The sequence below is a fragment of the Artibeus jamaicensis genome, unplaced genomic scaffold (assembly GCF_021234435.1).
Source record: "Artibeus jamaicensis isolate MK-2021 breed Jamaican fruit bat unplaced genomic scaffold, CSHL_Jam_final contig_3109, whole genome shotgun sequence".
Taxonomy (NCBI): domain Eukaryota; kingdom Metazoa; phylum Chordata; class Mammalia; order Chiroptera; family Phyllostomidae; genus Artibeus; species Artibeus jamaicensis.
The window spans coordinates 477,212-529,169 of record NW_026521716.1 but is presented as its reverse complement, the minus strand read 5'-3'; the positions used below and the strand labels follow the sequence as shown (position 1 = coordinate 529,169).

At 61.6% G+C, this 51,958-nt stretch overlaps 4 protein-coding genes across 12 annotated transcripts; 1 reads left to right on the top strand and 3 right to left on the bottom strand.

The window, feature by feature from the left end:
- Positions 1-1,299: 1,299 nt before the first annotated feature.
- On the bottom strand, positions 1,300-10,431 carry TCIRG1 (T cell immune regulator 1, ATPase H+ transporting V0 subunit a3). Of its 5 annotated transcripts, none has more exons than XM_053662875.1 (21): positions 10,320-10,431; positions 8,716-8,798; positions 8,021-8,141; positions 7,580-7,658; positions 6,723-6,955; positions 6,550-6,635; positions 6,256-6,382; positions 6,088-6,170; positions 5,827-5,920; positions 5,537-5,749; positions 4,739-4,883; positions 4,094-4,233; positions 3,863-4,020; positions 3,692-3,782; positions 3,097-3,215; positions 2,808-3,021; positions 2,372-2,500; positions 2,131-2,235; positions 1,938-2,055; positions 1,541-1,718; positions 1,300-1,459 (listed from the first exon to the last, which is right to left on the bottom strand). In XM_053662875.1, the coding sequence occupies exons 3-21, from the start codon at positions 8,135-8,137 to the stop codon at positions 1,381-1,383; spliced, it is 2,508 nt and encodes an 835-aa protein (XP_053518850.1). In that variant the 5' UTR covers positions 8,138-8,141; positions 8,716-8,798; positions 10,320-10,431; the 3' UTR covers positions 1,300-1,380. The 5 variants fall into 5 exon arrangements, with proteins under 5 accessions (XP_053518850.1, XP_053518848.1, XP_036991289.2 ...); XM_053662873.1 differs by having other exon boundaries at positions 8,716-8,786; XM_037135394.2 differs by having other exon boundaries at positions 8,716-8,745.
- Positions 10,432-12,661: 2,230 nt separating this feature from the next.
- NDUFS8 (NADH:ubiquinone oxidoreductase core subunit S8) lies at positions 12,662-16,738 on the bottom strand. 3 transcript variants are annotated; one of them, XM_037135391.2, is made up of 7 exons: positions 16,662-16,738; positions 15,534-15,591; positions 15,395-15,445; positions 14,793-14,882; positions 14,526-14,698; positions 12,931-13,059; positions 12,662-12,844 (listed from the first exon to the last, which is right to left on the bottom strand). In XM_037135391.2, the coding sequence occupies exons 2-7, from the start codon at positions 15,589-15,591 to the stop codon at positions 12,713-12,715; spliced, it is 633 nt and encodes a 210-aa protein (XP_036991286.2). In that variant the 5' UTR covers positions 16,662-16,738; the 3' UTR covers positions 12,662-12,712. The 3 variants fall into 3 exon arrangements, with proteins under 3 accessions (XP_036991286.2, XP_036991288.2, XP_036991287.2); XM_037135393.2 differs by lacking the exon at positions 16,662-16,738 and adding an exon at positions 16,455-16,545; XM_037135392.2 differs by lacking the exon at positions 16,662-16,738 and adding an exon at positions 16,331-16,422.
- A 1,339-nt stretch (positions 16,739-18,077) lies between these two features.
- ALDH3B1 (aldehyde dehydrogenase 3 family member B1) lies at positions 18,078-33,555 on the bottom strand. Of its 3 annotated transcripts, none has more exons than XM_037135384.2 (11): positions 33,540-33,555; positions 29,495-29,554; positions 27,766-27,928; positions 24,529-24,639; positions 24,279-24,399; positions 23,896-23,981; positions 23,404-23,485; positions 22,312-22,698; positions 21,551-21,717; positions 19,689-19,788; positions 18,078-18,729 (listed from the first exon to the last, which is right to left on the bottom strand). In XM_037135384.2, the coding sequence occupies exons 3-11, from the start codon at positions 27,925-27,927 to the stop codon at positions 18,545-18,547; spliced, it is 1,401 nt and encodes a 466-aa protein (XP_036991279.2). In that variant the 5' UTR covers position 27,928; positions 29,495-29,554; positions 33,540-33,555; the 3' UTR covers positions 18,078-18,544. The 3 variants fall into 3 exon arrangements, with proteins under 3 accessions (XP_036991279.2, XP_036991278.2, XP_036991277.2); XM_037135383.2 differs by lacking the exon at positions 33,540-33,555 and adding an exon at positions 32,103-32,181; XM_037135382.2 differs by lacking the exons at positions 29,495-29,554; positions 33,540-33,555 and adding an exon at positions 32,103-32,179.
- Positions 33,556-38,718: 5,163 nt separating this feature from the next.
- On the top strand, positions 38,719-49,044 carry UNC93B1 (unc-93 homolog B1, TLR signaling regulator). The gene is made up of 11 exons (XM_037135340.2): positions 38,719-38,876; positions 38,989-39,130; positions 39,682-39,835; positions 42,234-42,395; positions 42,577-42,709; positions 43,041-43,134; positions 43,726-43,850; positions 44,375-44,557; positions 45,029-45,302; positions 47,478-47,596; positions 48,259-49,044. Exons 1-11 carry the CDS (start codon positions 38,784-38,786, stop codon positions 48,586-48,588), a joined length of 1,809 nt encoding a protein of 602 aa, XP_036991235.2. The 5' UTR covers positions 38,719-38,783; the 3' UTR covers positions 48,589-49,044.
- The last annotated feature ends 2,914 nt before the right edge of the window (positions 49,045-51,958 follow it).

Sequence of the window (51,958 nt, the reverse complement as noted above, 5' to 3'; positions counted from 1 at the left end):
GCATGGCTTTTCCTGAAATTCTGATCTGTTCTCTCAGTTCTCTCCTGTGTTAGAGTGAGCAGCGATTAGGCCTGTCCTCAGTGCAGGTGACCTCCACACTCCCGACCCCTGCCACACTCACTGCAGAGCCTTCGCGTGTCCCATTGCACCTGGGCTCCTGCCACGGCGCTCACCAGGCACGTGTCGGCCAAGGCAGGGCCAGCCAGCACCTCCCTGCAACCACACCTGCCTCCTCACAAAACACCACGGGCTGCTCCCAGTCCATCTGTCACCACCCAACTCTGAAGCTCTGCTCCCCAGGAAGGGGTGAGGTTCCGGGTCCGGGTTGAGCCCAGGTTTCCCACAGCCCCCAGGGTCCATGCACCAGCCTCCTTGGTTCCTCGCCAGGCACTGATGTTTCTCTGGCCGAGTCTGCTGAGCACGTGGGGTCGCCTGGCATCTGGGGGTCCCGAGGGACAGACAGCCTCCCCTCACAGCCACAGCGATGGGGCCGGGCCCCCTGGCTCGCTGTGCCCAGGGCATCGAGCCTCAGAGAGGCCGCTGTTCTGGGGGTTTCCCTCTGGAGGAAGCCCGGCTTCGAACAGCATTGGCTCTGCCTCCCAGCCAGTGGTGGGACCCAGGCCAGAAAACTCCGGGACACCACCCCCAACCCCGGCAGAGGCAGGGCAGCCTCAGGGCAGCTGACTGCACGCCCAGTGGGGGAGCAGAGGCCTCGGCCTCCTGCCACGAGAAGGCCGGGCCTGGAGTCCGGCTCAGCCCTCTTCCTGACTCTTGCAGCTGCCTGCAACCAGCCTCTGCCCTCTCTGCCGGATGGTGGCCCCTGGTGTACAGACGACACCCCTGCTCACCCTGCGCCAGAGCGTCGCGTGCCCGGGCCAACACCAGGGTGAGGGATGGGACCATTGCCAGTTGGCGCCAGGCACCACCCTCCCCGCCCCCCCACCCCCGGGCATCTGGAGCATCTTCAGCCAGTTTGCACACTGCAGGGGCAGACGCTGCCTTCCGGGGCCCCACCTGGGAAGACGCCCCGAGCTGGAATGTGCCGGGGACACCCCTCCCTGGTCCTGCCCCCGGAGAGTCTGGGACTGTCACAGATGTGCCCATGGGCCCTCTCTCCTCGACTGTTCGAGCCTCCAGATCCTGGACCGGTGTCTGTCACCCCGCTCAGCTGCAGAGGAGGCTGTGAGGGACAGGCACCGAGGCTGCCCTCACCCACAGCCCAGGGACCTGCCACGCCAGCGCGGGCACCACCGCACCAGCCTCCCCCACCCCTGCCTTCCAGACAGGACCCAGACACAGTCCTGGGCCTTCTGCTCTTTATTCCCCTCCCGCCTCACGCAGGCAGCAGAACTGAGGCATGGGCGTGGCCACTGGCAGGGGCTACTCCTCCTCCATGGTGAAGGTGAAGGGGTTCAGCTTGTAGCCAGTGCCAGAGTAGAACTTGTTCTGGAATTCCACCCTGGGGCGAGAAGGGGGAGCCGGTGAGGGATAGGCCCTGCCCCCTGCCCCCTCTGCTGGCTGCCACCGCACGGCCACTCACCAATGCAGACGCAGCGCATGCAGGAAAGCCGAGAGCCCCTCCATCACCAGCAGGATGGCCACGGTCATCACGGCAAAGGCGGCGAAGATGGGGACCAGCGCCACGGCCACCACGCCCATCTCTCGGCCCAGGCCCAGGCCCACACGCATCACCATGGCCCACAGCACCTCCGACAGCTCTGTGGGCGAAGGGGGAGCAGTGGAGACCGGGGGCCAGGGCCTCCCACGCAGTCCCCTCAGGGCCCGAAACCTCTTCTGAGGTCCCCACGTCACAGAGAGGGACCCTGAGGCCCGGAGAAATGGCCCGCCCAGGCTGCCCAGCCAGCAGCTGTGTGTGTGTATGTGTGAGATGGAGCCAGGACCTGGCTGGCGGGCCACCCACCACGCAGGTCACTCACGGGCATGGGCCAGGCTCAGGGCCCAGAGGCGCAGGTAGGAGGCCGTGTTGGAGATGCAGCCCAGGCAGAACTCGATGGTGTGGATGGCCTGGTGCATGAGCACCTCAGAGAGGACAAACTAGGGAGGGGTGGGCGGCAGTGAGGGGCGAGCCACGCCAGCCACTGCCCGCCCCCGGGGAGGCACCACGCCCACCTCGGCCTCTTCTTGGTTCTCTGAGCACCCGGCCTTCTCCTCATCAGAGCCCCAGCCAGCCACAGACCCGTCCGTCGAGTCCAGAAGCCCCGTCTTGACCTCGTCCTAGGAACGGGGAGCAGGCAGCATCAGCAGCCCCGCCAGCGACGGCCCGTGTGGCCCCTCGCTGCCTGCACACTGCCACTCAGGGAGCGTGGAACAAGCCAGGGGCGTCTGGGGCTGGCAACGGCGCTGCCTCTACCTGCAGCTGGCCAGCCTGCCTCCTCTTCAAGTGACGCCGGTGCTTCCAGTGGAGGAACAGAGGGGTGCCGAGCAGCAGGACGGGCACCGTGGCCAGGGCCAGGACCACCAGTGCGGACTGCACCGCCTCCTGCAGGGGCGGGGGCCCGAGTCAGGGAGCCCCTGCAGGCCGCACACCTAGCCTGACTGGTGGGGGGCGGGTGCCCGGGAGCCCAGCAGTGTTGCGACTGCAGTCCTCAGAGAGAAGGGGCCACGGGATTCCGGGAGCCATTGCGAGCCACCCAGCTGGGAGCCTCTTGGTGTCCAGCCCCCAGACCTCTGTGTCTCTCGGCCTCGGGCCTGCATCCCTGTCTCTCAGCTGAGCATCTGGCAGCTCTGAGCAGCCCAGTGACCAGGGGCCCCTGCAGGGAGTGCCCTTCCCGCCCGCCCTGGCCCACCTGCCCCGGGAAGAGCGGCCGGTTGGTGGGGCTGCGGGAGAAGAGGAACATGTTGATGAAGTGGATGAGGATGCTGGGGGCGGAGGTGGCGCCGGCGGCCGAGACGCGCAGCCACTTGTAGCAGACAAGGAAGACCAGGTAGCCGAACAGGCCCAGGAGGAAGACCAGCTCTGGCAGGGTCTCCAGCAGCAGCCGGTGCCACTGGCCGAAGTGCCTGGGGCAGAAGGGCTGGGTCAGCGGGACACACTGGCCCTGCGGCCCCTGCCCCTACCAGAGCCCGGGCCCTCACACGTGGTTGAAGACTCCCAGGACCACCCCAAAGGCCATGTGGGTGACCCCCAGGATGACGGACATCTTCATCTTGAAGGAGTTGAGGAAGCTCAGGTGGTTGACAGCCAGGCTCCAGATCTGGGGTGACGGGGGGGGGGGGGGGGGCGGGGGACCAGTGTCAAGCAGGGGCCTCCACGCCCTCGTCATTCTCATCAGCCTGTTTGTCCCCTTTGGGCCCCAGCAGGATCTGCCATCTGCCCCTCCACCCCACCCCTGAGAGGCCACAGGGGGAGCTAGTGAGGCACAGACGGGCCAGACAACCCCAGCTCTTCCTGCCTGGGTCCCCTTGGGCACAAACCCCCCCCACCCCCGTCAGAAGGGAACGATGCTCTGGAAGCTGTCACGTGAGTGACAGGGAAGGCCATCGCACACAAAGGTCTCAGAGCCACGCCTGGCACAGGGGGCGCCGCCACAGCACGCCTCCCTGCTCCGTGCGGCGCTGCAGGGGGGGACCGGCAAGGGGGCCCCTCCTCGGTCAGGGCCCAGCCTCCGGCACTGGCACCAGCCTCCCTCCCGCTTTGCCTGCAGCACCCGGGCCAGCAACCAGGACTCACGGGGTCGATGCCGAAGGGGTAAGGTCCCAGGAAGACGCCAGTAACGTTGGGGTCCAAGGCGAGCAGCGGGTGCTCGGCCAGAAATGTGTCGCTGTGGCAACAGTGGGCAGGGCGGTCAGGGCAGTGGGGACAGGGTGGAGGGACCCGGGGGCAGGGGCAGGCAGGCCTCACCTCCAGCCGGACTGGTTGGCCATGGCAGCCACGCTCCAGCCCGAGGGGAAGATGACGGTGGCGCGGCTGAAGCACTCGTTGTAGACGAAGCCGGTGTAGATGGAGAACAGGCCCATGAGCAGCAGCAGGTAGCGGCCGCTGAAGAAGGTCCGCCAGATCTGCGGGTGGAGGCCATGAGGTGGGGTCCGGCCACGCTGCCCGCGGCCCACCAGGCCCCCCACGCGCCCTCACCTCATTCTTCGCCGACTTCACGGCCGGCCGGTCCTCAGCCAACACCATGGCCAGGGCGAAGAGGAACATGAGCAGCCCGTGGCCCACGTCCCCAAACATGACAGCGAAGAGGAAGGGGAAGGTGATGATGGTGTAGGGCGCTGCGGGAGAGGGGCCTGCAGTCAGCTGGACCCCGCCGCCCAACGTGCCTCTCTGTACAAGATGCCTCAGAGGCCCCGGGAGAGCGCACTTCTTCCAAAACAGTGTGGCCAAACGGAACACGCCAGCAGCCTTGATTGGCTGGCGGCTCGCCGTTTGCCACACCTGACGACTGTTCACCTTCCCAACACCTCTCCGAGCCTAATTCCCATTTTACAGGTGAGACCACTGAGTCTTAAAGAAGCTAAGATGCTTGCTGAGGCGAGCGAGTCAGACCTTGAACCCGGCCATTCTTTTGCAGAGCCACCTCTCCTGGCTCAACTCCTGCCGACTCCCTCGTAAGCTTCATGGGGGGGGGGGGGTGGCTGGAATCAACGCTGTGACCCAAGAGTGTGGGAGAGCATGACAGGGGCGCGCCCCTCATCTCCAGAGTGCGGGACAGGCCCAGTGTAGACACCGCCCACCCAGGCCTCCACCAAAGCAGAGCCGGGGGTGCTGAGCTCTCACCGGGGTTGACCTCCTGGTAGCGGCCCACGCCGTAGGCGTCCACAATGCCCTGGAAGCTGGTCGTGAAGCGGGTGGTGCGGATGAGTGTGGGGGGCATGTCCCGGCAGGGGATGCGGTGAACCACGGCGCTCACACCTGCCTCCCTCTGGGGCGCCCAGCAGACAGACAGACAGATGAGACTGGTGGCGGGGCCTTCTGGGACTCTCAGACCCCCCCAGCAAGACCCAGACAGAGACATGAAGCAGCGAGGGGGCTGGCTGGGCCAGCGCTGGGGGACCAAGGGCAGCCCCCGTACTCTGAACTAGGCTGACCTGCCCCACCTGCCTCCACTCGAGATCTCGGGACAGCCAGCTGGATGTGAGCTGCTTGGGAACGGAAGCCCACTACTGCTCATCTAGGTAGCCCAGGAGAGGAAGCCCCATTGCCACCTGTGAGCACCCACTCGTCACGGGCAGCTTGTGGTGTGTTCACAACACAGTGACCCCTGGAGGCAAGGCATCACACCCACTTCACAGACTGAGAAGCCCGAGGCTCCCTCTAGTCCACGAGTTCACAGGACCAGTGCCTGCAGAGTCTGGATTTGAGTCTGGTTTCTGACTTAACTGCAGCTGCCAGGGTGCAACGGCCCACCCGAGGGGCTCTGGGAAGCCAGGGGGTGGGCTTGCTGGGTGGGGGCCATCGGGATGAACTCCCTGGGGGCGGGGATCTCTGGCAAAGGCGTGGTGTCGGGAATAGGCGGCGTATAGTGAGGCGGACAGGGGCTGCTGCCGAGAGCAGGGGAGGGCGGGAGAGGCTCACCGAGCTCTCGAGCAGCGCCTGCTGCAGGGTGGGCAGGTCACGCGAGGCGCACCAGGCCTCGGCGATGAGGCACTTGTGCGTGGCGCTCACACTGCACTGATTGAGGGCCAGGTACACAGCCTTCATCTTGCGGATCTGCACCTGCCAGGGTGGCAGCAGCTGCTGCACCCGGCCCAGCACCTGGCTCAGGAAGCGCTCTGCCTCCCCCAGGACCTGAGGCAGAGTGAGCAGTCAGGCGGGGCAAACGGGCAGGGGGCAGGGCCAGGGCCCCCCAGGCCACAGATGCCCACCTCCCCCAGCTCATGGCTCTGCTGCTGGAGCTGCTGCAGGGCTCCTCGGCGGGCCTCCTCCTGCTCTTCGAACGGGAAGACGTGGCAGTGGAAGCTGGTGGGGGGACAGGGGTCATGAGGTGGGGTCCAGGGGATTCTGGGCCAGGCAGAGGCTGAAGGCTGAAGTTCACAGGGCAGTGCAGGGGACAGGGCGGGCTCCCTGGAGGGGACAGCAGGGGCCTGGGCACAAGGGCACAGACAGCCAGGCCCCAGGGGGCTCACCAGTCAGTGATCTTTCGGATCTTCTGCCCGATCTGCTCGCCCCAGTAGGAGATGAGGAAGGTCATCCACGTTGCAGGCTCACCCTGCCAAGTGGGGCCCAGTTTACCTGGAAGTCCCGGCTCCACCCAGCACTCGCCCCCAGCCTCGGTGTCCCCACGGCCTGCTCACCGTCACCGGGTCCTCCAGCTGCTGCTCTGTCTCCCTGAAGCTGGCGATGAGGAAGCCACGGCAGGCCCTCCAGAGCAGGCGCTCCAGGGCGGCGGCCTTGTGAGGCTCCACGGCACCTGCCACGAAGCTGCCGGCCAGGCAGGGCTGGGTGGGGCTGCGCCTGCCTGCCCCCGCCCCGCCCCAGCCAGGCCACCCCAAGGCCAGGCCCTGCCCGGAGTGGTCCACCAGGCACACTTGGGGCCTCTGGGGTTGACAGGAAAGAGGGGAAAGAGTGTGAAGCTGCCCCTCACTCACTTGACCCTCAGGTCCTGGTGTGGCCCCCCAGGTGACTGGAGCAGGGGCGTCCTCTCCGAGAGACCGTCTGTGTGGGTGGCTGCCAACTGGGAATGGAGAGGCACCGTGAGCCCTGGCCCACACGGGGCCTGACACCTCGCCCCTTCCCCTGGGCCGGCCTGGCTGGAGCTGACCTGGGGGCCCTGGCCCTGGCCCTGGCCCTGGCCCAGCACGGCCGCATGGAGCTGCAGTTCGTGCCGCTGGGCCCGCAGTGCCTGCTGGTTCTTCCGCACTTCCCGGAGCTCCTGTGCCAGGCGGTCAGTCTCCTCCTGGATGCGCAGCAGGTCTCGGGGCGGCGGCGCCGGCAGCCCCCCGTCAGGTGGGGGCAGCACCAGCCCAGCCCGCCAAACCTCCTCCTGCAGGAAGGCTGGGTGCGGAGATGGGTGTCAGGAGAGACCACCTCACCAGCTAATGGCCACTGTTAGCCAAGGGCTGGCTAATGCTAAGGGGTCCCAAGTGCTGTCCCAAACTCCACTGGCCACCCCCCTAATGGATTCACTGAGTCCGAGACCCCCAGGAGACCCCAGGCCAGACCTCCATCCCCACAGGTCTCCACCCCTCCCTCTGAGGTCATCGGCTGCTGTCCCTCTCCAGGCCCTTGGCCCCTGCCCGGCCCAGAGCCTGGGCCCCAACGGTGGACTCGCGTTGCAGGGCCTGAGCTTGTGCAGAGGCCCACACAGTACCTGCCTGTTACTTACAAGCTATCAGTCAAGCTATCAAACCATCACACAACAGGCTCGACCCGTCCGCCTACAGGCTCCCCACCGAGCGGATGCCAGAGCTCTTCCCAGGTCTGAGGAGGGACTGCTTGCCTGGCCCTAGATCCTGGCCTCTGCCCACCCCAGTCCATCTGCTTGCCTGTCCTGGCGTTGCAGGGCCCAGCCTGGACCTCCCTTCTCTGCCTTCCACCTGGGCGACCCTGACTCTCCCCTTCAGACCAAGCTCCTCCTCCAGGAAGCCTGCCTGGGATGTGGGCCGGGGGCCAACTCACTGAAGGTCTTCTCCAGCTCCTCGCAGCGCCGAACATCAACCACGAAGCGTCTCTGGAAGGCGCTCACCGAGGCATTGAGCTGTGGTGGTGGTGTGGAGGGGCTTGTTTCCTGGGGTGGGGGCCAGGGAGGTCCCTGCCCCCAGGCCCAGGACTGACCCTCCTCGGGCTGTCGTTGCCTCCCCCCAGAACGGTGCTATGCACACTGTGAACCTTCAGGCGCCCAGCTGGAGACAGACCAGACCCCAAGGAGACCAGGGCAGGGCCTGGCTGAACCCAGGCTGGGCGGGGTGGCTTTGGGGGAAGAAAGCTGCCTTCTTAAGGGCGGAGTTGGCAGAGGCCGAGGCAGTCAGGAAGCGCTGGGGGCCGCTGCAGGAGGACAGGGTCCGCCGGCTGGGACGCCGAGGACGAGGTGCCCTCCCGCGCCTTCCCCGCCCCACTCACGTCTCTGAACTCCACGAGGCCCAGCTCGCCCAGCTGGCTCACGCAGGTGTAGGCGGCCGCCGTGGGCAGGAAGAGCTGGACCAGAGACACCTCCTCACTCCGGAACATGGAGCCCATGGTCCTGCGGGACGGCCAGGAGGTGCGGACTCAGTCGGGCACAGGCCACAGGTAGGAATTCCATACACCTCAGCTCACATAAGCCTAGAAGCTCGGGCAACCACCCCCATCTGATAGATGGGGAAACTGAGGCCCAGGAAGGCTTGATGGGGGGCTGAGGTCACAGGGAAGTAGGGAGCCTGACCTGGCTGACCCCATATCCTGACCCAAAGCCCAACTTCAAACTCTTGCTCAGCTGGCTCTTCTGCCCCCCATGGCTCCTGGTGACTCCTGCTCTGTTCACACCTCGCCTCTGCCCCCACTGTGTCCCCTCTGTGATCTGCCCTCACCCTGAAAGGTCGGGCCCCGGGCCAAGGGTAGCCTCCAACAGCAGCCTCTGGGCTGCCGCAGTCCTAGCGGGTGACTAGCCCTCGTCTTTCTACCCCAGGGAGCATCTGTGACAACTGACACCGGGCTGAGGTCAGGCCTGTCCCCACAGGCAGCGGGAGCTCCTCTCCCTGTGGTGTCTGTGTGTGCCCAGGGGGTGGGCGTCTCAGGGGCTCGCTGAGGGCGACAGGACTGAAGAACGGGGACCTTACCCCGTGGCCTGGCCTGCCCGGTGGCAGCTGCTGTGGGTGCAAGTCAGAGCAGCCTTCAGGTGTCGAAACCACTGAAAGTGAAACTGCAGACACTGAAATGGGCCGGAAGGGCCCTGCTCAAATGCCAACAGGGAGACGGTGGGGGCATGGTGGCCTCCAGCGGGCCCTGCACAAGCCAGGGCTCTGTGGCCTCTGCTCTTGAACCCAGGGCCAGCCACTCTCCCTCCCTGAGACTCAGTTTCCTTAGCTCAAACTGGGGGAAGGAGGAGGAGACAGGCACGGGTTAGGGCCGCCCCCCCCCAACCCAGGGTGAAGATCTGGCGCCACAGTGCCTGGCCTGCGGCCTGGGTCGGCTGGGGCTTGGCCAGCTGGTTACTTCCTCCCCCCACCCCTCCCCCAGGGCCTGGTTTACTTAAGTCTAAATAGGGAACGCAGCCCTGTCCCCAGCTGGGGACAGGAGAGGATGCGCTGGAGGCAGCCTGCGGCTGTGGAAGCTCCAGGCCCGGGCCGGGCTGGGAAGGGTGTGTGGGAGGGGCTGCATTCCACTCTTGCAGAGTCAGGGATCAGCACGAGGAGACCTATCTGGGCTGGGACTGGCTGTGTGACCCTGGGGAAATCTCTTGCCTTCTCTGAGCTTCCATTTCCTCTTTGAGTAAAAGGGACTCGGCTACCCCCCGGAAGAGGCAGGATCTGGATGGGGTGACGACAAAAGTGACCACGGCCCCCAGGTAATCCCTGCCCTATGCCACCTCGTTTAAACTTGGCAGGGCTGTTGCAGGGACAGGGCACTGCATCCTGTTGGATGTGTGGCCCAGTGAGGCTTGGAGGGGTGAGGTCCACGGTCAGGTGGTCAGGAGGTGGCTGAGTCAGGATGGACCCAGGCCTGGGCTGAGTGTTTGGAAGTCCCAGTGCCAAACACGTGTTCAGGGGAGGACTGTTCTCCGCCCTGGGCACCCCAAAGAGTTGGGCTGGCCAAAACAGCAGCTGTAGGAAACCAGGTCTGGGGTGCCCTGGGGTGCAGCCTAGTGGCCCTGACTCACGGGGTCCTCGGGCCTGGCTACTTCCCTAGGTGGGACAAGCTGTGGTGAGTACAGGTATGTAGGGGCCTAGCCAGGCCCCTCCCCTGGCCCACAGCCCGTACCTGTCAAGGTCCCTCATCCCTGCTCCAACCAGGGGCCACCCCAGTCCTGTTTAAGGAACAGATGAAAGTGTCCCTGTCCCGTGGCCTTCGAGGTCCAGCGTACTCTTCACTCTGCACCCCTTCTCTCTTCCTGGTCCTCCGAGCCCGACACACGGTGATGGGCTGCACTGGAGGAGGTCACCCCCTCCGTTCCAGCACACTGGGCCCTGGAGTCAGGATGACCCCGCTTGCTAGAGCTGCCTCCAGCCCTGCTTCTTCCTCATTGGCTGGGTCTCAGTTGCCTCATCTGTAGAATGGGTCCCTCCTTCCGTGGGAGATGTGGCAGAGAAAAGCTCCGAGTGCCTCCAGGCCTGGCAGAGTTGGGCTCAGCAGTTGTTAGCAGCTGTTAACATCGATCCTCCTCTGCCTCCTCCCAGTCGCCCCTGGGCCCCAGCAGGGCCTCAGCAACCGAGCGGGCACTCACCTCCGGGTCAGCCGCGCGCCGCACGCTGCGCTCTGCTCGCTCTGCGCGCTCTGTGCTCACTGCTCCTGCGGTCTGCGCCCACGCAACTCCTTTCCCCGCAGCCAGGAACCGGGATGGGCGGGGCCAACAAAGCCACGCCCGCTCCCCGCCCGGAGCGCCTGGGCTTTGACGGTGGCGCGGGCTTCCCTCCCAGCCCTCCCAGCCCTCCCAGCCCTCCCAGCCCAAGGCGGGAAGAGCATTTGGGGCTTGGACTGTGGGGGCCCCTAGACAAGAGCAGAGCCACTGACCATTGCCAACAGGGCACGTATTCACAGCCGGGCTGGGGAGGCACCGAGCCCAGGCCCAGCTTGGGGGCTAGAGAATGGAACCCCCACTACCTGGAGGGTTCAGTGGGCCTGTGGCTGATCAGACGCCAACACAGGCAGACCTGGAGTCCAGAATCCACGTAGGGCCCAAGCCCAGCACACTCCCCACCTTCCGGACTTCTTCCTTCCTACGTGAGGCCCCATTACAGCCGGTCCTTACACCTTCCTTCTTCTGACCACCCAGGATAGGGCCTGGCAGGGCTCGTGCTCTGCACCCTTGGGTGAGTGGCTGCCCCTCTCCTGCCTCTTTCCTCAATGGCAGCAGGGCACGGAGGGGCAGCCGCGGTGTTTCTGTCTGGACCTCCACCCCGAAGCTGCTGGCAATGATCCACGCATAGCCGTCACTCCACTGGCTGTCACTCCCAGTGTCCTCGCTCTGATCTAGCTCCCGGGGGTGCATCATGTCCCAGCAGCCCTGAACTGGGGCCCATGGCCATCCAGCTGCCCGCACTTTAGACAAGCCAGGACCATACCCACTGGGGATGGGAGGGACCAGGGCCCCTCAGCTCCGGTGCTCCTTGAACCCCACACTGCCTGGCATGGCCTCTGAGGGGTGGGGGAGGTGAGCAAATGGAACCCCAGAATAGGGACTGGAAACCGAGTCATAGCCAAGGTCGGCATTCAGGAAAAGTGGGGGACATGTTCTGGAATGACACAGGGCTGCTTCCTGAGGGGACCTTCAACACAACCAGATGAGCACCAGTGTGGGGAAGAGGGGCAGATAGATCGACGCCGCTGGTGCAGGGGACACAGTGCCGACGCAGAAGATGACTATCAGGGGAAAGTCACATCAGGGGCTGCATACAGGCTGACCCATTTAATTGTTTCCACGTCTACTCATCCGGGCCCCACGCCAATTCTCTCTAAGGCTGGCTGTCTGGGAAAAGTGGTGAGAAGCAATTTGGGGTTTCTGCGCCTGCCTCGCACCACTTCCTAGTTTTGTAGGGGCCCCGCCCCAAGGGCTGGCAGACACTTCCTGGCTCCGGGCTTCCCTTCTGTGCCCTGGACATGCCCCCAGACCTTAGCCAGGGGTGGGGTCCAGCCCGGCCCAGGTGTTAGCAGTGACCTGGGACGGGGCTGCCTGGGAACACTGGGGAAAGGCTGGGTCTCTCTGCTGCAGGCCTCACCAGAGCCTCGACCGTGCCAACACGCATGTCCCTGAGCAGAGACGGCACCTGGAGAATTTCCCGTGCTCACTGGGCCTGAGTGTTTTATAAAAAGTACATTTGGGAACGTTGGAGAACAGGACTGGGCGCTCTCAGACCAGAGTTAGTGTCTTCACAGGCGAGCAAGTCACCTGACCTCTCTGGGCCAGTCTCCCTGCTGCCGAGAACACACCGAGACCCTGCCAGTGCTCAGCCCGGACTCCATGGGGGCTGGCTGGGCCACTGCTCTGCACTGGGCTCCCGTGGGACCCCAGGAGGAGCCACACTATGTGGCTGCAATCACAAAGCAGGAGTCTTCAGAAGCCAGCGGCCTGGTCTGGGGAACTTGGGGGGAAAAGGGGATGTAGCTTGAGGCCAGGCCAGGCCAGCTCAGAGGCAGCAGGGCCTGTGTCACCGTCTCGTGACCATCACCCTCGGAGCGGGATTCCCCCAGACTTCAACGAGGATGACCTGGCCGCTGAGTTTCTGTCCACTGAGATACCTACCTTCGGCCTGAGGCCTGGGAGGGTCTATGTCCCTAGGGTCTCAGTGGGGAGCTCTCGGGAGAGGGCAGGCCCAGGACCCAGCCTGTGAGCACCCAGGATTAGGGGACCGCCAGACTGGAACTGTCAGGCGGCCTCCTGACCCCTGGGGGAAATGTCTAGAAAGATGTGTGGGCTGCAGCCGGCCCCAAAGAGGGCCTGCCGGGTCCCAGGGCCCCACAGGAAGGCTGGGCTGGCCCTGGGCCCACTGAGGGACCTGGAGGAACGCACAGGCCACAGTCTGGCCGTGGCCATCCGGGTCGGACAGCAGATTCACAACAGAAACCACGGGAAGGTCAGAGCTGCTTTATTGGGCCACGGGGCCGCGAGCCGGCTGGGCGTCACCGGTACAGGTAGTCGGCCTGGATGTTGGCGGCGATCTCAGCCTCCCACTTGTCCCCGTTGTTCAGCAGCTTCTCCTTGTTGTACAGCAGCTCCTCGTGTGTCTCCGTGGAGAACTCAAAGTTGGGGCCCTGCGGGTGGGGGATGCAGGCAAGACCATGTCAGACACCTCCTGGGAGCCTCTGCCCCGCCCTCCCCCAGCCCAGGGTGCGCTCACCTCAACAATGGCATCCACCGGGCAGGCCTCCTGGCAGAAGCCACAATAGATGCACTTGGTCATGTCGATGTCGTAGCGGGTGGTCCGGCGGCTGCCATCGGCCCTCGGCTCAGCCTCAATGGTGATGGCCTGGCGAGTGGCACGGGGTGCCAGCTCAGCCCTCATGGCTCATCCCACCCCCAAGTCTGCGCATGCCCACCCGCTCTGGGGGATCATCCCCGGGGCGACACAGAGCAGACCCCGTCACGACTTTTGACCCAGCTCCAGCCTTTCGGACTCCTCTCCCAACAGGCTGCCCGTCACGTCTGTCTCACCAGCCTCTTAGCCTTTCCCCTAGGTGACATTTTCCCCGTGCACATGTCATCTCGAGAACGCACGTCCCACAGGCTGCCACCTGCTTTGTCTGCGGCAGCGCCTGGAGCCCTAGGGAGGCCCGGCCTGGAGGAGGTGTTCGTGCCACACACCCTCCCACTTACGTCTTGTTTTCCCCATTCGATGGACCAGAGAACGGGCTCAGAAAGCCAAGGGGCTTCCCAAAGCCACGCAGTAAGCGAGGGGCAGAGCGCAGCAGACTTGAAGGCAGCCGGTCCTCAACTCCAAGTTTCTGGGTGCGGCCTTGTGCCGGCTGGGGAAACCGGTGGCCTGCGGCCTCCCACAGCTGGGAGGACCCTCAAAGCACTGCAACAAAGGCCCTCACAGGCCTACTGCTCACAGTAGGGTCTCGGGGGGAGCCTCATCTCTGTGCCTCAGTTCCCTCATCTATAAAAATGGGGGTGACAATCTCTACTTCCCAGAGTTGTAGCCAATGAGCCATGAGCCTGGTCCCTGGACGGCCCTCGCCGCCTGGGCACTGTCACTGTTATCCCTGCTGGGGGCTGTCCTCAGCGCTCCAGGTTGGAGGCCGGCTGGAGACATCAAGGCCCCGGACTGCGGCCTGGGAATGGTCCAGGAGGCGAGCTAGGACTCAGAAAGGCACCATCCTGAGTCATGAAGCCGTGGCCCTGGAGCAGCCACAGGCAGAGGGACAGGGGTTCACTGCCTGCTTGGGCCCCTGCCGGGCACACCCGGGTCTGCTCACCACAGCTATGTCTGTGTCTCCACAAGGACCAGCCCCAACCTCGGGTAGCCCGTGAGGGAGCCTCCGACAGAGGCAAACTCACGGGAGAGTGACTGGGGACGGTGAGGGCCTCGGCTGCGGTGCGTGTGCTTGGGTCTGGCCCCCTGACAGGCGCACAGGCAGAGCTCCTGAAACTGCTGCTACACGTGGCAAAAAAGGGAGACCCTCAGGTGCCACCCTGTGGCTCACAGGCCTGTGTGACACATCCCTGAGCAGACCCTCAGGGGCAGGACCTGCTTCTGTCACTCGGTCTGCTGAGAGTCAACAGCTGACCCCAATGACTCACTGACTGTGAGCTGGTCCCAGCAACAGGGGGAATTGGCTCCAGGAAGGAATGGGAATTTCCTGGAGACTCGCACCCAGCTCGGGGCCAGAGTGCGGGCCCAAAGCTGCCCTGCTTCCCTCTGGGCAACAGGATTCACGCTCCTTCTCCCGGTGGCAGGGGCCGGGTGGCGGTCTGTCAGGGCCAGGGGCTCACCTGGGCGGGGCAGACAGCCTCACAAAGCTTGCAGGCGATGCAGCGCTCCTCTCCGGACGGGTAACGGCGCAGCGCGTGTTCCCCACGGAAGCGTGGGCTCAGTGGGCCCTTCTCAAATGGGTAGTTTATGGTGGCTGGCTCCCGGAACAGGTAGCTCAGGGTCATGCCCAGTCCTGTGGGCAGTGTGAGCATGGTGGCTGGGGCCTCTCACCCTTGACCATCAGTGCACCCCCCCTCAGTCCATCTGACCCTTCCCAAAAGGCCCACCTCGAATGAGCTCAGTCCACATCAGGGTTTGAGCCGCCCGGTCAGTCACCGACTTCATGTCCATCGAGGGCTCTTGCAAGTTCACATACTCTGCAGGGGAGGCAAGCAGGAAAGCTGGGGCAGGGGGTCTCACAGTCTTACCTTCCCCCAGGAATGCAGCTCAGGGAGATGAGGCCCTACCCTGTGGGCAGGTGCAATGGCTAGGAGCCTAACCCAGGGGGTTGTTCATTCAACAGACCTTCCCAAACTGGGCCTCTGGCCCTGAGCAGTCCTCACTCACTTCTCCCTGTGCCCCTGTGGCTGTCTGAGCCCAGGGGTTGAGGGGTATGGAAGGGGACTTGGGTGTGGGGCCCTGGGGATGGGCTCGGGCACCCCGGGCCCGCCTCCGCACACGAGGGAGCTCTGTGAGTACACTGTGTAGCCACAGGGGAGGCCCCACCCCCGAGACAGCAGACTCTTGTTCCCCTCCATGAATCAATTCAATTTTGATCGTCATCCTCATTTTATAGAGTGGAAAATGAGGCACGGAGAGGGGGAAGACCCTGGCCACTGGCAAGACCGTGATCAGGAAAGCCCGAGGCTCCGGACACCCAGGGACTCACTGTAGGTGGCCACTGCTGCGCTGCTGTGCAGGCTCCGGGCACCAGGACGCCCTGCAAGGAAAGAGGTTACGCTGTGCAGCTGTGACCTCAGGCCGGGACACTGGGTCCCCGCACCCAGGGAAGGTTCCCTTGGTCCTACCTGCACGTACCGCCTGGGCCAGAGCCCGAAGCAGTGCCGGTGTAGGCAGGCAGCGCATCTGTGGGCATAAAAAGGGAGGGAGGTGTGGTGGGTCCCAGACCTGGCCCCCTAGGAACTCTGGCTCTGAAGGAGCCCTGACCCTTAACTTCAGGGCTACTGTGTCATCTTGTGTCCTACTTAACCCCATTCCTGCCAGAGGCACAAATGGCCTTCCTGTCCCCAGGGGTGGTACCTCCCAGCCCTCCAACCCGACTTGACCCAGCTTGCAATACACCCCAAGTTCTATCTATATCCCTTTAAGAAATCTTTAACATCTATGCCCCCTCCCTCCCCCACCAGTGCTCCTGCCTCCCATGTCTCCTTCCTGTTCGTCCTCCCAAATCGGACCCAAAGCACACTGCAGCGGCCACCAGTCTGGACTGTGAGCACACTGCACCAAGGCACTGTGCTAGGGGCCACATGCACTGTCATTTTGTCCTAAGGAGGACGCCGTGAGAGAGGCACAGGGGAGAAGCTAAAGCTTGTTTGTATAGAGGAACTTGTCCAAAGTCACATGCTAGGAGGCTGGGACCAGAACTTCCAGGCCTCCCCTGCTGGAAACCTTCTACAGCTTAAATAACCCTCAAGATCGAATTCCTTTCCCCGGCATCGAGGCCATTCTGGAACTCTCTCAGGCTGCTTGTTTACCTTGGGCAGGTGAGGACGCCTGACCTGTTTTCTCATCTACGGAATGGGGAGTCATGAGAACGAAGGGCATTCCTACATGTCAAGGGGTTAGCCCGGAGACGCGCATTTACCCGAAGTTCCAGAGTGCCCCTCCCGTGACCTGTGACCTCTAAAAGGTCTATTTCTTCTGACCACTGACTTCAGTGCCAGGGGCCCAAAGCAGCTCCTTCCACGACCTTCCCCATGACCTCTGACCTCAAGGGCTCAGGCAGCGCAGGCGCCTTGAGGATGCCGGTGTCCCCGTCCGTCCGCAGCACGCTCAAGGACACCGGGAGCACGGGTCCTGAGCGGGCAGAGATGAGGCGCGGGCGCAGGGCCAGCACGACCAACAGGGACACCATACTCGCTCCCGAAGCCGCGCTGCCCAGGCCCTGCCTCAGCAGCCGAGCGCGGAACACCCACCTTGAACGGTCGGGGCTCCTTCCACAGCGGAGCTGCGTGTCCGCCAGGAGGCGGAGCCTATCGCTTGGGACGCTGCGATTGGTCCTGGCGGTTTCGCTTTGACCGCGTCGACTCTTCATGGTGTAAACTGATTGGCTCATGCCAACTAAAGAAGGGGTTGAAACGTCTTTCTGCATCTCCGATTGGTTAGGGAAGAGCAGGCGTTTGAAGTTGTGTAGAGCGCCCTCACCTTGGATTGGAGAGGCCTATAAACAAGGGCTCCGCGACACAGAGGCGGGACACCCGGGGCGTGGTTTCGGAAGTGGTTCCGGGGCGGCCTCCTCGCGGCGTTTGTGCTCGAGTTGAGAATCTCCCCAGGCATTTATTCTGTGCCGGAGCCGTGCCTTTTTCACGCTAACCCTCCACGCAGGTGGCTTCATTTAATCCTCACAGCAGCCCTGCGTGGAGGACAGATTATTCTGGTTTTTACCGGTGAGGAAGCTGAGACACGGCCTTGTTTAGTTAACTTTGCCTGAGCCGCACCTGGATCTTTATAACTCGGGAGCCCCGGCCCTCATCAGCCACCAAATCTGTGATCCTCTCAGTGAACTGCGTGGCAGGGGGACACCGGAGGCTGCAGACATACATAGAGAAGTCCCGTCAGGCCTCCTGCACGTGTGTACGTGCGGGGGTGGGGGGGCGACTGGAATGGGAAGTGGTCAGGGAAGGCTTCGGAGGAGGTGATGTTGAAGCAGAATGCGGGAAGGAGTTGAGCAGGACAATAGCAGAGATCCTCTGCATGCGGAGACCTTCCCGAAAAGGACACGTCACATGCATTAGAGGAGGACAAGAACAAGCCAAGTGTGTGGGCACAGGGCCGTGGCAGAACTTCCCAAGGACCGTTACGGGTCCTGATGTGTGGGCGGTGGGGAGCCGCTGCAGGGTTTCAGGCCAAGAGGTGGCACAGTCCGGGAAGCTGTGGGAGGGTCGGTGCCTAGCCTTGGGAGAGGGCGAATTATGGATGGCTCTGAACGGAGGGTTAACTTAACGTGTGGATCAGGGCAGGTTGTGTGGTGCCATGGAATCATTGGGATTACTGAGAGGTGACACTAGGGAGATGAAAGGTGGCGTTGAGCAGGAGGCTGGTGAGTGGGGCTTTGTGACTGAGCGTATGAAGGAAAGCTGAGTTCCATGGCATCAGCGTCCCGGAGGATGAGCAGGACAGGGAATAGGATGAGTCTGGTGTGGGACATGATGTGGGTAAAGCGCCCAGGGCTGGCCACCTGGGGGACAGGAGTGTGTTCAGAGCTCCCAAGAAACCTAAGCTGAAGGGAAGGGAGATCCTGCTGCAGGCATCTCAACCTGACCTGCAAAGAGGCAGGGAGAGAGGAGGGAAACAGCCTCACCCCACTCAAAGGAGGAGACAGGATGTCTGGAGCTTGGGGTCAGCGACTCATGTTTATTAAGCTCCTAAACTTGATCTCACAACCATCTCAGAGATGCAGGTTAGTCATCTCCACTGCGGAGACGGGAACAGCTCAGGACAGGGACAGCCTGGGTCACAACAGGTCCACCATGTGGCCTGGACCCGATGTCGGCCCCTTCTGCTGCCCTTTCCACAGGAAGGGGGTGGTGCAGAGGTGCCCACGTCTGCCCAGAACAGGTGGCTCGTGGAGGTTTTGCACACTCCTTTACCTTAGCCCATCCTAGTTAGAGGACAGCTGCAGGCCGGAAGAGGGACACCCGAGAATGAGAAGGACAAGCACTGGGCTGGGTCATGGCCTTGCACGTCTTTCCTTCTTGTGCCCAGGACCCTAGGTTGAGTCTCCACCAGCCACAAGTGACAGCGTAGGACTCGGACGTGAGCTGGAAGGGACTCTTGATGCCTGGTGCTGGAGGCGGGCTCAGAGCAGGGTGCAGCTGCGGGTCTCCATGGCCGCCAGCAGCATCCTCAGGTTGCGCATTGAGTAGGGTGGGTAGCGGATGGAGTAAATCTTCTCCATCCCAGGGTGGCGCAGCAGGCAGGCGCGGTGGTGGGAGAAAGTGTCGAAGGAGAACTTGCCATGGTAGCTGCCCATGCCGCTGGCACCTGCAGTGGCAGAGAACACGGTAGTCAGGCCCTCATTGGCCAGCTGAGGAGACATCAGACAGATGTGGGTTCTGTCAGTCACACAGTGCGACCTACTTCATCCCTCCGAGCCTCGGTTTCCCAGTCTGTAAAGTGGGCTGTCTCATCCTGACAGACTGGGTAAGGGACTTAGCCCTGAGCCTGGTAGCAGCTCAATAAACCTTGGGGATACCAGGTACCATGTGAGGTGTTAAAGCAAGACAGGTAGACTGGTCAAGAATGTGGATTCTAGAGGGACTGCATGGGATTGCATCTCAGCTCTAAACTAGCTGTGTCACCTTGGGCAGGTGACTTTGCTTTGGTGTCCCCCATGCCATAGGGTGAGAATGGCCCCTCCCTCCTAGAGTTGTGGGGGCTGGGTGAGTGTTGAGACCCATGGACACAGTAAGTGCTGTGTTGCAAATCCTCAGCATCTACGTTGGAAGGTGGTCAAGGACGAGGCAGCTTCTGCACTGAGGAGTCTGGGGGCGGGGATCCAGCCTGGTGGAGTTGCAGGTAATCAGGGAGGGCTTCCTGGAGTAAGCCCTGAGGGATGTGGATTTGACCAGATGAAGAGGCGGGTCTGGACAAGAGGGACCCAGACTTAGACAAAACTCAGAGATCCTTGAAGGTGCCTGACCCATGGCTTGTTAGGACCTGGTAGAGCTCAGTGTGGCTGGGGTGGCAGACAGGGATGCTGGGAGGGGAGGCCAGATCAAGAAGTGCTGGCCTCCAGGAGCTGCAAGGCAGGGGCCCAGCCTGATCATGGCCTCATGGGAGCTCTGGGGGGTTTCACTGGGAGTAGGACACTCGGATTCAACTCCCAGACAGACTCCACCCACATGTCAACGCAGAGGCAGGTCTGGAAGATTCTGTCCAGACTTCAGAGGGGAGCAGAATGTAGTGGCTGCAATGCCATCGCAGGCTCTGCTGGCACCTACCCACTCCTCCAAATGGCAGGCTGGCGAGGGTCAGGTGCATGAAGCCGTCATTCCCGCAGAAGCCCCCACTGCTGGTCTGGTGCAGCACCTGCTTGACCACCTGGGAAGAAGCAGCTGAGTGGCTGGGCAGCAGGAAGCCAGCCTGCTGGCCCCGGGGAGGGGCTGAGCCCACCCATGTGAGCTGAAGGGGGTGGTGGGACTCGTAGAGGGCACTGAATAGCGGCCTGCCACCAGCTTCAGGTCAGGACACATTCCTGAGCATCTGCTCTCGTGCGCAGGGTGCTGGGGACAGACTGTGGCCTGAAGGGAAGGTGGAAAGGCGGCGTTTGCCTGGGGACATGAAGCCTGCAGGGGAGGTGTCCCGGGAGAGGGGTGTGATGTGTCTGCTGAGTCTAAAGGGGCCAGGGGTCATTCAGGCAGAGATGGGAGGGGCCCCCAGGCAGAGTGCAGGGCAGGTGGGGTGGCCGAGGGACAGGGAAGCAGGGTTGGGGCGGGGCTGTGTGATGTGCGGCACAGGGAGGTTGGATGTGATCCCCTGGTCAGATCGGTGCTTTAGAAACATGGACTTGGCCTTTGCTTGACTTTGTGAAGACCTTTTCTCTTCTATCCATAGGTTTACTTGAAGAATGAAAAGAATGAACTGACATTAAGTTGTCATTATATTTAGTTACAACGCATGACCCTCTGATGGCCCTCGGGTCAAGGCTTATCTGATGGTGGGCCGAGTGGTGCCCCAGCTGTGGGCTCAGAGGTCACTTGCAACCAGCACTCACAGCCACAGCAGATGGAGCGGGAGCACCAGTGCTTCCAGGGACCCAAGAACAAGTCACCTGGGCTGAGACAAGTCTTAGGTGTCACTCTCTCCAGGGACCAGGGCTGGGCAGTGAGAGCAGCCATTATGCCAGGTGACTCCCGTTCCAAAATCCCTGTGTTGCACTTTCTAAAGCGAACGTAATCCAGATAAACCAGGGCTCCTGGAGGAAGGGCTGGGTGCAGAAAATGCAGCAGGAGCCGAAGGCATCTTGTAGACCCAGAGAGAGAAGGGAGGGATGAAAAACCGGACAGGCAGGTCTTGGACCCAGAAGCTCCCCAGTCAGTCTGGGCCCAGAGCAGCCGTGACAGCTAAATGCTGCTGCGGGACCCTGGCCAGGCCCCTGGGGCAGGAAGAACTGGCGAAATCGGAACTGAGTCTAGAGCACAGTTACCAGTGATACGCCAGTGTCCGCGTCCCAGTTCTGACTGGCGTGTGGGCCCTTGACTACGGGGACGGGGTGTGGTGTCTGCGGTCCCTGAGCTGCCTCTGGTACTTCTGTAAATCTTGTTCTCCCAAAATAAAGAGTTTGTTTCAAAAAATATTGTGTGGTCTGGGAGGGAGCTCATGAGAGCTGGGTGAGGCAAGGAGGTATGTCCTGAACTGGGGACACCTGCCCTTGAGGCTCCAGGCTGCCCCTAGGGAGTGGAGCAGAGAAGGGGGCTGGAGGCAAGGGGCCAGGGGTGGGGTCAGGGCTCGTGCCTGGCTGAGGGTTCTGGTCACCCACCCTCCCTGTCCCACCCCACGTGCGTACCTTCCGTGAGCCAGACACTGAAAGGGGGCACTGCAGCCAACAGGCTGAGACGGAGACAGGGCAGATGCTAGATGCTAGAGAAGGTCCCAGGAGCTGCCTGCTGAGCACCCAGGCAAGGGTGGCCAGGAGCACAGGGGAGGGTGGTGGCTGCTCCCAGGAGAGATGACAGAGGCAGAGCCAAGAATTGCCGCCATCCAGGATCTCCCGGGGCAGCCCAGAGGGGCCAGTCCCTTGGTTCACGGCCAGCACCTGGCCCCACCTCTGTCCAGCCTCTGCGCAGGCCTGCCCGAGCCCCACCTGTTGGCTGTTGGAGAAGGCGTACAGGGCCAGGGGCTTCTCCCGGTGGTTGATGAAGTCGATGGCCTCGGCCAGGCTCCTCACGTTCACAATGGGCAGGATGGGCCCGAAGATCTCCTCCTGCATCACCGGCTCCGTCTCCTGCACGTCCACCAGCACCGTGGGGGCTGCTGGGCACAGGGCATGGCTCAGCCCCAGACCCGGGGCTCCAGGCGTAGCGAGGTTCTAGGGAAGAGTCTCCCCACGGCTGACCGGGAACCAGGGCCCAGAGGACCCCCAGCCTTGGTCTTACAGTCACGGGGGTGACTGGACCTCAGACCCCTGGAGCCCAAGGTCCCGGGTCCCAGCCTGTTGGAGTGACAGTGTCACTTTACACAGAGATGTGTGGCCCAGAGGCCTGGAGCTGCTTTGTAACAGCAGCCTGGCAGGTGCTGGGGACAGGAATTGTGGGCCCACGGGACCTGGGTCACACCGTGGAGCAGTGGATGGCGGGAGGGAAGCTGGGAGTCTGAGCACTGGGGCGCTCTGGGATGCTGGGGCCCAGCTCAGGGAAGCCCGGCCTTGGAGTCATGGGGTCACAGGCTCGGACCACGGTGACCCGTGGCATCAGTGCTATGGAATTGTGGCACCAGGGCCATGGTCCCAGCTGGACTCCAGCAGTGGGGCCATGGGAACCTCAGGGCCCATCTGGGCCCAGCTGTGGCCTCCAGTGTGGAAGGGCCTTAGCCAGGGGGTCCCGTGGCCAGGAGAGCGGGACTCACCGATGTAGCGGTCACTTCCGTCACTCTGGCCCCCGATGGCCACACGGCCACAGCCCAGCAGGCCCTGGAGCCTCTGGAAATGCTTGTCACTGATGATGCGGCCCAGGTCCGGGGAGCTCCTGGGGTCCTCGCCATAGAACCGGGTGATGGCGCTCTGCAGGGCGGGCACCAGCCGCTCCTGCATTTCGGGGCTGCAGAGGACGTAGTCGGGGGCCACGCAGGTCTGGCCACAGTTGAAGTAGCGGAAGAAGGCCACGCGGTTGGCCACGGTCTGGGGGTCGCAGTCATCATCCACGTAGCAGGGGTTCTTGCCCCCCAGCTCCAGCGTGATGGGCGTCAGGTGCTTGGCGGCCGCAGCCATGACGATCTTGCCCACCCGAGGGCTCCCTGGGGATGAGGGGAAAACCAGAGTGATTTCATTCACCTGGGCCAGGTGGGGTGGCCTTGGCCTGGGACCCCTTTAGGGGGGTTCACTTCCTGTCTCATGACTGGGGGCTGAGTCGGGGGCGGGGCCTCGCCAGGCCCTCCCTTGCCAGGACCTGCACCAGCAGGACCTGCAGCAGGACCGGCTGCCCACTTCCTGCCTCTGGTGCCCGGCTGCCCCTGCGGGCGACTTATGCTGCCCAGAGCCTCTCGCCACCTGTCCCGCTTCTCTAGAACCTTCAGCGACCCCGTCACCTGAGGCTGAGGCTCAGACGTTTGGGTCTCCTCTCCGACCTCTCCTGGCAGCCCTGCCCCTGCCACCCCGCCACCTCCGCTGCCCGGCTTGTCCCCACCTCCCCTCTGGGTGCATCTGGATTTCACAGTTCACTCCTCTGCGCAGCCTCCCCTGACCTAAAGCCCCCCTACCCTGAGACCTGGAGACCCCTGCCCTCACCTGGCCTGGGGTCTGTGCGGGTAACCCTGGCCTTTCCCCCCGGCTCCCTCTGTCCAGGAGCTGAAAACCCAGTTACTTCTCTGCCCTTGGCAACTCCTGCTCCCTCCCGTGGTCCTGGCTGCTCCTGCCCCTGTGGACATCTCCGTGTCTGTGAGGACTTGGGACACACTCCCACCCTGCACACCGCCCACCCCCACACGCAGCGGGCCCCTTGCCTGTGAAGAAGATGTAGTCGAACTTGTGCTCCAGCAGCTGCCCCGTCTCCTCGGGCCCGCCCGGCACCACGGCAAAGCAGCTCTGCACGGAGGGACAGGGGGCTCTGCCAGGGATCCCGGCGTGGGGAGCCCCGCGGGAGGCCTGCCTGCCTGCCAGGGACGGCTCCCCCCAGACTGGCCTACTCCGGGCTGCCACGGCTCTGGGTGGTCTGGGTGGGGGTGAAGTGGGGCGCAGGGGTTAAGGTCTGGCAGGGTTGGTGGGAGGGTCGAGGCCAAGGCTGGAGGAGCAGGGCCCACCAGAAGACAGAGAGAGACCCCAGGAGACAGGCTCCTCAGGCAGGGCTGTGGCCCCACCCATCTGTTTTACTAGGAGGGAAATGAAGTCTGGGCAGGGGCGGCGACGTGGCCGTGGCCATGCCACCCACGGGAGGCAGGGGTGAGGTTAGGACTCGGGTCCCACCCAGTCCTGGGGGCCCACCTGCATCTGCCTACCTGGTCCAGGTACCGGGGCAGCACCTCCACCAGGACCTTCCCGGTGTTCTGGCTGATCTCAGAGGGCTTCAGCACGACGCAGTTCCCTGCAGGGCAGGCAGAGCAGGTCAGGGCTAGGGCTTGGGGCGGGGTGGCCACTCCCGGCCTCCATTCACCTCTCACACCTGCAGCGCAGGTGCTGGCCTCACTCTACCTTCAGGTGAAGAATCTGGCTCAGAGAGGTGACATGAAGTCTCCCCAAGGTCACACAGCCTGGGGATGGTGAGCCAGATGTGAGCCCAACTTCCTCAGCCACCTGAGGCCAGCAGCCCACTCCTCCCGGGCTCTGATGGCTCGTGCGCACACGGGAGAGGACAGGCGGAAGGTGGAGGTTTGGCTCTTACCTGCAGCGAGGGCTCCCACCAAGGGCACCAGGATCAAGTTCACAGGGTAGTTCCAGGGGGCGATGATGAGCACCAGGCCGAAGGGCTCCTTGTGGATGAAGGCAGAGTCCAGCTGTGTGGCCTGTGCAGAAAGGGGGTGCAGCATGGTTAGTGGTGAGCCCCTCGGCACCACCCTCCACCCCAAAGGATGTCCAGTGGGGAAACCCCCACCCTGAAGCCCACCTGCCTGACCCACCCCAGGCCCTCTCACCAGGTTCTTGGCTGCATTCTCGTCCTTCATCCAGGCCTGCAGGTTCCTGAGCGCCAAGTTGATCTCCGCCTGGCTGATGCTGAACTCGGACAATTCTGACTCAAAGGTCCCCTGCAGGGGAGGGGCGGGGACAGGGCATGGCCCCGGGACCAGGGTCAGCGGGTGGCTGGAGTCCCGGACAGGGCACAGCCTCCTCCAGGCGAGGCCTGCTCTTACTCTCCCATTCACCCAACCCGTCCACGTTCAACGAGCGCGTACAGTGCACAGGTGCTGTTCTCGAGCCAGGGATGCAGCAGTGGCCGGAACAGAGAGAAAGCCTGTCCCATGGACAGTCAATGTGGTCACGGGGACACTGTCTACTACACTGGGAGGAGACAATGCAATGGAAAGAGTGCTGGAGTGTGTGTGTGTGCAAATGCTTGAGTGAGTGCTGTGTATTCGAGTCGAGTGCGTGTATGTATGTGTGTTTGCTCCATTTTCTGCACGAGGGCCAGCACCGGCCTCTGGGATGAGGCTGCAACTGAGCAGTAAAGAAAGGGAGCCCAGGAACATCCGGAGGCAGAACGTTCTAGGCAGAGGGCAGAGCATGTGCAAAGGCCCTGAGGCGGGCCCAGGCTCGCTGTGTCCCTGACTGGCCAGGAGTAGGGTGGCCGAGGCGATGGGGCCGGGCAGCCGGGCTGAGGATGTCAGAGTAGGGACAGGAGCAAACTTAGGTTTTAACAGGGTTGTCTGTGTCCCCCACTGTGGCCTGCTCTGTGGATATCAGTCTGCGAGGGACACTGGGGACAGGCATCCTGAGGTAAGTGCCGTCAGTTCCCACCACCCGGGGGCCAGGCATCACTGTCAGGTTTCCAGGGCAGGAGGGAGGAGGCGGCTGTCCTCGGGACGTTGTCCCGATCCCTGTCTCCAAGTGCCTGTCCCACCCCTACCAGGGAGGAGAGACCCAGCCCATAGGCCTCAGGCAGCGTGAGGCCCATGGTCAGGGACACCAGAGCCCAGCTGTCCTGAAGCCTGAGACTTGGCTGTCACAAGCTCTCCCCTGCTAGAGGGCAGGGCAACAGTCCAAGGGGTGCCAGGGGGGTTTTGAGGGTGAACCAAAGCCCAGAGATGGGGATGCTCTGTTCAGGGTCACTCAGCAAGCCAGTGCAAGGCCAGGGCCACAGCCAAGCCCCGAGGAGAAGGGCACTGGGACCTTGGGGGGCAAGAAGCCACACCCGCCCTCGCTGCTGGGAAGTGAAGCCTGGTTAAGCGTGCTTTCTGACACTTGTGTGCGCAGCCCACGCCTCTGCCCCCCGAGCTGCGGGGCCTGACCACCGTACCCGGCAGGTCGCCTATGGGCTGGTTTAAGGTACAGTCTACACCCCGCCGAACTCTGGGATTCGGGAAGAGCAGGCTGCTTTGAGTCGGGCCGTGTGCCCTCTCTGAGCTTCCTGCAGGGCTGACTACCCTCCCTGGAGCCCTGCTGGGTTTCAAGGAGAGGGAGGGTTCCTGCAGAACAGGGCAGGCATGTGCCACACACTGGAAAGGATGGGGACAGAGCTCACAAGTTGAAGGGAGGAACCCGGGTGGCTTTTCTGGGCTGCTGCACCCTTTGTGGGGCCCGGCTCCTGGAGCCGTGAGGAGCTGGGAAGGAAACCTGAGCCAGAGGGAGGAAAGGGACCAGATAGGCAGTTGGCGCAGGTGTCCGGGGGAAGGGCAGCTGGGCCAGCAGGCGGATGGTGGCAGAGGCGCTGCAGGGGTTCCTGTCCCCCGACCAGGCCCAGTGAGCGGGACACTCCCCACAGGGAGGCAAAGCCTGCCCCTGGGGTTGCGGAGAGCAGAGGAGAATTTGGTCGGGAGCCCTGGTTTCATAAATGGGGCAGTGGATGATTCCAGAAAAGGCCGACGAGGGGCCCCGGTGTCGCCTGGCTGCAGCAGAGGTAAAGAGAAGGTTTGGGGACACAGAGAAAAGGAGCAGGGGTTACCAGAAGGCCCTATCCTCAGGACAAGGCTTTGTGGCCAGCCTCTGCTATCCCTGTGGAATGGGGACGCACCCCACTCGTGACTCTGGACCCTACTAGGCTCCAAATCTGTGAGTACCGCAGGGACAGGGCGGGCGCCTGGCTGGCTGCTGTGAATAGGGTAGGTCCTAAGGAGGCTGCCGAGGGACCCTGGCCCTGCCAATGACCTCAGTGGAGCCTGCTGGCCCCCTGGAAAAGTGGGGGGGGGGGGGCGGGGCGCATGTGGGCTGGCTGACCCTTGAGGGTGTAAACAGCAAGCAGCAAGGGGTGGACCCCAGAGGTCAATGCAGGGTCTCATGTGGGACCTCGGGAGGCCCCAGGCCCTGCTGGGGACATACTCGAGGTTTAGGACTCAGACAAGCTCAGCACAAACCAATGTGGCCCTGCTGTCAGATGGGGGCTGGCCAGCAGCCAGCATGCACTGCGGGCTCATCCCAGGTGTTAAAGGATCAAAGCAGCTGGTCAGTGCCTTGCCAAGGGCCCCCTGACAAAGAGCCACTGGCTCTGGGGTGCCAGGTGGTAAGGGGCCAATGGGATGCAAGGAGTGGGTCTGGGAACCCCGGCCTGTGGAACATGCCCAGGGGATCCCCAGGGGTAGCTGAGCAGGCGGGCCCTGTGAGCTGGGGAGGGAGAGCCACCTGTGAAAATGCGTGCGTATTGGGGCCTCCCCGTGGCTGCCGCCGGGGTTGGGAGCAGCCGAAGGCCTCCCGTCTGCGAGGCTCATCTTCGGGGGAGCTCTGCCTCCGCCCTTCCAGCCGTGCAGGCCTCCGTGCTGCCCCTCAAGCTCGCACACCAAGCTCCTCCTGCCCCAGGGCCTTTGCCACTTCCCTCGGGATCCACGTGGCTCCTTCCCCTCCTCCGTACGTCTCTGCTCAGAGAAACCTTCCCTGACCGCAGTGTGAAGCGGCACCTGGACCCTGGCGCTCTCGTGCCCCTTTCTACCGTCCACACACCACGTGATTATTGATTTACTGTCACGTTTTGTCAAGGTCGGCTGGCTGCACACCGGATTTTGTTTTAGTCTCTGTTGCATCCCCAAATCCCAGAACAGTACTTGGCACCTAGTAGGTGCTCAGCAAGTAGTTGAGTGGATGAAGAAATGGAGGAATGCGGTAGAGTAGGTTATGGCACAGGGAAGGGGTGGAGGGGGATGGATTTTCAGTTCCACTTCAGGGAGGAGGCAGCTGTCCCCACGTCCCTGTCCCAGCCTGCCCACCCGCCTCCCGCCACCCCGCACCTTGTGCAGGTCCTGCACCAGCGCCTCCTGCAGAAGCTGCTTGTTCTCCTGCAGGAAGCGGCCCAGGCCCTTGAGCTGGGCCTCCCGGAACTCCGCCGGCCGCGTCCGCCCCGTGCGGAAGGATTCCCGCAGCCGCCGCAGCGTGTCCTCGAAGGGGTCCATCCTGCATCGGGGACAGTGGGAGTGTGGGCCAGGGCTCCCCACCTTCTCGGGCACCCGCTGCAGCCCTGCCTGCGCCATGTAGGCTCACACGCTCCCTCCCTGGGTCTCACGCGTAGTCCCAGAGGGCCGGGCCTCGCCCAGTCTAAACGCACACAGCACAAGCCGACAGCCCCCCATAACCAGCGGGTGGAGAGCCCCGGACCCTGAGCACTGGTGTGGGTTTGGGGACAGCTACTCCATAGCTCCTAAGGGTGGGCAGGTAGCCAGGAACCAAACAGAAATTAGCCCCGGGCCGCGGCCGCCACCTTGTCTGGTGTTCCACCCAGACATAGGGCGCCTGCACCCCACCAAGCCTGGAATAGTGAGGGGGAGTCTGATAAGGATGGGGACAGTCCACCAACCACCACCGTGGCCACCAGTTGGGATGTTCCAGATACCAAATCCTCTTTCTCCCCACCCCCAGCCTGGCGGCCGCCCAGAGGGCTGGGTGACAGGGGCAGTGGCCCCTCCCCCGGCTCCCCGGCCCCCCAGCTGGAGGGAAAGACTCCAGCCTCCCGGATGTCCTGCTGCCCACCCTGGCCTGGGAGGGAGGAGCAGGGGACGGCGGGGATGGGGATAAAGGGGCGGTCCTGCCTCCTCGCTGTCAGCAGCCGGGGTACGCAGATGGGGTGGGGGCCCCAACATTCCCCCAGCCCCCTACCTGTTTACTTGAAACTCAACAGAGGAGCACTCTGACACATTCGCTCCTTCGTCTGCGGCCAAGGACCCGTGGGGACCCTTTCCTCCTGCCCTTTCTGACTTCCTCCCTTTCAGCTTGCCTGATGCCTCCTGCAGGCAGCCCACCCTGGTTACCCCCTCGCGCACACTCTCACAGTGGCCCCTGGGCTCTGCTCCCCACCCCGCCGGGCCATGGCACAGTAAGTACCTCGTTTTATCCCACCCACCTCCCTTGACCCTCCCTCACTCCCCCCTCCCACCAGACTGGGGTGCAGACCCTCATGGTCTGCTTGCCTCATCATGGGGGTCTGGGTACCCCAGCCTCCTCATCCTTTGGGGGACAGTGACAGCACCCCCAGCTGGCTCGGTGCTCACCAAGGACGAGCACGGTTCTGAGCCCAGGGCTGGGCCTCAGTGTGTCCACAGCCCCCAGCTCTTGTTAAGTGGCTACTGTCACCACGGCCCTCGGTTTTCTGGAAAGTTCTATGGCCCTGAGAGCCGAGCCTGCTGCAGCCAACAGAATGGCGTGGCCCAGCCGTCACTCTGTGCTGAGAGCCCAGCTGAAGCCCTGGGATGTCCCCCTGGTGTGACTGGGGCCACACTGACCCCACAGCCCTCCTGCTCTGGTTGGGAGACGCTGGGCAGTGGCCGTGGGCACCATGTTTCCTAGAGAGGGTGGCAGTGTGGCAGAAGAGTGACATTTACAGAGTCCCTCTCGGCCCCAGGCTTGACCCCTCTACTGGGCGGGGGAAGCCCTGGCCGGACCAAGACCCAGGGGCAAGAAGCCCATCACCATCTGGGCTCATCTCGGCTCTGCCCCTATTGACCTGAGCTCGGGTGAGTCGCTCACCTGCTCGCTGCCTCGCTTTCCTTGTCTGTGACTGGTGGTGACAGAGTGCTTGCCGTTGTCCTGAGGATTAAAGGACGCGATGCCACACAGAGCATTTGCGTTTGTGCTTGTGGTGTCCAGGAAACGTGGGCCAAGGCCTCGTCACACAGCGCCCTGCGGTCTGCATCCCCCCCCCCCTCTCACTCACAGGCACACCCACCTCGCCCCGTCTCCTGCCTCCCCAGGGCTCTTTTTACTTTCATCAGAGTCCTTGTCAAACCCACAAGAATGTGAGGCACGGCGTGCCTCTGAGCAAGGGGGTGGGGGAGGAGCTTTCTCCTGGCAACGCTTAGGCAGACTCACCCAACCTTTGCCCCTGCTGGTTGGTCACTCTGTATGGAAACCCCCCGAGGGCTTCCTGCTGGGGACCGGAGAGCTGGGCACAGCTCAGGCCAGCAGAGGAGCCAAGGCCACCTCTCACCTGGGATCTGGGTCATCTAGGGCCTGCGACCTCACAAAGGACCCATAAACGAGGGGGTCCCTGCATCAAACGGGGCTGGGGCCCTGAGCTCCTCCCTCCCCACCCCGGGCACGTCTGGGCTGCCCAGGTTCATAAGAAGAAAGTCAGCTCCAGTCACCTGTGCCTGTGGCGCCCATTTCACTACCGGGGTGGCCTGGACAGGGTGCTGCTGTTGTCCCCACCGGAGGAGACAGAGAGCAGGGAGCCTGCCCAAGGCCACCTGGCTTCTCTGCCCGAAAACTGAAAAACCAGAATCTACAGGAATTCAGGGGAACTCCACCCCCACCCCACACTCCAACCCCCCGCTGGAGGCGAGGCGGGAGCTTCAACCACCGTTCTAAGAGCACCTTCCCAGTGGGATGGGACCTGGGCTCGAACACTAGCAACTCCATTTATCAGTGAGGAGAGCTTGGGCCGGTGGCTTGGCCTCTCTGTGGTTTACCTTCCCCACCCGTGAAGTGGGGTCCGCACCTGGAGCCCCCGAGTGCTGCTGCCAGGAGGCAGCTGAGCCCTGCACGCTCTGTGCTGGTGTCTCTGAGCAATGGTGTCCCGTCGTGAGAGACACTCACCCAGGGAGGGGTGGGAAGACCCTGGGGTGGGAGCCTGTGGAGACCTGAGACCAGGGTGAGTGCCAGGGAGGCGAGGACATCAGCCAAGGTGGGGGCAGGAGCTGGGGAAGGTGACAGGGGTGAACATGGTGGTTTGAGGGCCCCAGGGAACCCCCCTCCGCTGCCAGAGATGGAGGTAACCTGCCTGCGGGGAGGGTCCAATCCTCTAGCGTCGCCAGTCTGATCTCTCCTCTGTGGCCCTAACCTGGATATCCACAAGGGGCCCTAAAGCTCTGGGCAGCTGCTCTGTCCCTTTCATGGGTGCCTTGGGCAGCTGGGGACCACCCTAAGCCCCACCCTCTGGAGAGGCTGTGCCAAGGCTTGCCCAAGACTCCCTGATGCCTGCAAAGCCCCTCTGACGGTCAGCTCCCCCGCACATTGGCTGGAGCCCCCTCCCGGGACCCTGGCAGTGTCCACGCCCAGGAACACGATCTGCCAGAGTCACTCACTGCAGACCCCCATCCCAGCCCCTGGCACATGGCCATGCCCAGAAAATGTGTGCTGCCACACGGATGCTTGGCCTCTGCCCTCTCCTGCCCAGGCATGGGGTACTCTCCCTCCTGGGGCCACGTGGTCCAGAGCTGGGACCCTGGGCTCCCTTCTAGAATGTACTAGGGAGGACACAAAAAACCCGGAATTCTTTTCTGGAGGGTGGGCCCTTGCAGTACAGGCTCCCCTGCCAGGTGAGTGTTTTAGGCACCCATCTGGGTCAGTGTGCCAGCTGGTGTTGTTGTGAGGGGCTGCATTCAGCTTCAGTGAAAAAAAAATTTTTTTTTGAAGATTCTTTCAATGCGTTTGCCCATTTCATGATGGGTACTTTACGAGCACACCTGCCCACACCATGCTGAGTATTCAGCAGTTTTTGACCAAAAACAGCCTGGCCCCCAAGCCCCGCCCTCCTCTTCACCTGATAGCTCCAAGTGACTTTTTCTTGTTTCCCCAGATGAAAAAAGCCCTCAAAGGGAAATGTTTTGTTGATGTGGAAGAGATGAAATAAAAAATAGTAGAAGCACTAAAAGGCATCAACATTGATGAATTCAAAAACTGTTGTGAGCAGTGGGAAAAGTGTCTCGGTACGTGTGTTGCGTTGAATGGAGAGGATTTTGAAGGTGACTGAAGTGTACACATGTAGGAATAAATACACAATTTTTAATAAATAAGTTCCGGGTTTTTCTGGGTCCCCCCTCAATATAACCCCAGGGAGAGGAAGGATGTCGGCCAGCTCCAAGAAAAAACGAGGGTGCCAGCTGTCAGCCTGGCCTCAGGGACCCCTGGGCCCCTCCCTCTCCCACCGCTTAGGTCTCATCAAAGGGAAGTCCTCCCCGCTTCCCCTTCCTCCCCAGGCAGGCGGATGAGCTCCGGGAGGACAAGGCCAGTCTGTATGTGGCCCGAGTGGCCCTGTCCGGCCAGGCAGCCAGCAGCCGGGAGTCCCAAACCAGCCCAGCAGCCAGGTCCCTGGCTTGCTCGCTGCTGTCCCCCCAGCCTCCCTAGGACACCGTACCTGAGGCTCTGCCAAGCTGCCCTTCCTCCTGGTGTCTCTGCTCCGCCGGCTGCCCTGCCCTGCTGTTGTGAAACATCCCAGGCTGGGCCAGCCTCTGGGGCGGGGCTGTCCTGGCCTGGTGCCCAGGCTGAGATTCGCTGCCACCTCGGGCAGTGTGTGGGAGAGGCCGTACAATGGCGTGTTTGGCTGTGCTGCAGGGCCCCAGAGCTAGACCTGGACCAAACAGACACTGTTCCCCTTAATATCCCTCAGAGACCACCCCCCCATCCAGGCCCAGGCCCTTCCCCGGTCAAGCACACATCTGGGACAGGTCGTGCCCCGGTGCCCGCATCCACCTTGGCCTGTGCTACGTGACTCCTCCGTGCCTGCCACGCACCCTCACGCCTCGCCACTGCCCAAGGCACACCCTGTATACGTGTCCCCTTAACAAACTCATGACGCTGTGCTACAGTTGTCAGCCTCTCCTTTGTCTCTCGGGCCCAGGAGATTTTACAGAGCCCTTGGAGCCTCTGTGTCCCCTCCTGCACCACAGACAGGGGGCCAGGCCCAGAGGCTGGTGGCCGGTGGGGGCCACACAGAGGCGTCCAGGGAGCTCTGAGCTGAGGGGTCCCCCGGAGGCCTGGTGACGGAGACCCAGGCCCAGCTGGAGAAGGAGAGGCTGTGGCCCTGGGAATTATGGTGTGGGGTGGGGCCCTGCCACCTGAACTAGCAAGGACAGCCCAGTCCTCACCCCGTGCCCAGCCCACCTGAGCCTAGTCTCCCATCTGCGCAAAGTAGAACGCAGACCCGGAGATGGCTGGGGTCCAGGAGCACAGCCTCGGGGCCCAGGCTCCCTGCGTGTGCATGTCGGTCAACCTCCCCTGGCACCCACTCACCGAGCCTGTCCCCTGCACCCCGACATCTTACAAGGAGGAACGGAGTCCCAGACAGGACGGGACTTGGCCACACAGGGCACGAGCGGCAGCGCTGGGACCCACACTGGAAGCTGGCTGCTGGGAGCAGGGGCTGCTTATGTTCCCAGATGCCCCTCCCACCTGCAGGGCAGAGCGCCGCCCTCTGCCCCTAGGGCAGCTGTCACGACGATGTGTCCCCATGGTAGTGCCTGTGCTCCTCAGGTGCCCGAGCTGGCTGTGCCAGGGGGCTGTCTCTGCCTTGCCCTGGCCCCCACCCCGGTCACACCTGTTGGAGGCAACACAAAGCGGGCGATTCCCAAGCAGCTGATGGTGTCAGACAGGCAGGTGATTGGGTTACAGGTGTGGGGGCAGGAGCATCTTCTGTGCCGTCGCCCATGCCTGCTACCCCAGGGCCACCACCGCTGGCCTATTGCCCCTTCCCCTGGGCGCCACGGGTCTGCCTAGGATGCTGGCCTGGGACCCCGGGCCACCTGGCCCTGAGAGAAGCTCCTCACCAGCCCCCTCCCTACTCCCCCGGGCCTACCTGGGAGGGCACGGGAGGTCTCCGGGCCCAAACCTGCTCTGGTACCCCTGGAGGCTTCAGCCCCTTGGGACAGGGGTCAGGGGCTCTAGAGGTCCCCGTCCTCTGTGTGAGATGGAGCCCCCAGCCGCCGCCTGTCACGTGGCTCGGCATGTGACAGCTCTGCTCTGCCGTCTGGAGCTGAGCCAGGCAGAGGCAGAGCTGGCCCCAGGTGGGGCTGGGCTAGGGCTGGGTCTGGACGCCCTCAGCCGGAATCAGGCCCAGAGAGGGCCAGCCACTGGTCAAAGGCCACACAGCCAATCAGGGACCCCCCTGGGCAAGGTGCTGGGGAGCGGAGCGGGTGTTGCAGGACCTCCAGGGGCCCCTCCCTGGCTAGGGATTTCTCCCTGCAGGAGCTATTCCTGAACTTGTCGAAAATTCAGGAACATCCTGGAAGGCCCCCACAGAGGCCCGACCTCCTGGCACAGGGGTCCTGACTGGCCGGGCAGTCTGAGGGGCCCTGCTTCTGGAGAGGAGCGGGAGCAAGCCCTGTCCCCGCTCTGGGTCGGATGCCTCTGTTACGGAGGAGACAGCAGGCTCAGAGGGGTGCAGTGACCACTCCAGGGCCCCACAGCAAGAGGGACTGGCGGGGTCTATCCCAGCTGGACCTGACTTGCTGCCGTTGTTTAAGAGCGTGGCAGGGGGTTGCTCCTGCTCCAGGGTGCCTCGTGTGTCAGCTGAAAGCAGCAGCCACTGCTTCCTGGACCTCTGCTGTGCCAGACACTGGGCAGGGTCCTTGACGCATCTCAGCTGGGGGACTTCCAGCAGCCTATGAGGATCATCATCCTATGGCTTTTAGTTTTGCTTTTTAAAAGAATTTATTTATTTTCCCTGCTGGTGTGGCTCAGTGGGTTGAGCACTGACCTGTGAACCAAATGATCACTGGTTCAATTCTGTCAGGGCACGTGACTGGGTTGTAAGCCAGGTCCCCAGTAGGGGGCGCTTGAGAGGCAAATCTTAAAAAAAATAAACTATTTTCTTTCTTTATTTTTAGAGAGAGGAGAAAGGTGCGCAAGAGAGAAACACCAATGAGTGAGAGAAACATCGATCGGTTGCCTGCCTCTGGCACGCCCCCAAACTGGGGACCTAGCCCACAACCCAGGCATGTGCCCTGAGTGGGAATTGAACCAGCAAGCTTTTTGGGTCACAGGCTGGTGCTCAACCCACTGAGCCACACCAGGCAGGGCCTATGGCTTTTAGTTTTAAAGAAATGGTAAAGATTTGCCTTAGTTCAGGGACACGGTGTCAGGTGGGTGTGCAGCTGGCCCAGCATACTCCTGTTGGGGACGAAATGGGGGGTGACACACTTGGGCTTCTCCACATCCAGGAGCTATTTCGGGGTGTTTGAATTGGGAGCAACATGTCTCTCTCCTGTTTGCTTTTCTGTAAGGCCCACTCATTTTGTAATGAGAACAAACAATAAAACCTATTATAGAGAAAGTCCTTCAAAAGCAGCAAGAACAGTGTGGCTGCTCCTTCCTGGGGGTGTGAATCGGAGTGTTCCTGGCCTGGCTGGCCGTGGGAGGGACCTGCTGGCCTTGGTCAGTTTCTGTCCTGCAGGCCACACGGCTGTGTTCATCTGGTCTCCCAGTACCAGCTCACATGCAGTCCCAGCACTGAAGGGTCAGTCATCAGCTCCCAAAGGGCCAGGGTCACCCAGGGGTCCAATCTGTGGGTGCTGGGACCCTGAAGGAACCACACCAGGCACCCGTGCCTCCCAGGGAGAAGTCCCCTGGCTTCTCCCCTTTCCCTGCCCCACTCTCCCAGGAGTACCTCCTGGGTCGCATCCAATCAGGGAGCCTGTTGCTCAAGTACGTGAGAGCTCCGTCTCAGGGGCGTTGACCAGTCACATCCAAGCCCCATGCCTGGGCTGATCTGGTGATGGTTCTTCTTGCTAAGCGACCGAGTGACTGAGTATCAGCAGATTTTAGAGGTTTGGTGTTGAAAGTGGCGGCCTTTCAAATTCACCTGGTGCGACAGCATGGTCAGCTAACAAGACTGAAATTTCTCCTCACTCCTGGGGCCATCCATCTTTGCATTCTCTGTGTCTGCACTTAAATAAAAAAATAAATAAACGAGTCGCTTCTGGCATGTAGACACAAACGAGGCTAGCGTGCTGTCGTTTCCCGTGGTGTGCCACAGTGTCAGGTTCGGAAACAAGCTACCAGAAAAACGTCCCAAACCGAGTCGGTGTTAATAAAGCAATTTAAAAAGGCCTGCAAACCACAGGAGCCGATGCGTAGCAAAGACTGTCATGAACTCTGGGACCCTCAACTGCAGAGTAGCCTCTCGTTTGGGCAGGGAGTGACCTCGGAGAGAGAAATCCAGCAACGTGGCAGGCCATCGGCCTGTGAGAAGTCGCTGCTATTCCGCTGCAAGTAATGTCTTGCTGGTGGGGTCTGCAGGGGGACACGGTGGCTCTGGTAGGGCCTTTTAGGGGGCCAACCACCGCTGCCCTTCCACCTTCTCTTTGCTTTCTAGCTGTTTCTTAAAGGGCCCTTGGTGGTCCTTTCTGGTGGGAGACACAAAACCAATGAACTCAGCAAGTCTTGCCCCTTCTCCCCCTGAGCAGGCGGCGCGCCTGAGATGGGCAAAGACCCTTCCTCGAATGACCCACAGCCCCCAGGACCACACACCCAGCCAGCTTGAAATGCACCCACGGGGTCCGTGAATTTCTTTTCCTGCCTCGCCCAGAGGTGCGGGCCCCAACCCCACCATGCTGCCCGCTCTCAGCTGCCGCTTCAAGATGGGGCGTTCCGAAGCCTCCTGCCTCCTTCCCAGGCTACCTGTTCCCTGGCTCCCTCTACAGGACTCCTCTGCACCTGCCCCCTTTCCCATGTGGTGACTGCTAAAAGTCTCCCCTGTCCTGTCTCCCTCCACAAGAGCCTTCCCTCAAGGTCCACTCGGCCTCTAAGATGCGGCTCTCCCCCCTGATGGCCAGCCTGTCCCCTCTGTTCAGTTTGCAGTCCACAAAGGCGCTTTTCAGCTTATTCTTATTTGGCAGGTGAGGAAATCCTGGGGTGTGTGCCCAATAGTCAAGGTGAGGGGCTCCCCGCAGTAAAGCCCAGAGAAGACGAGGCATCCAGCTGGGAGGACCCCCTCCCCGACCTGTTCCCCCATGGCTGGTCCTGGGTTCTCCGCGGGAGGAGCCGAAGGAGATGTGGCTGCCAGTCCAATGCACTTGGCTGAATTATTTCTTTCCTTAGTGGCCTCGTGCAGAGAAGGGAGCAGACAAGGAAGGGGTCATTTACAGACCACAGATGCTAGGCTATTCTCAGGCTCAGTGACCCCCCCTTCCAATATAGTTTCAGAGGGGAGCAGTCCTGGAAGGAGCAAGCAGTCATTATTGGTGTCCCCCTCACTGTCCCCCAAGAGACGGACCCCCAGCCTCCCACCCTGTGCTCCACTGAGCCCACTCTCTGAGGACGCCCCACCTGCCTGGAGCAGCCAGCTTTCCTCCTCCTGTCCAGTCACCTGCCTGCCTCTGCAAGTCTACAAGACTGCATCCTTCTGGGACACCAAAGTCCACTGCCCCCCCTGTAGCTCCATGACCTCCTGGACCTCCTCACCCCCCCCCCCCCCCGTTCACTCTCTGACCTCGGCCTCCCAGGCCCCTGGCCTCCCAGCATTCACTGCATCCCTGATCTCCCAATTCCTCTTGCCCCTGGAGCTCAGGCCCTGCCCTCCCTCCTGCTCCTTCTCTCTCTCTCTCACCTCCCGGCCCCGAGGGCATGACCCCCACCTGTGTTTCCTACCTCCCTGCACACATGGGTGTGGCCTGTGGAGAGCTCCACCACCTCGAAGCCAGAAGCCTCTGCAGATTCATGCCCTGCATGCCCCCAGCTCTCCGCCTTCCTGGAAACCCTGCTAGTAGAGCTATTTCACTCATCCCTCCGTTGACCCGTATTTACTGAGCACCTACTAAGTGCCTGACACAAGCCTCTGCGTGAGGGCTACATAGTGAGCGGTCTCCTGCGGGCACGACAGTCAACCCGGAGAGGAGAAACAGTTCATGCCACTCTGCACAATGGCTGCACCAGTTCACAACACCGCCAATGGCGCACAGTGGTTCCTTTCTCTCTGCATCCAGGCCGGCACCCGCCTCTTGTCCTACTGGGGACAGCCATTCCGTCATAGATTTTGATTTGCATTTCCCTGATGGTTAACGATGTTGAGTAACTCCTCATGTACCTGTTGGCCATTTGGATGTTTTCTTTGGAAGAAAATGTTGGGTTAGTTCCTCTGCCCATTAAAAAAAATAATTTTATTGATTTTCGAGAGGAAGGGAGCCAGGGAGACAGAGAGACACATACACATACGTGAGAGATGAACATCCATCCGTTGCCTCTGGTAGCACTCTAACCAGCTTTCCCAACACAATTGGTTGAGGAGACTACGTTGGGAAGAACGTAGTTTTAAAAGCTTCCCACGTGGCTGTAAACAGCAACATCCAGTGCTATCCGTCCGCAGCTCGGGCAAGGCGGGAACTTGCTGGGGTCCCCCTGCAGCCCCGGAGCCGGTGCCCCACAGGGTGGGTGTGGGAGGCTCTGAACCCTGCTGCAGGGAGGTGATGGGGTCACCCCACCGCAGTCTAGCAGCCACCACAATCTTGGCCTCCAAGTGGCCCGGCTAGAGCTCTCACTGAGGTGCAGATGCCCGAAGCGACGCTGGAGAGTGCATGGGAGGTGGGCACGGGCTGCCGAGTCCTGCGGGAGAAGCTCTTCGGGGGCTGCTCCGCGGGCTCTTTGCTGAACTGCAAGCACACCCACTGGGGCTGGGAGTCAGTAGTAACACTGAGGGGAGCTTATTAGCAACTGTCCCTTTTCTAAGGTTTTGCATGACTCCGTAATCCAGCAACAGCCCTAGGAAGTGGTGCCCAGTAGCTGCCTTTTACAGGTGAGGAAATCGAGGCCTGGAGAAGCGAATTAACTCTCAAAGGCACAATGCCAGAAAGTGGCCGAGCGCGGAGGACCCAAATAGCTTCTCTCATCCCCGAGGCCCGGTCCTGGCCCCACAGGGACCCGCGCGCGCTGGCACAGGACACGCCCCTCCTGCGCCGAGGCCGCCCCCCCCTCGGGACCGGGCCCTCCGGGCAGCACGGGGCGGGGCGCGCCGGGGCAGGTCCCCGCCTCTTGGAGGAAGTGTGGGTCTGGCCCCGCTTTTGAGACGCTGCGGGCGCCGCCTGCAGTCGTCTGGCGGGGTCCGGCTATGGCGGAGCCGCCGCTCTACCCGGTGGCAGGGGCCGCGGGGCCGCAGGGCGATGAGGACCGGCTCGGGCTTCCGGACGGCGCCGACGCGCCCGTGAGCGGGGCCGGGGACCGGGGACCGTGGGAGGGCTCGGGACCCGGTGAGCCGGGGCGGGGGTGCGGGGCCTGGGGCACGGTCGGGTGCGAGCGCTGTGCGTGCCCCGCAGCTGGACGAGCTGGTGGGCGCGTACCCCAACTACAACGAGGAGGAGGAGGAGCGCCGCTACTACCGCCGCAAGCGCCTCGGCGTGATCAAGAACGTGCTGGCGGCCAGCGCCGGCGGCACACTCACCTACGGCGTCTACCTGGGTGGGTACCGCGCGGCGCGCGCTGCGTGGGGCCAGGCGCGGGGACACCGCCGACCCCCGGCGGGCTCAGGTGCCGGGGCCCCGGGCTTCCCGACCCTCGCCCCACTCTACCCTACCGCCAGGTCCCGTCTGGGAAAGAGAAACCTTAGGGGCCACTTGGTCTCCCTTCCTGTTTCACTTCCCAGTCTGCTGCCCTCGCAGCTGCAGCTGCCCTCCCAGGGCCCCCCCCCCCGCCCCCCACGTGGGGCGGGAGACTGCGATGTCTCCGCGGCCCCAAGCAGAGCCTTCGTGAATGCGTGAATTCGTGGGCAGAGGGCTGAGGGCCGGGAGGCCTGCGGAGCGAGGCCGGTGGCCCAGGGGAGGAGTGCGCTGGGGGCGTGGATTGGAGTCTCGGATGATGCTGCAGCTGGCGGAGCGCTGGGCCCGGCTTCCCGCTCTGTCCTCTCGGGCAATGGAAGAGGGCACCCTCCGGTGAAAGCCCTCCAGCCTCCGCGTGCTCTGCGGGTCGCTCCCCTGCCAGGCCGCCCCTCCACGCTCGCCCCCTGTGCCCAGGCCTCCTGCAGATGCAGCTGATCCTGCACTACGATGAGACCTACCGAGAGGTGAAGTACGGCAACATGGGGCTGCCGGACATCGACAGCAAGATGCTCATCGGCATCAACGTGACGCCCATCGCGGCCCTCCTCTACACACCCGTGCTCATCAGGTGGGGCCCTGCTGTCCCCCCGGGGCTGGGCTGTCACCCCCATCCTGAAGGGGCTCAGGGGCTGTCCTGGTGGTCTTGGGAGGGGGTAGTTGAGGGAGTCCTTGCCTCCCTGGGGGTTGGGAGAGAAGGGATGAAGCGGGGCTTGGGGAAGGAGACAAAGCTTTGCCAAGGGCTCACTGGGTTTCAAGCAACAGAAATTCACCCAGGCCCCCTTCCCTCAGCTTTCCTGTGACCCGTGGGGCACTGTCCTCGTGCTCTCCTCTGTGGCCTGGAGCCACAGTCTGATCAGCAGGACCCAGGCACCCAGCCCTGGCCTGGGCAGCTGTGGCTGGTGTGGAGGGACAGTTCTTGGAAAGGCCATGCAGGGTAGGGCCCCAGGCGGGGGCCTGCCCCTGCTGCAGCCTGACCGCGTCCTGGCCTCTTGAAAACGCACGGCCACGAGCACCCTACCTGCCAGGCGGGACCCAGAGACCAGTGGACAAATCCCTTGAGTTTTCGTCCCCCTATCTTAACAAAAAAATTCTTTATCACGATTGCACAAACAGCGCTAGAATCATGATGGGAAGCAGGAAAAAGAAAGTCCCTCCCAAGCCCTCCAGTACGCCGGCTACAGCCCTTGCCCCACCAGCATGGAGGATGCCATTTACAGCTTTGTCGCCAGAGCACATGTGTGTCCTGTCCACTTCTGCTTTCTTTGCACTGCACACCTCTTGGCCTGTCCCCTGCTTCCCAGTGGGGACTCTATGAGGGAGCATCCTCCACGGAGTTGCGGGCACCCCACTGTGGTTCAGGGCAGTGCACTGCAGCACCCTCTGCTTTTTTGCACGTTCACTTTGTGCTTTGCGGCTGTTTTCTTCTTCAAATTAAAAAATTCCCAGGATAAATTCCCAGCGGGGCTCTTACTAGGTCAGAGGCATATGAAAGGCTTATTGGCTTTTGAAACCACCATTACCGACGACCGCTAGCTTGCGGCGTTTCCTGTGTGTTGGGCGCTGCCGAGCCTTAGCTCGTTCCTTGCAATCTGAGGGAGGCACTGGAAGCTTAGACAAGGAGAAACCAAGGGCTTGACCAGCTTGCCCATGTCGCACGGGCAGCAGGTGGCAGATGGCAGGTGTGAACCTGGGCAGAGTGGCTCCCAACCCCATCCTTGCCCAAACTACCAGGCTGATTTTCCCAAGGGCTCTGCCAATCTGCATGACCACTGGCATGTGTGTCATTTTTTAAAAAAAGATTTTATTCATTTATTTATTTTTAGAGAGAGGGGAAGGGAATGGAAAAGAGGGAGAGAAATGGATCCGAGAGAGAAATGTTGATTTGTTGTCTCTCACCTGTACCCCAACTGGGGGCTGAACCCGGAACGCAGGCCTGTGCCCTGACTGGGAATTGAACAGGCAAGCTTTCGAGTTGTGGGACTGCGCCCCACCGAGTGAGCCACACCAGCCAGGGCGCGCGTGTCACAGCGCCTCACTGGCAACAACTGCTAGTGTTCTCACGTTTTTCCTGTTTTACCCCATTATGATGTCTAGTGCACATTGTGTGACCTGCCTCCCTCAGCTAGATCGGAGGGAGCTGCCCATCTGTTCATTACATGGCAATGTAAGGATAATGAGAGAACCGGGGGCCTGCCATAGAAGAAAAAGTAATCATGTCAGAAAACTAGGCTCACTTCACTTGGAGCTGCCTGGGAACCAAGGGGAACTAATGAGCACAAATACTTTAAAAAACCAAACCAGAGATCTTGGTGGTGGCTTTTAGCTCGACCAGCCTCCATGCCCTGACTGTCACTCGTCAGAGCCTTATCTTGTCACTCGTCAACCCCCTTTGAGTATGGCGTGACATTTTCTCAGAGCCAGTGAGCTGAAACCTTCCTGGCTTACCACATGCACTGCAAGAGCAGGGGGTAGGGAGCGGGGGCCCCAGGGTGCCGGCCTGGCTGGGGCCCCACAGGAGCCTCTTCCTCTTTCTGCTCCTGAGTCTCCTTGAGCCAGCGTGGGTCGAGTCCCCTGGACATGTGCCAGGGCCCCACAGTCCCAGCACGTGTGGGTGGGTGGGGAAGAGGATGGGTGAGTCAGCCCAGAACACAGAGGAGGGCTGGGTGAGGACACAGGCCTCACCCTGCTTTGTCTCCTTCCACCCTTGCAGTGGTTAGGAGACCCTCGTGGTTTGGGCTCTGCACCCACAAGACAGCCAGGAAGGCAGGGGTATGGACGCCTGGCTCGCCTGAGGCCACTTAGCAACTCCCTGTCTCCGAGACTCTATCTTAGGGTCCTTGATGCCATGGCCAGGGTGTGTCTCCCCACCTCACACAGACACATGAACTGAGAGTTGCGGCCACTCTGGTCTCGGCCCCGGCGGTCCCGGTAAGATGCGGTACCAGCATCGCTCTCACTGCCCACAGGTTTTTTGGTACCAAGTGGATGATGTTCCTGGGGGTGGGCATCTACGCCCTCTTCGTCTCCACCAACTACTGGGAACGCTACTACACGCTAGTGCCCTCCGCAGTGGCCCTGGGCATGGCCATCGTGCCTCTTTGGGCCTCCATGGGCAACTACATCACCAGGTGCGTCTGGGGGGCAGCAGGGTGGGAGGCTGAAGACCCGGGATGGGCCCCTTCTGGCCTCAGGGCCTCAGTTGCCCCATCTATGAGATGCAAGGGCTGGCCAGCCCATAGCTCTGGGTGTGGGAAGCAGAGGTGTCTGGCAGAGGTTGGACGAGGGAGCCTTCTGTCCTCTGTGGTCCAGGATGGCCCAGAAGTACTATGAGTACTCCCACTACAAGGAGCAGGACGGGCAGGACCCCCAGCAACGCCCGCCACGGGGTTCCCACGCGCCCTATCTCCTGGTCTTCCAAGCCATCTTCTATAGCTTCTTCCACGTGAGTGCTACCTATGGGGCCCTGGGGTCCCAATATATACCCCGAGGACCCACCCATCAGAGCCCATTCTGGTCTTTTCACCTTTCTAGTCCCATTGCCCTTTCTGGGGCCAGCCCCTGCTTGCTTACCCGAAGTGACTGAGACCTCGCTCCCTTGCTGTCCATGGTGCTGACCAGCAGGAAGTCCTCCATCCCCACATACCAGCAGCTGCCCCAGGGGTGGGAGGGCTCCTGTCCCCCCATGGCTGTGCCCAGACCCTTCCAGACCATGCCTGGGCCCCTTGCTTGGTTCCATGCCCCAAGCCTGGCCCCAGCTGCTTTCCCGCCCACAGCTGAGCTTTGCCTGCGCCCAGCTGCCCATGATCTACTTCCTGAACAACTACCTGTATGACCTGAACCACACACTATACAACGTGCACAGCTGCGGTTAGTCCTCATGGTGGGGGGGGGTGTCCCCAAGTCCTGCTCACTTCCCCCACTGAGTTATCCTGCAGGCACTGGGCCCTTGAAGGCAGAGAGGCTGCTCCCTCTCACAGGGGTTGGGGCGGAGAGTCCTATATCCCGTGGCTCTGGTGGGCGGGGCGCAGGGCCCTGTTGGAGTCTGTAGTTAATCTGACCCAGCCAGAGGGAAGGCTGCCTGGAGCAGGTGCCATCTGGGATGAAGCTGCCTGTGAAATGGCTCTTGGGGCCAAGTCATACCCTCAGAGTTCAGTCACTGCACAGTAAATGTATACAGGTGGGAGATGGACTGGCGCCCTGCACCCCCCACCCCCCAGCCTCGGTGCTGTAAGGCAGGAAAGGGGATGGGGTGAAGTATTTCTTTTCTTGGAATACATTCAGCCCTCCTGGCCCTCACCTCCAAACTACTCCCCAAGGAACCCTGCCTTTGTGGGCACTGCCCTCGCTCACCCCTCTGGCTCTCCCCTTCCTCCCACCAGCCCTGCTGCGTTTCTTTGTGACCGAGTTGAGAGTTTGCCCTTCTTGCTGCCTCACGATGCTCTCTCTGCCCCTTCTCAGGCACCAACAGTCAGGGCATCCTCAGCGGCTTCAACAAGACGGTTCTCCGGACGCTGCCGCGGAGCCGCAACCTCATTGTGGTGGAGAGCGTGCTCATGGCCGTGGCCTTCGTGGCCATGCTGATGGTGCGGCCCCGGGGTGGGGTGGAGTCCATGAGGTCTAGGAATGAGGCGGGGAGCCAGGGCTGCAGTCTGGGCGCGTGGCTGGCGGCCTGGGCAGGGTTGAGCCTGGAGGCGTGGTCTGAGACAGGAACCAGGGCTGAGTCCTGGGGGAAGCACCCCTGAGCCTCGGAGCAATAGGGCAGGCAGATATCTGTGGGCTGAGACTGGAGTTGGAGAGGAACCAGTCCAGATGTGGGGTCGAATTCCTGGAGACTGGTCCCAGAGGACTGGCAGTAACCTGGGCTGGAGGTGGAACCCAGGTCAAGGGTCGGGAGGTGTGCCTCCGACCTGGGGGCGGTCCTGGAGGCAGGACTAAGGCGTTGGGGGCGTGGCTAGGATGAGGGCTGGGCCTGGAGGTGGAGCTGGGGGGCAAGGCCAGGACTGTGGGCGTGTCTGAAGCGGGGCCAGGACAAAGAGGTGGGGCTTGTGTCTAGGGGCGGGGCCGGGTGCTTTCTGCCCGCCTCCTCATCTAGTGGGTTTGTTCGCAGGTGCTGGGCCTGTGCGGCGCGGCCTACAGGCCCACAGAGGAGATCGACCTGCGTAGTGTGGGCTGGGGCAACATCTTTCAGTTACCCTTCAAGCACGTGCGCGACTTTCGCTTGCGCCACCTCACGCCCTTCTTCATCTACAGCGGCTTTGAGGTGCTCTTTGCTTGCACTGGTCTGGCCCTGGTAAGTACAGTATGTATGGTTCAACTTGAATTTCAGATAAACAGAGACTGAGTTTTGAATATAGGTATGAGTGTGGACAAGTGTGTCCCACATATTCCCCTTCCTCTTCTCTTATTCCCCCTCCACCTTGGACAAATCGTTTTACCCTCTCTGAACCTTAGGTACCTCACCTGTGAGGTGACCCTAGTGAAGACGGTCACTCCCAGAGGTGTGATCTGATCGAAGGAGGATAACACCCATCAAGCATTTGACTCCATGTGGGGTGCAGCCTTGGTGCATGGGGACAATGTCCAAGCATTTTCTCATTCTCTGTCCCGGACATTCTCTGTCTCTGACTCCTGAAGCTTCCCAAGAGCCCCCGAGGGTGTTAGCACTTGGGCCCAGAGAGGGCAGGGTGTGGCCTAGAGTGTGACCTGTCGGCAGAGCTGGAGCCTGGGCCTGAGGACCTCACACCTTCACTCTTGCCCCCAGGGCTACGGCGTGTGCTCCGTCGGGCTGGAACGCCTGGCCTACCTCCTCGTGGCTTACAGCCTGGGCGCCTCGGCCTCCTCGCTGCTGGGCCTGATGGGGCTGTGGCTGCCGCGCCACGTGCCGCTGGTGTCCGGGTCCGGACTGCACCTGCTGCTCACTGTCGGCCTCTTCTTCTGGGCCCCTAAACCGAAGATCCTGCAACACACGTGGCTCCTCTATGTGGCAGCCGCCCTCTGGGGTGTGGGCAGTGCCCTCAACAAGACCGGGCTCTCCAGTGAGTATGGCCATGGTCCCCGGGATGGCCGGACAGAGGGCCATGTGGCTACCTCGGGGTGGTTGCAGGCAGCACAGACAGCCCAGGGACAGATGTGGGGTCCCATGGACACACAGGAGGCCTGTCCGAGGGTCCTGTGGACACGGTAGAGGCAGGAGGAGGTTCCTGTGAACCTACAGAACCTACAGGGGTGAGAGTCCCATGGACACTGAAGGGACAAAGGGGAGGACCATGGCCACCCTTGGGGCAAGGATGGGAGTCATATGCCGTGGACACCCTGTGGACACCCCGGGTTGGGCATGGGGCCCTGTGGACACTGAGGGGTCAGCGTGCGATCGTGCGCTTACATGGAGTAGGTATGGAGCTCTGTGGAATCCTCTGAAGGACAGTGTGACAAACACACTGGCGACCTTTGCCTGCAAACCAGGGAGCAGGGCCCGTCGGACACAGTGTTTATGACACTGGGAGCAGACTCCAGGCCTGTGCCCCATGGAGCACGGGAAGCAGCAGGTGGCCCTGCCCACAGTCCAGGGCATAGGTGCAGATATGGCCGTTACAGAGAGGAGCTAGGAGCAGGTATGCGGGCCCAACACAGCAGAGTCCAGGCCCCAGGTCTAAGGCCAAGTCCAGGCAGGACTAAGAGTGGGCTGCAGGGCGGGCACTGGGCAGTGGGGCCCTGTTTACAGAAAGGAGGGGGGTGAATCAGAGATACGCCAGTGTCATGCGGCAAGTACACGGAGGTACTGCCACTTGGGTCCTCCACATCAGCATCTGTTCTGATGGACTGGCGCTGTTGACGGCTTTGCACATCACCACTGGGGGTGTGGAGCGGTGGAGGTCATGCTCACTGCAGGCAGGGCGGGGGCTGGCTCAGGTGACCCCGGCGCTCACCAGCACAGAGAGTCAGGCACCTGTATCTGTCGGGATGGAGCCCCACACTCTGGACCACACTCCCTTGGCTGTTCTGCTCGGGGACAGCGAGCTCTGGGTAACATGCAGTCTGGGCACCTTGGACCCATGAGATGTCTGGACTTGGGCCTGGTCCTGACAGCCCCTCTGCCAAGATCTTCTGTTCTCTCTTTGTGGGCCCTGGGACCCCATGTCCCTTCCCAGCAGCCCCATGGGGTACAGTCCAGAGGTGTTCATGTCTGAGCGGCAGGCGAGGGTTTGATTTGACAGGCGCTGTGTGGGCTTTCTCACATTCAAACCTCACAATGGAACATGTAGGCCTGATCTCATTCACAGATGGGAAAAATGGCCCTGGGGAGTGATCGTACTTTACCATGTATAATGCACACTTTTTTGCCCAAAATTTTGAGGGAATAAGGATGTGCATTATACACGGGTAGTGCTAATTTCATATCTATATAAATGTTTTAATTTTTTAATTTATGCTTATGCATTAAAAGTATAACTCCGGAAAGCAATAATGATATCTGTATGCAAAACAATACCCTGGAACACCATAATCGGTTTGTTTCTAAATGTATATAAATAAAAAATTGAATTAAAAATTAAAACAAAAGATTTTTCCCTGAAAGTTTGGGCCAAAAACGTGGGTGCGCATTATACACGGGAGTACATTATACATAGCAAATTGGTATGGTAACTCACTCCAAGTCACCCGCTGAGCCCGCATTTGAACCCACACCTCTGTACCTACTCTCTCCACTTTGCTGGCTTGAGAGTAGACTCCGAGTCCCTGCCTCCCTGTGCATTGCCCCTCTGCCCACTCCAGGGAGGATTCTTGGGGAAATACGGTCAAGTCCCCCAACTTCCGGTTCGATTTGTGGAAAGCTCGTTGCTGCAAGCAGGCTGGGGTGAGGAGGAGAAATGGGCCTTGCAGGCCTGGCACGGAAGAGCTGGGGGTCCAAAAGGGGACAGGATGTGACGACACACGAAGCTTTCCACTTTTCAGGCCCCGCGTGTCCCAGGGCAGGGCCCACCCAGGGTCCCATCTTACCTGCTTTTTAATCAGCTCAGCTCCCCGGGCAGTGTGGTATCCAGAGCCTCCACTAGGGGGCAGGCCAACATCGGCCTGCAACTGCTTTCTCCGTGATCCCGGTCCAGGGGCTGGGACCCTGCACAACCTAGGCCACTGGCTGGTGGGAGATGAGGCACCCTGAACCCTGGGTGACTCTTCTTCCCTTCCTGCCCGGTCCTGCCTGCCTGCAGCACTGCTGGGGATCCTGTACGAGGACAAAGAGAGGCAAGACTTCATCTTCACTATCTACCACTGGTGGCAGGCGGTGGCCATCTTTGCCGTGTACCTGGGCTCCAGCTTGCCCATGAAGGTGAGGCTGAGTGGGGTGCGGGAGGGCCTCCGGGGTGTTAGGCACCTCACATGCCCCCACCTCTCCACTGGGTGGCCCCAGACCCACCCTTCACTTACTGCCTCACCTCCCGAGGGCCTCAGTTTACCACTCTCTGGAAGGGTTCCCAGTTTACTCCTCACCTGTGGCACATCCCAGCTACCTTGTGTCTAGCTGGAGGACCTGTTCACTGGGTGCTGGGCCCGAGAGGGATGCTGAGCGTCTGTCTCCCTCGGTGGCCGTGGAGGAGCAGGGGCCCGCATGGCCCACGCTTCAAAAAATGAAATAGAGTAGAAAATAGCAGGGAGTATGCATGCAGTTATGTGTGTGGGCACTGAGTTACGATGCAGAATTTTCTGGCTGTGGGTTACAGTCAAAGACACCTAGGAAGCATTTCTTGCGCCCCCCCCCCCCATGTAAGGGACAGTAACCTAAGCCCTAGTGAAAGGGTGCCAGACAGTGTCCACACTTGTCAACGCCTTCACATGTTCCCGGAAAGGGCCCAGCTGGGATTGAGTCCTGTGGGCAGGCAGGTACTGAGGCAGCGGGTGGGAGTGGGCCTCTCCAGGTGAGGGGCGGGGCGGGGTGAGGGAGGCTGGGGGCTGCGCCCCGCAGGTCCCCAGCTTCCCTCCCTGTGCGCCCAGGCTAAGCTGGCGGTGCTGTTGCTGACGCTGGTGGTGGCCATGATCTCGTACCTGGTGATGGAACAGAAGCTGCGGCGGGGCGTGGTCCCACGCCAGCCACGCATCCCGAGGCCGCAGCACAAGGTGCGCGGCTACCGCTACCTGGAGGAGGACAATTCTGATGAGAGCGACGCGGAGGGCGAGCGCTACGCTGGCGGCTGCCGGGGGGACTGCGCGGAGGACGAGGCCCCGAGAGCAGCGCCTCGACCCGGCCCGGAGCCAGCTGGCTTCGGCCGCCGGCCCTGCCCCTACGAACAGGCGCAGGAAGGCGACCGGCCTGAGGAGCAGTGAGGGGTCCAGGCCTCTCACGGGTCTTGTTTACTATGTCTCAGGACAGGGGCTCCCCTGAGTCTTGCGCCAGTTTCGGGAAGGACCTTCGGCCGTCCACCCCCATGTTTGGGAATACACCTCCCAGAACCGGGGACCACCTGGAGCTTGGGATCAGCTCCTCAGCCTCCTCCTAGGTGGGGCCGGGCCTTGAGACCCTCTTGGCCAGGCCTAGGGTTTGAGAAAGCACAGCCGAACCCACCCGGAGGGGCTGCCGCCTCCCAGCATGTGCCCCAGCTCCGGACAGGGACAGGGACAGGGTCATTTTGCCACACCCCTTCCCCCTGTCCCACCCCAGCTCTCAGCTACAGGCTTGGGCAGAACTTGCCTTGTGCTTTGCACACCCTATCCCTACAGCACACCAAGAGGCACAACTTTTTATTGAAAGGGAACAATAAAGAGAGTTTTGTATTGTCCTGACTGGGAAGTCTCAAGCCGTGGGGGGGACCTAGAGCTCCCCCACTGTGTGCGGCTGACCCAGCTTCTAGGGCACTGTCACCAGAGGCCTTGACCTCCCAGTGGTCCCCAAGCTCCCCCCACCAGGCTGGCCTCCCTCCTGGAAGCCCCGCCCCTCCCGAAACCAGCCAGGCCTCACCAGTCCCACCCCAACCACCCTGGGGTGGCCTTCTGGGACCTCAGCAGAGACCGGAGGGTCTAGAGGATGGGACAGATTCCAGAGACGCAGGTCCAGCTGCCCCTCCTGTAGTCTTTGTCAGCATGCTCACCCCCATCCTTTATCTATTGGGGTATTTCTGCCCATAGCTCCCCAAGAGGGTCCTTGGGGGACAGGGTCCACTTCTAAGCCATGTCAGGGTCACGCTGTGCCGAGCCCAGGTACATTTGGCCACTGCCCTGCGGGCTTCAGCCGCATGGCCATGAGAGACTCGGCCGCCCTGCAGCCTGGGGGTGCCCCTTTCTCTACCCCGCCCCTTTCGGGAGACTGAGCCCACTGTGAAGGTTTGAACACCTGGGTGAGGACTAGCAAGGAGGGTCAAGGAGCCCCCAACTGCACTCCAAAACTTCCTCTGCTGGGGCCACACCATTCCTCATGCCCCGTGCCTCCTCCACTCCTGGCTGATGGCCAGACCCTTGTCCACACCCACTCTAGCTCTCCGACTCTGAGATTCTCCCACCCATGGACTGCGCCGCCTCCTCTGGGCCCCCCACTGCCGACACTTCAGTTTTGTTATCGCAGCCTCTAGGGGGCGCTGGAGCCAGGCTTGAGACTGCAGGAGGGGGGTGTCTCCCTGTGTGAGCCCAGGTCCTTCTCAGGGAAGTATTACCTCTAAGAAGCGGGCATGGGGGGGCCCTCCTCCACACGGTTGCTCCGAGGTACCTGGGTCCTGGGGGAAACTCACAGGGCGCAGTTGTAAATCTCGTACATTTAAAAAAAGTTTAAAGACTTTATTTATTTTTAGAGAGGGGGGAGGGAGGAAGACGGGGAGAGAGAAACAACGCCGGCCCCCCAACCGGGGACCTGGGCAACAACTCAGCCATTTGCCCTAAATGTGAATCAAACCGGTGACTTTTGGGTTCACAGGCCCGCGCTCAATCCACTAAGCCACACCAGCCAGGGCTAAATTTTGTGCATTCGAGAGGGAAGTGGTGATAGCGTCCATTTCTGAGCACGGTGAGAGCTCCAAGTAGTTCACAATTTCCTTGGGTTAGATCACTCCACACTTCTTTCCCGGCACAACTTGGAGAAGCTGGACTTCCTGTAGTTCTGAGGATAAAAAGTGCAGATCACCACGGAGCAGGACATGATGCTGGGGGGTGTCCCGTCTGAGTTCAAGGTTTGAGAAACTGGCAGGGGGGTGGACAGCCAACCAGTAAGCAGTAGTGTTATTAAGGAGATAGGAGCCCCATCGTCTCTTTCTGTCTATGTGAATCCTATTTTCTAAACAAGTACTATGTCATTAGCACATAAATGCTTGTAAGTTATTTAGACCTAAATTAATTTGTGAGTAGAGCTAGTGGAAATTTCTTTTGGCCTTAGGGGCACCACGAGAAATGACTGAGAAGCTAAGGGTGCCAGGAAACGAGACCATCTGGGCACTCGGAGTGAGCTCTCTATGACACTCAGCCGGTGATGTCCTCCCCGACCCAGACGGCTGGCTGCGTCCTTTCTGGGTCTAGTTCTATGGAAGGCGATTAACCCTGTAGTCTGTGAGGCCTGCAAAGGACACCCCAGTTGGCAGATTTGGGGGTCCTGCAGTCACGAGGGCAGTGACAGCCATGGCTACAATGAAGGCCCCAGGCTACCTCCCCTCAGCCTCCCCACCAGGTTGCCCTACACTCAGGTGAAGGGCCAAAAGCTGTCCGTTTTGCATGCAGACTTTCAAAGACAGGCAGGTCCGGAGGGTCACGCAGTGTGACCCGTAGGCTGGAGGAAGCGCCGGCCCTCTGTCCCTCCAGGTCCCAGCCTGCTTCGGGACTGGAAGGGACAGTTCTTTGACAGCAGATGTGGCCACACCCTCCTGGCGGGATTCCAGCCGCGCCCCGATGAAGTTGGGCAACCAGACCGACAGCCCTGCCCGTGCAGCCAGTGGACCTTTGGCAAAGTGTGGGTCCCTGGGCACGTGGGCGGACGCGGGGACTGGCAGGCAGCTTTCCGCAGCCCACACCACACTTCTAACGTCCATCTCGATGCAGGCCCAAGACTGGTGTCCAATGGGCAGCGCAGGCACCGACCAGGCACTGGGACAGAGTGGCTTCCGGTCGAGCTTCCTTTTACTCTAGGGTGGGTTCCCCACCAGGAGACTCTCCATGCCCCCCCGCCACCCCTGGCACGCGGACAAGACCCGCACGCTGACACAGGACAGGCAACAGGCACACACATGCAGAACAGCCAGGGCGACCGGTCACGGCTGCAAGTCCTGGCAGGCTGGCTGGCGGGGGCAGGTGAGCACCCGGCCCCTTGGCAGCTTGCAGTCTGGTGTAATAGTGACATTGCTGTCCTCTCTGCTGACTGTCACCCATGGATGAGGTAACTGGGTGCAGGTTCTGAACTACTGAGTGAAAGCTCAGACTCCATTTCATGGCCTCTGCCTCTGTGATTCTGTCTGTCTGCTCAGGGAGCGTGTAAAATTATGATTCTGAGACTCTATGGGCTAAAATGTTAACGGCCTTTAACTTCTCCATAGCATGTTCGACCGCCTGAAAAGTCTCCTAGAAACACCTAGAGATGCTGGAAAAAACAATAAAAAATTATACATATATATATATATATATATGCTCTTAGGAAAGTAGTATGTCCTCATGTCCTTCAGGGTCAAAACCGAAGTGGAAACTGGAGCCCAGATTATCAAAAAGAAGGCCTGCTGGGGCCGGGCGG

Bases quoted from the DNA above. Each gene is read 5' to 3' on its own strand.
- TCIRG1 (XM_053662875.1), bottom strand. From the start codon at position 8,137: ATGGGCTCCATGTTCCGGAGTGAGGAGGTGTCTCTGGTCCAGCTCTTC. The intron at 2,501-2,807 runs GTGGGCCAGGGC...CCGCCCCTGCAG, and splicing joins GGCCGCTCTTCCCGGGGCAG to GAGGCGGTGCAGTCCGCACT. The intron at 2,236-2,371 runs GTAGAGGCAGCG...CCCCGTTCCTAG, and splicing joins GGCAGGCTGGCCAGCTGCAG to GACGAGGTCAAGACGGGGCT.
- NDUFS8 (XM_037135391.2), bottom strand. From the start codon at position 15,591: ATGCGCTGCCTGCCTACACCGGCACTGCTTCGGGCTCTGGCCCAGGCG. The intron at 14,883-15,394 runs GTGAGTCCCTGG...CCTCCCCTGCAG, and splicing joins CGCAGCAGTGGCCACCTACA to AGTATGTGAACTTGCAAGAG. The intron at 12,845-12,930 runs GTGAGCGCACCC...CCCCACCCGCAG, and splicing joins CGGTGGATGCCATTGTTGAG to GGCCCCAACTTTGAGTTCTC.
- ALDH3B1 (XM_037135384.2), bottom strand. From the start codon at position 27,927: ATGGACCCCTTCGAGGACACGCTGCGGCGGCTGCGGGAATCCTTCCGC. The intron at 23,982-24,278 runs GTAAGAGCCAAA...CCTGCCCTGCAG, and splicing joins GGTGGGAGCCCTCGCTGCAG to GGAACTGCGTCGTGCTGAAG. The intron at 19,789-21,550 runs GTGGGGCTCGGG...GCTTCTTCCCAG, and splicing joins CCTTCTCCAACAGCCAACAG to GTGGTCAAGCAGGTGCTGCA.
- UNC93B1 (XM_037135340.2), top strand. From the start codon at position 38,784: ATGGCGGAGCCGCCGCTCTACCCGGTGGCAGGGGCCGCGGGGCCGCAG. The intron at 44,558-45,028 runs GTAAGTACAGTA...TCTTGCCCCCAG, and splicing joins CTTGCACTGGTCTGGCCCTG to GGCTACGGCGTGTGCTCCGT. The intron at 47,597-48,258 runs GTGAGGCTGAGT...CTGTGCGCCCAG, and splicing joins GCTCCAGCTTGCCCATGAAG to GCTAAGCTGGCGGTGCTGTT.